The 67,435-nt window shown below is 47.9% G+C and overlaps 1 protein-coding gene and 1 non-coding gene across 2 annotated transcripts; both read left to right on the top strand.

Annotated features, from left to right (window-relative positions):
• Positions 1-23,634: 23,634 nt before the first annotated feature.
• Positions 23,635-60,816, top strand: CAT (catalase). Its single transcript, XM_075545912.1, has 13 exons — positions 23,635-23,792; positions 34,777-34,948; positions 37,227-37,337; positions 38,110-38,240; positions 38,812-38,916; positions 39,625-39,750; positions 43,767-43,958; positions 44,653-44,805; positions 48,011-48,149; positions 56,041-56,171; positions 57,482-57,589; positions 59,407-59,490; positions 59,823-60,816. Exons 1-13 carry the CDS (start codon positions 23,727-23,729, stop codon positions 59,886-59,888), a joined length of 1,584 nt encoding a protein of 527 aa, XP_075402027.1. The 5' UTR covers positions 23,635-23,726; the 3' UTR covers positions 59,889-60,816.
• LOC142447770 (small nucleolar RNA SNORA79) lies at positions 50,399-50,544 on the top strand. The gene has a single exon (XR_012784422.1). It is a non-coding gene; the product is annotated as a small nucleolar RNA SNORA79 (small nucleolar RNA).
• Positions 60,817-67,435: the final 6,619 nt, after the last annotated feature.

The raw sequence follows: 67,435 nt of genomic DNA, 5'->3' as shown, positions 1-67,435 counted from the left end.
GGCAGTTAAGTGCCTTTCTCCATTTTCTTGGCTTTATTTCCTGGAATGGTTCTGTTGTGGATTGAATTATGTCCCCCACACGATGAGTTCTAAATCCTAACCTCCGACTACGGCTACGGTTATAATCCCATTGGAGAGTAAATTCTGCTTGTTATGATGATGAGACAGGATTAGTATAGGATATATTTTGAGACAATCTCTTACAAAACATAAAAGATGCAGCTTAAGGAAGCAGAGATGGGGAAGACATGCCAAACCACAGGATGATTACCTGGGAGCAGAAACTTAGAAGAGACACGGACCTTCCTCTGGAAAAAAAAATCTTCCCTTAGAGATAGTGCCCTAAATTTAGATGTGTCCCCAAGCCATGATCTTTTCCATCTCCTCATATGCATAGGAAAGCTGGACATTGAATAAGGAGAACCTAAGGAGAATAAATGTATTTGAGTTATGGTTCCGGGGAAGAATATTGAAAGCGTGATGGACAGCCAAAAGAATAAACAAATTTGTCTTGGAAGAAGTATAGCCAGAATGCACCTTAGAGGCAAGGACAGTGAGACGTCATCTTATGTACTTATGGACATGTTGCCAAGAGAGATGAGTCCACGGCGAAGGCCACCATGATTAGTACAGTGGAGGGGCAGCAAAAAGGGAGGAAGGCGCTCGACAAGATGGAATGACACAGTGGCTGCAACAATGGGTTCAAACATTAGAACAATTGTGAGGATGCTGAACAACTGGGTGGCATTTCATTCCGTTGGACAGCAGGACCCCAGACCTCGACGCTAATCCGTTCTGGAAGGAGATGCGATGAAGCTGAGTTCCGAATCAATTTTTCCCATGAGAAATAACTGAAAGCGGAGAAATCCGTTCTCGACCATCAAGTTTTTAAATACAAAACATTACACAGAAATTTCAAAGTAAATAAGTTCTGAGTTAAATAATATAATTTAAATAAGAAAAACAAAATTTAAAAAGTTTTTAAAAAAATCTTTTTATTGGGGCTCATAAGGCTCTTATCACAATCTGTACATACATCACATGAGCAAAGCACCCTTATACATTCGTTGCACTCGTCACTCTCATAATTCACCTTCCACTTGGGTTCCTGGAATCAGCTCGGTTTCCCTTTTTTTCCCCCATCCCCCTCCCTCCCCGATCCCACCCCTGGTCCCTTGATAGTTTATAAATAATTATTATATCTTATCTTACACTCCCCGGCGTCTCCCCTCACCCACCTCCCCCTTGACAATCTCCCAGAGAGGAGGTTACACATAGATCTCCGAGATCCGTTCTCCCTTTCTACATGCCCTTCCCTCCTGGTGTCGCCACTCCCACCGCTGGTGTTGAAGGGTTCGTCTGTCCTAGATTCCCTGTGCCTCCAGATCCCCACTGCACCGCTGTACATCCTCTGGTACAACCAGGCCCGCAAGGCAAGGTAGGATTGGGGTCATGATGATTGGAAGGGGAGGAAGCGTTCAGGAACTAGAGGAAGATTTTGAGTTTCATTGTTGTTACACTGAACCCTGTGTGGCCCATCTCCTCCTCACTATCCCTCTGGAAGGGGTGTTCAGCTCTCTACAGGTGGGCATTGGGTCCCCATCATGCACTCCCCCTCTTTCACGGTGATGTGATTCTCACCACCACCCCATCTTTGATGTTGGAGACCTGGTCTCCTCTGTCCTTCATGGTCACCTATGTTGGTGTGCTGCTTCCGTGTGGGCTCGGTTGCTTCTGGGCTAGATTGCCGCTTGTTTGCTTTCAAGCCTTTAAGTCCCCAGACGCTATATCTCTCAGTAGCCGGGCACCATCCGCCTTCTTCACCACACTTGCTTATGCACACTTTCGTCTTCAGCCATTATGTGAGGAAGGTGATCACACAATGATTGTTTTTGTTCCTTGGTGTCTGCTACATGGTCCATTCAACACCTTGTGTTCGCTTAGGCCGTGTGCTTCTTCTCTGTGGGCTTTGTTGCTTCTGAGCTAGATGGCCACTTATTTGCCTTCAAGCCTTTAAGACCCCAGACGCTATATCATTTTTTGATAGCCGGGCACCATCAGCCCTCTTCACCACATTTGTTTACACACACGGCTGTCTTCAGTGATCATGTTGGGAAAGATGGGTATCCTGCAATGGCTGCTTAGCAGGGCGAGGTGCTATTGTATTGGGGGAAAAAAAGTTTTTAACAACTACAGTGTGGCCTATACCTTGAGACTGATAAGGATCTGGATGTGGGGAGGAGGGATGGAGAGAGGCATTGTTTGGAAGGGGAATCCCCTTCCATAAAATAAACCGGTAGCTGTTTTTCAGGAGTTTTTTTTTTTTCTTCATTGTCTTTTTTTACTAGGACCTGGCTTGGCTTTCTCTAAAAAATAAATAAATAAATAGTCTGCCTAATGTGATCTACTGTTGGCATTTCCTTAACTGTTTTCTAAAAGGGTTTACTAAATTATCATCAACGATATCAATAACACAGTTAACAAGTTCCTTATCATGATGATTCCTTTAAAAAAAACTTTCTGAGGACCCATGTTGTTTTTTTTAAAAAACCTAAAAACAGTACAAAAAGCCATATGAACTAAGAAAGTCATAGCAAAACGCTTGGAACAGCTGCAAAAGGCTTAAACAACCTGTAGTAATGCCTAGTGACGACACAAGGACTGCTTTTGTTTACAAAAATCCCGTGCATCAGGTCAGATTCCTGTGCTTTGGTCGAGCTCCGATGCAAATTTTCTCGACATTTTGCGTCAGAATCTGATTATGTCGAGCACTGATGCGGTCGAGTATAGGAGTAGTCCTACTGTACGCGGGGTCTCTATGAGTCGGAACGGACTCGATGGGATCTAATAACAACAGTTTCCTAAATTGGGAGAAATAAAGTGGGATAAGTGATGGTACATTGAGGGAATTGCAATGAATGAGTTGAATCAGAATGTGTATAAATTGTTGAATGTAAAACCATGATCTGCAGGTACCAGGCATCAAAGAACAAAAAATCATATCATTGTGAATGAGGGGGAGTGCAGAGTGGGGACCCAAAGCCCATCTGTAGGCAACTGGACACCCCCTTATGGAAGGGTCTCAGGGAGGAGAGGAGCCAGTCAGGATGCAGTGTAGCAACGATGAAACACACAACTTTCCTCTAGTTCTTAAATGCTTCCTGACCCCCACTATCATGATTCCAATTCTATCTTACAAATCCGGCTGGACCAGAGGATGTACACTGGTACAGATAGGAACTGGAAACACAAGGTATACAGGACGGATGATCCCTTCAGGAAACAGTGGTGAGAATGGTGATACTGGAAGGGTGGAGGGAAGGTAGGGTAGAAAGGGGAAACTGATTACAAGGATCTACATATAACCTCCTCCCTGGGGGACAGACAACAGAAAAGTGGGTGAAGGGAGACATTGGACAGTGTAAGATATGACAAAATAATATTTTATAAATTATCAAGGGTTCATGAGGGAGGGGGGAGCAGTGAAGTAAGGGAAAATGAGGAGCTGATACCGTGGCTCAAGTGGAAAGCAAATGTTTTGAGAATGATGATGGCAAGAAATGTGCTTGACACAATGGATGTATGTATGAATCGTGATAAGAGTTGTATGAGGCCCCCCAAAAATGATCAAACAAATAAACAAACCATGATCTGCTGTATACACCTTCACCTCATTCACAATAAAAAGTTAAAAACAAAACAAACTCCTAAATCCCTTCGTACTCCAGAGAAGTGCCTACAATCCCCCAACAGTACCACCTCTCACAGTTATGGCCACCTATCTGCTCCTGAACTCTGTCCTTGTCTCCATCCACATATTTTTGTTTTGTTTTTAGAGTTACCCACTTGTGTTATTTGTGCTAGAGCAGCATGGGGCAATGAAGATAGCTTCCTTCAATCATGGTCTACTCAACCAGAGTGCTTTTCAGGGAGAAATCCCATGTTAAGGGTTTTCCAGTTTTTCCTTTCGGTACTGTTTGACAGAGATGAACTTGCAGATATTTTGTTTTATGGAATATCCTATAAACATTGTGGGGGCTGGGGTTACAGCTGGCTTTTAAGAGGTGCCGACATGAGGATGGCATGGAGTTAGTTGTTAAGGAAAATGATTTCTCAACAGCTTCTCTTTGGGAACTTGTGGTTGCCAAAGAACACCTCAAATAAACAGTCATGCAATACTGCCATTAAAATCAGGGAGCCATTTAAAACTAATGATGGAGATCTATTAGAGATGGAAAAATGTTCTTGACATATTGACAAGGAAAACGAACAGGCACATTATATTTACATAATATTTGTACATAGTATTAATATATGTTCTCACTTTTATTTAAAGGTCAACTTTTAGCTTAGGTCAAGATAAAATTGGAATAGACACAAAATTGACTAAAAATATTACCAATAAGTATTTTAGGATGTTGGGATTTGAATATTTGGGGGGGGGGTTAAATTTATATGATTTTTCTCTATTTTCTGAACTACTTGAAATGAATGTTTACAAAAAATTTGAAGTTTATTTTCTATTTAAGTTTTTAAAAAGTTTTTTGTGAGATTGAAAAATGTATCCTCTAAAGGTTTTGTTTTCTTCTTTAAAAACAAACAAAAAGGGAGGGAGGGGGAAAATGAGGAGCGGGTGCCAAGGGCTTATGTGGAGAGCAAATGTTTTGAGAATGATGAGGGTAACGAATATACAAATGTGCTTGACACAATGGATGTATGTATGGATTGTGATAAGAGTTGTATGAGCCCCAATAAAATGATTTAAAACAAACAACCCCCTACCCAAAATTACCTGGAAGTATCCTTGCCCTACCTCATTCATTTTAACATAATCCATGAACTACCCAATTTCTTTTCTTAAAAAAACCCAAAACTTTTGTGATTTGAATGAAAGAAAATTAGTACGCATCTTGTTTCCTGACATTAACTGCAATTCTCACAGCTACCAGCTCTCTTCTCACATCTTCCCTGTGCTGTCTGTTTTTCTGTCTTCTCGCCTTCTGAGTTTTGTCCCTGGGCAACGACTGACCTTTTGTTCTCATATGGTTGGTGATTCTAAAAGGTGGGCACCTTCCTGGTGTTTGTGTTCACCTTGGACCCTAATATTTGCCTAAAAGTTGAACCTTGGGAGGGAGTTTAATTCAAGGCTTGAAGGGTGTCTTTAGGCTGTAGTCTTGATGGTCCGACCGATTTCTGTCCAACCGGTGACGGATGTTAACTTTTGTTCCCCATTTTTCTCCCATTCTGTCCAGGGTCTTTGACTGAGAACTCGGAGTGGTTGCTAGGTGGGTTGGACCAGCTCTTCCTGCCCTGGGAAGCTGACATTCACTTGGTCCATTAAGCCTGTGGATTCATTGTTTCCAAGTCTTTGATTTTCTTCACTCTTTTTTGCTATGGATGAGCCAAATTCTAAGTAAAAAACAATGGATGATTCTACATGTAATCTCTATATGCAATCTTAAGACAATCACTCAGCTCCTCTGGGGAAAGGTCTCCACCAAGATCAGGGCCTTGGTGAAATCTGAAGACTGGCCTGGAGGCAATGAATGCAGCTTTGAGGAGAACAATACGGAAGGCCACCTACTGGACAGGAGAAGGGGAGAGTTGCGTGGTTCTGCTCAGAGAAGTGGAACTGTGTGAGTTTCCCCGAGGGCCGTGCAGGATGTTCAGGACAGTGGCAACCGCTGCCCCAGCACAGGCGCCTAACACAGGACAGAAGTGTGCTCTGGTCTCCATTTCCCCACCTACCATCTGGAGATGAAAGTCAATGGAGTGCAGGTGTGGTGGCGATGGGGACAGGATGACCAACTTCCTGGTTTGCCTGGAGCGTCCCCCCTTTAGGAGCCTTGGTGGCGCAGTGGATAGCAGCGTTGGCTGCTACCTGAAAGGTGGTGTTCCGAGTTCACCAGCACGCCACCAGATAAACTGGTGACTGTCCTCGAAACCCAATGGGGGCAGCTCAGCGCTGGCTGATCCGGTTGCTATGGGTTGGAATTGACTTGACAGTAAAGGCTTTCTTCCTTCTGTCTTATTTTAATAAATCCTTTTATTGGGGACTCTCACAGCTCTTAGAACAATGCATGCATCAATTGTATCCAGCACATTTGTACATATTAGTATCAGTTCCTCTTTTTTCCCCTTCCTCCCACCCTCTTGAACCCTTGATAAATTATATATTATTATTATTTTCATATTTTACACTGTACGCTTCTCCCCCTCACCCACGTTTCTCTTGTTCATCCCTCTCGGGGTTGTATACATCCAGCATTGTAATCAGTTTCCTCTTTCTCCCCCTTCTCCTTCCATCTTCCCCATACCTCCAAGGCATCACTATTCCCTTTCATGTTCTGGGTTCCATGTGTCCAGAGCTCTTATCTGTACCAGTGTACATGCTCCGGTCTAGCCGGATTTGTAAAGTAGAACTGGGGTCATGATAGTGGGTGGGAAGAAGCATTAAAGAAGTAGAGTAATGTGTGTGTTGTCAGTGCTACACCGCAACCTAGCAGGCTTGTTCCTTCCTTGTGACCCTTCTGTGAGGGGATATCCAATTGTCTACAGATGGGCTTTGGGTCCCCACTCCAACCCCCTCGTTTGCCTCAATGTGATTGTTTGTTTTGTTTCTTCTGATGCTAGATGGACGCTTGTTTAACTTCAAGCAGCAAAGGTGTTTGTCACCCCCCCCCACCCCCCGCACGCAAAGACTTTTTGTTTTTGTGTTCAGGAATGTATTTAGAGTATCCCTGGGTGGCAAAAAACAGTTCAGTCAGTTGGCTGCTAATGAGAAAGTTGCTTTGAGTCCACCTCAGAAGGAAGGTCTGCGGATGCTCTTCTGAAAAGCAGACATTGGAAAAGTCACATGGACCTACCCTGATGCAGCCCTGGGTGCTGGACAGCCGTGTGGAGACCCCTGCCAGCGCTGAGATACTTACACGCTAACTGATTCAGCTTTCCTCCTGCAGTCGGTGTCATTGTGTGTATTTTGTGTGATGAGGGGCACTTTGTAGATCAGTGTCAGGCATAGGGGCTAATGTTGTACTTATGGGCTTGGACAGCACTGGGTTGGGATGCTTTCTTACTGTACACTTAGCCTTTATATAAAATTCTCTCATGTATATCTAGATATGAGTTTCTGTGGACTTGCTTCTCTAGTCTACCCTGACTAACACATGATCAATCAACATTTTACCTTTTTTCAACTGAGGAAACCACTCAGACACTTTAGTTTTTCCCATAGCACTGACTTTGTAAGCTGTGTTCAATATCACAAGTTTCTGTGGCATTTTTCCCAAGCAGTAAGCAAAATTTCACAGCCTCATGCTGTTATCTTAAATCAGCCATCACAAGAAATGAGGTTCGAGTGAAACTGCTTTTATGAAAAAGTTCATTGTGACCAGAGAGAACCTTCCCAAGGCGATGCCACTGGGTGCACTAACTCAGAGCGAATTGTTTGATGCTTGCCTAGCGGGAAAAACGTGTACTACAAAAGCTCTGCTCGGCCCAGCACAATTCCTTTTTTGGGGTACCCCTCATATAGTTTGATAGATTTTTAACTTTTTCTTTATTTCCTATAAACTATTTATTTGATCTAAGTGTAGCTTTCTGAGAATCTTTCAAATGTCTACATTTTGATGGCCTTAAATAAACCTGGTTATTAGGTTGATTTTTAACTCATAGCCAGTGACCTCAGGGGTAGAACAGAAACTGCTCCCCTGGGGTTCTGAGGTTGTGAAATTCAAACAGAAACAAACTGGTTTCTTTCTTTTTTTTTTACCCCTTTTCATTGCTGGAATGAAATCTTGACTCACTGTGACCCTTGCCTAGTTAGAATTTTCAAAAATTAACCCTGTTCACATGAATAGCTGAACCAGTTCAGGCTGAGCAGAGAGAGAGGAGAAACTTTGTTATGAGTGCCAAGCAAACTTCCAACACTTGACAACGTACACACGGAGTGCCGGGAAGACTCAATGCACTGCCATCAAGTCGATTCTGACTCGGAGGGACTCAGAACAGAGTAGAGAAGCCCTGTTGGGTTTCTGAGATGGTCAAACTTTAGGAGAACAGAAAGCCTCATCTTGCTCCCCAGGAGTGGTTGGTGGGTTCGAACAGCTGATCCTTTGCTAGCAGCTCAATGTGTTAGCTACTATGCCATCGGGGCTCCTTTGAAAAACACTGAAAAATAAGTTTGAGCTAGGCAATCCCAGTATTTAAACATGAATGGTTTACGCAGAACACAGATCCCTGGTGGTGTAGTGGTTTACACCTTGGGCTGCCAGCCAGAAGGTCAGCCGTTCGAACCCACCAACAGCTCCTTGGGAGAAAGATGAGGCTTTCTGCTCCTGTAATGATTTACAGCCTTGGAAACTCACAGGGATGGTCAACTTTATCCAAAGGGTCGCTATGAGTCAGAATGGCCTTGATGGCGGTGAGTTGTATGGGATCACAGTCAAGAGGAGGTCAAGTAAGTAAAAGGAGTTGAAAGCCAGTCAAGTTCAGACACAGAAAAAGTTACTTCCAATTGTAAAGTTTTACTCCAGTCCTACGCAAAGCATCATAATACCGTCACTCAGTACTGTTGAAGTAGACATTTAAGGGAAAATGGGAGGAGTTTCTTTAGGTCCCTGTGTTAACAGGGTGCCTTGTATAATAGAGACGTCTGTTCATCCTTGACAACTCCCTCAGCTGTTACTTCCTTGAGGAAGTCTCACCTGGACCTTCAAGTTTGGGTGAGGCGCTGGCCTTCTCAGGGATCCCTACACCAGTGTCCTCCCTCTCAGACCTCTCTTCACATGACATTGCTTAGTTGCTTGCTTACACTTCCCTACTCTCAGAGCCCAGCACATAGCGTGCCCAGGACATAGTAGACATTCGATAATAATAATAAAACAAACCCACCGTCATCCAGTTGAGCATTCATAGCAACTGTAGAGAGTAGACCTTCCCCATGGGGTTCCCAGGGTTGTGATCTTTGTGGAAGCAAACTGAGACATCGTTCTCGCACGAGGTCACTGGGGGGTTTGAACTGCAGCTAAATGCATTCAGCATGGAATGAGTCCTGCGAGATGGTGGTGAGGGTGTGCTCCATCCTGAAGAAGCAAGGGAAAACGCACCTTGTAAACGCCTAGGATCCAAATCCTCACCAAGCTTTACAGTTTTATTTCTAATCACACTCTCAGTACGAGTGAAAGTATAAACTGGTTCAAGTGTTGCAGAAAACAATTGAAAATACGTTGCAAGTTCCTACAAATGTAAAGTACAGTGAAAAAGGAATTCTAGAAATAGGGCGTAACTAAAGGCACTCCAAGGGAATGAATATTGCTTAGGGGGGAAATGTAAATGTTCCCCAAAGGGAATATGCAGATCAAGTCAGGAGCGGTCCTCAGATGGCAAATGACTCAGCTATGCATGCAGTCACACCCAGCAGACTGGCTAATGGCTTGGAGAAAAGGACAGAATTACAGGGGGCTTCAAAAAGTGTGTGGAAAATGGAAGGCAAGGACAATGATGCACTTTTTGATGCCCCTGTTTGATTTAAAAATTCTATGTCCTACTCTGCATTTCCAAATCTCCAGTAGTAAGCATACATTATTCTTAAAAATCAGGGGGAAATGTTAAGGGCAAGCAAATCTCAAATTCTTGTTCCTGCGTTTCTCACCTTTCTCTCAACCACCCAGACCAATCACCTGGGATGAGGGGCACTCAGGAGGCGCACTGCTATTTTTTCTTGGGATGGTCCCAATAGTACAGACCCCAAGAGCCATCTGGACGACCACCACTGATGTAATTATTACCAAAGCAGTGGGGGAGACACGGCAAAGCAGAAGAGGCAAGAGTAGAAGGTCACATGTGCCGCTACTGCATCTAAAACCACAATTCCTTTCTCACTGCCAATTCCACTTTCTTCTCTGGCCAGCTCAGCCTGGTCCACAGAAGGTTGAAATCACAGCGTTTGTGTGGGGGTCAGTGCCCCTCCCTCAAAGGCAACTGCTGCTTCCAACCACAACACATCTCTCTTCTTTTAGATTGTGTTCCTCCTTTTTCTTGTTCCTTCTCTCCCTAAGCCAGCAGTTACCTCACAAACCCTTGGTGAGGAGACGGGAATGAAAATATGTAGACTACTGTGTTAGACAGGGTTCTCTAGAGAGACAAAACCAGATAATAATTAGATATATATATATTTATAAAGATAGATAGATAACACAAGAAATAAACAGTTAAATTATGTGCAGATAGATAGCTATATAATACAGGAAATGAACAGTTAAATTATAAAGCAGTACAAATGGCTCAGTGCAACTCACTCCTGTGGGAGAGTTGTGAGACACTGGCAGTCCTTCAAGTTTTGAGGGCCGCCAGGTAGTCCTCTGTAGAGAGAGCTAGGCTATCCCAGAACAGGCAGCAAACAGCAAGGCGGGTCACCAACAGTCAGCCAGGTCACCAAAAGTCAGTCCCCAGCTCAAGAGATGTAAATTCCAATTGTGTGATCTTAAAGGGACCTCAACTTACAGCGACACAGTCCACAGGCTAGGTGTCCCACAGGTAGTGTAGCCTGTAAATTGAGGCACAGAACAAGCATGGCAGCCGCACACTGGTCGGATGATTAAAGAGCTAGAGACAAGAAAGGCGAGGCTCACCGAGCCATTTATCTCTCCGCCCTTCAATTAATCCCACTTGTGTTTATTGGCCAGGCTGGCACAATAAACTAACTATATCAATCCACCCCTTGCCAACCTGGCACCTGTACACAATTCTTTAGCCATATGTACTTATATAATTTCCGGACATTGAGAAAATCACACTTATACTTATCATCAATCATCTATCATACATATATATGAAAACACACTGAGTCCAATTGTATCTGATACATCATACCTGAACAAAGGAAAGATATGCAATAAACACATAAAAAGAAAATACATTGACAATTACAAACCTTGTTTTTGCAATTGATCAGGTGGTCATAACTCATAGGTAGACATACTTCTTCTACTACCCATTCTGTATTACCTTTGCCCTCAGCAAGCACCTCAGCTGGCTGTAGTTTTTTGCCTGGTTGGGTGACCAGACCTTCATTCCTGAGGGGTCTGGGTCATTATAAGTCCTGTCAGGATTGGGTTGCCGTCATTTACCATTTACTTTAATCACAGGGCATGGTAGCACTAAGAGTCGGCCTATGGGATTTCCTGGATTCCAGACATATTCTTCTTTACCTCCATTATGTAACACCAGTCCAATTTCTCCTTGGTAATCAGGATCAATCACACCACTTAGTACAGTGACACCCTTCCTGACCTGTTGATCCAAAGGCATGAGAAGCCCAAGTGGCCAGGGGCATTCTCAGCTGCCAGTTCAGTGGAATCTGTGCTGTGTTTCCAGGTGGGAGAGTTCCTTTCTTTGGGACCAGGACCTCCAAGCCTGAGGAACACAGGGTTGCTGGGACAGGAAGCAAAAATGCTGCAAGGGGATCACTGGGAATTCTGGCTATTGGAGACACAGCACCATATATTGGTTGCTGGTTTAGAGCGTATACAGCTTCCTGAAGAACATTGTCCCAGCCCCGCAAGTTGTTGCCACCTAGTTGGCGCCGTAATTGTGTCTTTAGGAGCCCATTCTGCGGGCTACCCCACCTCAAGCTGCATCTGAAATGAGGCGTGCGGATGAAAGGAAAAGAAAGAGATATATACAAAGCATGGGATTGGGAGGACAACAGTCTGCCGGACTGAAGTACCGAGTATATTTGAAGCTTGGTTTTTATACTCTTCTTACAAGGGATTGGTTACAAAACAAACATCAAAAAACTTTTAAAAAAATTCTTAAACTTTAATCCATGCAAATGTTACTGAACTAGCCACATTTTCTTAACATTTGAATAATAGCAATAAGTTCTAAGACAAGCACACAGATGTGCAAGATTCAAAAGAATCTTAAAGAGGTTGTAAATAACCGAGTTATCTCTCAATGTTTTTAGCTGCAAGGTCATAAATAAGAGTTATTTTTCAATGCTTTTGTCTGCAAAGACATAGAGGCACAGGGGACTAATTGGTGAACCAACAATAAACACTTTGATCAGCTTATGGCCTCCTACACCATTCCATCGTTTTGTCAAGCCAGCAGCTTCAGGATGATGAGGAACATGATGCGACCAGTGGATTCAATGGGCATGGGCCCAATGCTGCACTGCATTTGCTGTGAAGTGAAGCAATGCCATGTGGGATGCCATGCCGGTGGATGAGACATTCTGTAAGTCCACGAATGGTAGTCTTGGCAGAAGCATCGCGTGCAGGGAAGGCAAATCCATACCCAGAGTAGGTGTCTCTTCCAGTAAGAACAAAACGCTGCCCCCTCCATGATGGAAGTGGTCCTATGTAAACAACCTGCCACCAACTGGCTGGTTGATCTCCCCGAGGAATGGTCCCATATCTTGGACTTAATGTTGGTTTCTGCTGCTGGCAAAAGGGGCACTCAGCAGTGGCAGTGGCCAAGTCAGCCTTGGTGAGTGGAAGTCCAGTTGCTGTGCCCATGCATAATCTCCATCCCTGCCGCCATGTCCACTTTGTGGCAGAGGAAAGAGGATGACCAGTCTCCACAGCGCATGTCATCTTATCCACTTGATTATTAAAGTCCTCCTCTGCAGAGGTAATCCTTTGGTGAGCGTTCACGTGAGATACAATTACCTTTACTTTCTTGGCCCATTCAGAGAGGTCTATCCACATACCTCTTCCCCACATCTCCTTGTCACCAATTTTCCAATCATGGTCCTTCCAATTCCCTGACCATCCAGCCAAGCCATTAGCCACAGCCAATGAATCAGTATACAGTCTCACATCTGGCCCTTTTTCCTTATATGCAAATTGAACAGCCAGGTGCACTGCTTGAAGTTCTCCCCATTGGGAAGATTTCCCTTCACCACTGTCCTTTAGGGAGATCCCAGAAAGGGGCTGTAGTGCTGCTGCTGTTCATTTATGAGTGGCACCTGCATATCCTGCAGAGCCATCCATAAACCAAGCATGATTTTTCTGGTCTTCACTTAAAGTATGTAAGGAACTCCCCAGGAGGCCATAGGTGCAGACTGGGAGAAAGGAGGCAATGTGACAGGAGTGGAGACTGTTGGCATTTGGGCCACTTCTTCATGCAGCTTACTTGTTCCTTCAGGTCCTGCTTTGGCCCGATCTCGATCTCGTATATGCCACTTCCATTTAACAATGGAGTGTTGCTGCACACGTCCAACTTTATGATTACGTGGTTCAAACAATACCCAGTTCATGATAGGTAATTCAGGCCTCATGATGTCTTGGTGGCCCATGGTGAGGTGTTCAGTCACCACCAAGGCCCAGTAATAGGCCAACAGCTGTTTTTCAAAGGGGGAGTAGTTGTTTGCAGAGGATGGCAGGATTTTACTCCAAAATCCCAATGGTCTACGCTGTGATTCACCAATAGGGCTCTGCCAAAGACTCCACACTGCATCTTTATCTACAATCGACACCTCTAGCACTATTGGGTCAGCTGGATCATATGGTCCCAGTGGCAAAGCAGCTTGCATGGCAGCCTGAACTTGTTGAAGAGCCTTTTCTAGTTCTGGGCCGCACTCAAAACTGGAGGCTTTTCATGTCACTTGATAAATAGGTCAAAGTAGAACACCCAAGTGAGGGATATGTTGCCTCCAAAATCTGAAGAGGCCCACTAAGTGTTGTGCCTCTTTTTCAGTCGTTGGGGGCACCAAATGCAATAGCTTATCCTTCACTTTAGTAGGAATATCTCGACATGCCCCATACCACTGGACCCCTAGAAATTTTACTGATGTGGAGGGTACCTGAATCTTTGTTGGGTTAATTTCCCAACCTCTTGTACGCAGATATTGTATCAATGAATCTAGTCTTTGATACATCCTCCTTGGTGGGTCCAATCAGCATAATGTCATCAATATAATGGCCCAGTATGACATTTTGTGGAATAGACAGGTGATCAAGGTCCCTTCAGACTAAATTATGGCACAGGGCGGAAGAGGTGATATACCCCTGGGGGAGAGTCGTGAAAGTATATTGTTGCCCCTGCCAGGTGAAGGCAAACTGCTTCTGGTGGTCCTTCGAGACTGGTATTGAGAAGTAGGCATTAGCCAGATCAATAGCTGCATACCAAGAACCTGGAGAAGTATTAATTTGCTCAAGCAATGAAATCACATCTGGAACAGCAGCTGCAATTGGAGTTACCACCTGGTTAAGTTTATGATAATCCACTGTCATTCTCCAGACCCATCTGTCTTCTTTACAGGCAAATAGGTGAGCTAAACAGGGATGTGGTAGGAATCACCACTCCTGCATCTTTCAAGTCTTTGATGGTGGCACTGATCTCTGCAATCCCTCCAGGAATGCGGTACTGCTTTTGGATTACTATTTTCCTGCAATGGCAGTTCTAATGGTGTCCACTTGGCCTTTCCTACCATGATAGCCCTTATTCCACATTTCAGGAATTCAATATGGGTGTTCTGACGGTTACTAAGTATGTCTATTCCAATGATGCATTCTGGAACTGGGGAAATAACCACAGGATGGGTCTGGGGGGCCACTGGACCCACAGTGAGGCCTATCTGAGCTAAAACTCCATTGATAACTTGACCTCCAAAAGCCCCCACTCTGACTGGAGGGCCTTCAAATCACTGGATCTCCTCAAATTAGTGTCAGTTTTGAGCCAGTGTCCAGTAATCTCTGAAAATTTGATTATTTCCTTTCCCCCAATGAACAGTCACTCTTGTGAAAGGCTGCAGGTCCCTTTGGGGAAGGCTAGAAGAAAGACTAACAGTATAAACCTTCAGTGATGTAGCAGGGTCCTCCTTACAAGGGACCCGGCCTCCCCTTCATTCAAGGGGTTATGGGTCTGTAAACTGGCTCAGGTCTGGGAATTGATTGAGAGATCATGACTATCTATTCTGCTCCTCACCTGATCTACCATTCTTCCTCCTGTACAGATCACGTAAATATTTAGTAGGTTTCCCATCTATTTCATTCCCAGGGGCACTGTGGCTAAGTAGCCAATGCCATAATTCCACATGAGACAGGTTGCTTTGATTACTACGGAAACCTTGTTGTCTATTAAAACCATGCCCACCCTGTCTCTGTTGATTCAGTGCTGACACCTGCCCTCTCCCACCACGGGGACCAATCAACCCCATTGTGGGCAAATGTCGGAGTTCGCTTAGGGCAGTGCCCACTGTTAATCCTGGTGCACATAAAATAGCAATTACAGGAGTCTTAAGAGATGCTGGGGCCCACTTCACAAGCTTGTTCCTTATGGTTGTGGGAAAGGGTATGTCCTCAGGGCACCCCCCTTTTTGGGTCTATGGAAATATCCTGATAGATCCATTCCAACATACCAATTTCTCTAAGCTCTTGGATGCCTTCCTCTACAGTGTACCAAGGTACGTCAGGTACTTCAAGTTGATCTAATCTAGGCCATCTGGCAGTCCATGCTTCATTGAACCAACCAAATAAAGACTTAGATTCTTTTTTAGCCTGTCTCTCAGAGACATTGAAAGAAGAGTCTGTGCTTAGGGGGTCCCATATCCAGAAACTCATATCGGTCTAATATTACATTTCGTGCACCAGTATCCCACACCCTGAGTAACCATTCCCAGGGGTATTCTCCAGGCTTTTGCTTGTACGTATTTGAAAACTCAAGCAGATCTTTATGAGTATAGCATGTTTCTTTTGGGTAATCATTTCAACCTCACATTTAGGAGCTTTCCGAGACTTAATTTTAGTGACAGGTCTAGCAGAAATAATGGGTGGTGAGGGTGTTTCCTGGGTGCTCTCAGCAATATCTTGTAAGGCATCTCCCTCAGGCAATGCTACTGATGCAGCCCCACCTGGAATATCAACTTGAATAGTTTGGCTAATCTACTCAGGTGTGGATTGTGAATCAATACTTTCAGCTGGGAGGGGTGAATCTATTGACTGGGGTGGGTCAATTGTTTCTAAGGGCTCAATATCCTCCTCTTCTGGATCATCAGCCCATATGTTCCCATCCCATGTTTCAGGGTCCCAACTTTTCCCAATCAATGGCCTCACTTTGGTTTCAGATACTGCTCTAGATCTGCAATTCAGTTGACATTGTAATTCAGCCACTAGCATAATGAGACTCTGGACCTGGTTCTCAGCAATGTCAGCTCTTTTACTAGAGGAGAGAAGGCTCTCCTTTGTAGCACAGATGGAAGTTTTCAAATCTGTTAGTCTGCACCTGAGGTGCACTTCTGAGGCTCTGAGACCATCTCTCTCCTTAATCACACTTTCCATTGTAAGAAGGACCAGTCAACCAGCTTCCCTATACTTGTCATCCTTACAAAACTCCTGGCAAATATCAAACATATGATCACTCAGAGCCTCTCCTTTAACTAGCACCTCATCTATCGATGGTGCTACTTTAGGTATTATCTTTGCTATTTCACACATGGATTAGTAAGAGTAGCAGACTTCTCTATGCTTTGGGTGTTGAAGTAGCATTACTAGTGTTAAGACTAATCAGGCTGGAGAGCCAAGTCAAGAAGCCCATAATTATGATTTTATTTCTCTAGAAGCACTCCTGGTACCAAAATGTGTTAGGGTTCTCTAGAGAGACAAAATCAGATTGCTAATAATGATATATATATTTATAACGATAGATAGATAACACAAGAAATAAACAGTTAAATTATATACAGATTGATAGATAGATAAAACAAGAAATGAACAGTTAAATTATAAAGCAGTATAAATGGCTCAGTGCAACTCACTCCCCTGAGAGAGTTGTGAGATACTGGCAGTCCTTCAAGTCTTGAGAGCCGCCAGGTAGTCCTCTGTAGAGAGATTCAGGCTATCCTGGTGCACGGAGCAAACAGCAAAGCAGGTCACCAACATTCAGTCCCCACCTCAAGAGATGTAAATTCCAATTGTGTGGTAAAGCAGGTCTTAAAGGGACTTAAAGGCTTGAAAGTAAACAAGCAGCCATCTAGCCCAGAAGCAACAAAGCCCACATGGAAGCAGCACACCAACATATATGACCATGAAGGGCTGAGGGGACCAGGTTTCAAGGAACAAAGGCGGGGAAAATCACATCACCGTGAATGAGGGAGGTGAGTGATGAGGACCCAATGCCCATCTGTAGACAGCTGGACATCCCTTGCAGAGGGGTAGTGGGGAGGAGATGAGTCACTCAGGGTCCAGTGTAGCAGCAATGAAACTCACAACCTTCCTCTAGTTTTTTTTTAGAGCTTTGTTGTTTTCTTTTAAAAATTATTTTAAAATTATTTTATTGGGGGTTCGTACAATTCTTATCACAATCCATACATACATTCATTGTGTCAAGAACATATGTACCTTTGTTGCCATCACCATTCTCAAAACCTTTGCCTTCTACTTGAAATGCTTCCTCCCCCGAACTATCATGATCCCAATTTTACCTTACAAACTTGGTTAGACCAGAGGATGCACAGTGGTACAGTTGGGATCTGGAAACACAGGGAATCTAGGACAGATGAACCCCTCAGGACCAACAGTGAGAGTGGCGATACTGGGAGGGAAGGGGGACAAAAAGGGGGAACCGATCTTGGGCAATCTACATGTAACCTCCTCTCTAGGGGATGGGCAACAGGAAAGTGGGTGAAGGGAGACACTGGACAGTGTAAGATAAGGTAAAATAATAATTTATAAATTATTAAGGGTTCATGAGGGTGGGGGGAAGGAGGAGGGAGGGGGAGGGAAAAAATGAAAATGAGCTGATTCCAGGAACCCAAGTGGAAGGCGAATTTTGAGAATGATGAGGGCAATTAATGCATAAGGATGCTTTACTCAATTGATGTATGTATGGATTGTGATAAGAGTTGTATGAGCCCCAATAAATGATTTTTTTAAGAGGGACCTCAAATTACAGCAAAACAGTCCACAGGTTAGGTGCCCCACAGGTAGTGTAGCTTGCAGATTGAAGCACAGAACAAGCAAGGCAGCTGCATACTGATCCGATGATCAAAGAGTGAGAGACAAGAAAGGCGAGGCTCACCAAGCCATTTATCTCTCCGCCCTTCAATTAATTCCACTTGTGTTTTTCAGCCAGGATGGCACAATAAACTATCTCAACTACTCTCAGATGGTAGGTGCAGACCGAACAGAATTAGCTTTGGCTTCTATTGCTCTGTGGTCTTCCCTGGTCCCTTTCATCCAATAGAAGACATAGAATCAGTTCTTTCCATTCTGCGCTTGGAATTGCCCATGACAGATGATTGCTTTTTAATGATTTCTAGTTGAATGCCCATGCTTCTCCCGTGAACACTTGTTAGATGGCCTGCTTAGAAGTTTGTTTTGGGTTTGCTGCTGTCAGGATTATTGGGCATGATGCTTTGTGCCAGTACATTTTATTTGGTGGCCTTCTGCACAGAGTACAGCATTTTATAATCATCTGTGAAATACCAAACAACTTTCACAAAACCCGCCTGCATTTTCCACGTGTAAAAACATCAATCCTGGCGACCACATTTGCTTCCTAGGCCAATCACTTGAGATTAATTTTAGCAAATAGATTGGATTTCAAGCATTTAAAAAAGAGGGCTGATTTTTAAAAGTCTTTTCACGGAAGCTATAATTATAAAGCCCATAAATAGAATTGTACGTTTGTGGCCGATAGAAATTCTTTGTCATTGTTTGTAAGTAATGACACACCTTGGTTTAATATACAAGATATGACAAGATCCAAGACTAGTCTGGTTTCTCCATTTCTCTTTCAGGCCTCAGAAATCCAAACCAACGATAACAAAGTGAAAAAACACAGAACAACGTTCATGCAAAGAATAAAGGCTAACGCCTGACGTCAGGTCCCTTTATTCACTCCAATGATGTGTACTTTAGTGAAGAAAATGATTTGTCTCTTGAAAATGATTAGGGCAAAGAATGTACAGATGTGTTTTATACAATTGATATATGTACATGTATGGATTGTGATAAGAGTTGTATGAGGCCCTAATTTAAAAAAAAAAGAAAATGATTTGTCTCATCCTTTCAACATTCAACAAATCACTGGCCCTTGGGATGAACAGCAAGGGAAAATGAACAGACACTAGGATCCTGGCACTCTCTTAATAATTGAGTAACCTTGGGCAAAGCGCCCTGGTGGTATAGAGGATTACATGCTGGGTTGCGAACCACAAATTCAGCAGTTCAAACCTAACAGCTGCTCCTTGGGAGAAAGATGAGGCTTTCTGCTCCCATAAAGATTTGTAGTCTCAGAAATCCAAAGGGGATGTTCTACTCCATCTTATGGGAATGAGTCAGAATTGACTCAATGGTATTGAATTTGGTTTGGCTTTTATGGGCAAGCATATTTAACCTCTCCGTGCCTTGGTTGAGGAGCCCTGATGACATAGTAGTTACGAGTTGCGTTGCGATCCTCAAGGTTGGTAGTTCAAAACCACTAAACTCTGTGACAAGAAACAAGGTGTTTTTTAAAATGATTACAGTTAGAGATTAACAGGTTTATTATCATGTCATAGGATACTAATTAGGAAATGGTCTACACCTACATTTCTCCAGGGTCCATTAGACCACACTCCCTGATGTGGTATGTGCCCTTATTTATCTAAATGAGGGCAATACTTCCTTACCTGGCTTTACCAGACCACCACCCCTGAGGCCTAGCTGGGGAGGTGTCTGGGGGATGTCTGGCCACTTACCTTTTTAAAAATAGTTTTATTGACATATAATTCATATAACATAAAATCAGTAGTTCAATCACATCTAGAAAAGTTGTACAGTATGTAAATATGTTTATATATAACAATAGGGAAATAGATCTATGTACATACATTTATATGTTAAGTATTAAAGTAGGAGATGGACATTGGGCCTCTACTCAAGTATTCCCTCAGTGCAAGAACACTGTGTTCTAATAACCAGGCACTCTGCGATGCTCACCTTCCTGACACAATCACTGAAGACAAAATGGGTGCATAATCAAATGTGGTCAAGAAAGCTGATGGTGCCCAGCTATCAAAGGATATTGCATCTGGGGTCTTAAAGGCCTGAAGATAAAGAAATGACCATCTTGCTGAGAAGCAACAAAGCCCACATAGAAGAAGCACACCAGCCTGTGTGATCATGAGGTGTCGATGGGATCAGGTATCAGGCATAAAAGACTTAGAACAAAAAATCAATGTGAATGAGAGGGAGCGTGGCATGGAGACCCAAAGCCCAGTTACGGATAATTGGACATCCCCTTATAGAAGGGTCACAGGAAGAGATGAGCCAGTCAGGGGGCAGTATAGCACTGATGAAACACACAACTTTCCTCTAGTTCTTTAATGCTTCCTCCACCCCACCCCTCCATTATCATGACCCCAATTCTACCTTACAAATCCGGCTAGACCAGAGCATGTACATGGGTACCGATAAGAGCTGGAAACACAGGGAATCCAGGAGAGATAAACCCCTCAGGAACAATAATGGGAGTACCAGGAGGGTAAGGGGAAGATGGGGGCAGAAAGGGAGAACCAATCACAATGATCTACATATAACCTCTTCCCAAGGGGATGGACAACAGAAAAGTAGGTGAAGGGAGACAGCACTTGGTGTAAGGCATGAAAAAAAGAAAGATAAATTATCAAGGGTTCATGAGGGATGGTTGGGGAGGGGGGGAATGAGCTGATACCAAGGGTTCAAGTAGAAAGAAAATGTTTTGAAAATGATGATAGTAACATATGTACAAATGTGCCTGACACACTGGATGTACGTATAGATTGTGTTAAGAGCTGTAAGAGCCCCCCAATAAAATGATTTAAAAATAAATAAATACATTTATATACATTTAATTACATTTAAAAGAAAAAAAAAGTTGTACAATCACCACATCAGTTTTAGAACATTTAACCACTAGAAACAATAATAAAGTAAAACAGATTAATACCTCAATAAAAAATAAAGCAGAAGTTATTAAAAACTAAAACAAATTTAAATGGGTCCTATGGGAGATCGTAAGGGTGCTAAATTTTAACCCAACTGCACCTGCATCAATCCACTTTCCAGCTCATTCTGCATGAGAGCAAAGCTACTGCATCCCCAGTTCATGGTCAGAGGGGGCTCAGCAGGGACTTAATCCACCCGCACTTCCCCTTTGTTTATTTTTTAAAACTGAAAGAGCTTTAAAATGGGTCAACGGGGAGATCAAATGATATTATATTTTGACCCATGTATGATTGCCATAACCAACTTTACAATGCTGTCTGATAACAGGGCTATTTACACACATCCCTCAACTCTGATCAGAGGGGGTTCACCTGTGACTTAATCCATGTGTGGATTCTGCAAATAGAGCTGGGGCGGCCATTGTCATCCACAGCCTCCTGCAAACCAAGTGTTCACAATGTAATCTCTGACACCATTCCCTCCTTTAGATTTTGAGCATATTATTTACAATACTTGGATCTCACGGGCTGATGTGCTTAGTTGATGCCTCATTTAGACAGCTTCTCATTTGAAGACAAGCCTTTAAGACACCAGATGCTAGTCTTTCCGATAGACAGGCACCATCTAGTTTCTTCGCCACATTTTGCTACAGTATCCTCTTTGGTGATCTCTTCCTGACAGTGAGCATCAAGCAGGGCCATAAGAACTACTGCATATGCTCGTGTCTAAGCCGAGCTTTTCCAGCACATTTTTAATGCAGTTTTCATGGTAACACTAGATGCTTTGGCTGATATTCGGGTCAGCTTATACTCGAGGAGTATATACATAATTGTTTCTTAGAATAAAGTGCGAGCCCCAAATCCATTCATGGACCTATGGTTTATACATGTCTCTGGTTCTCTGAGAGACATCACTGTCCTTTTATGTTAGAGAACATTATCAATCATCCCTCAGGGATATCACTTTCACTGCCATCAAGTCAATGCTGACTCATAGTGACCCTGTAGGGTCGGGTAGAACTGCCCCTGCGAGTCTCTGAGCCTGCAAACCTTCACAGGAGCAAAGCCACATCCTTCCCTGTGGAGCTGGTGGATGGTTTCAAACTGCTGATCTGGAGGTCAGCACGCCGATGTGTAACCAATACACATTGATAGTGTCATTAGTCAAGCCAATAGTATAGAATTTAAAACACTGTTGAGAAAAGGAAATCATACAAGTATAGGCCAGCCATGGACCCAAATACATGAACTATTGATGCGTATAAACTCTTTAAGTGACTGGACACTACAAAAAGGAACCCCAAACCCTTCTTGAGCCTCTCTCACTCCATCTCCAAAACACTCTCAGCTTCTCAGGGATAAGGTGAAGACCAATGGCAGTGGTAAGGATGTCTGTGTTATCTCCTTAATAAAATGGGTCCATGGCAGTGTCCGCCCATCATGTATGAAGAAGCATACAACGTGTTGACTGGTAAAGCATCCTCTTGGGCTCCTGATAGACTCTCTCTCTTAGAAAGGCCAGAGGTACATAGTGATTTAGGGCCCAGGCTTTGAAACCAGAAGACCAAGGATCTGGGCCCTAAACAAGGTGGCCCAGTCCTGCCACCTCTTGTGAACTTTAGACACTTCACTTTAAACTAAGGAATCACAAAACTTTCTTCATAGGGTGGTAAAGATTACAAAGCCCAGCAACCAGCTAGCAGTGTCTAGCACATAACACACTTACTAAAGGGCAACTGCTAAACCCAAAATGGGGCCTTAAAGAGGCTCAACTTTCTTACTATAGATATCTAGGCTATTGTGAATTTGTTATATTCCATTTTTCTGTTCTTTTTTAAAAAATAAATGCTTTTATTGGGGGTTCTTACATCTCTTATCACAATCCATACATTCCTCCAATGTGTCAAGCACATTTGCACATATGCCACCATCATAATTTTCAAAACATTCCCTTCCCACTTGAGCCCCTGGTATCAGTTCCCCATTTCCACTTTTCTATTTTTTAAAAAATACACGTGGCGTCTTTGAGTGGCACAAACGATGAAGCTTGACCACCAGACTAAACATAGGCTCTTTTAACCCATCCCAGGCACCTGGGAGGACAGGTCTGGGCATCTATTTGAACGTGACAGTTTAGGAGCCTGGGTTCTCGGTTTAATGGCAAGTGACAATAATCTGTTTGTATTTAATTGCAGATTCTGTCTTTGCATTTATTCCACATTCCATTACTCTTTCAGAAGCAAACATCCTTCTATGACGCTTTGACAAATTAAATTTTGCACGAAGGAATTCAGCCCAGGATTTCTGGCTTTTAAAAACCGAAGGCACAATGACCCAAGTCCAAAGTCTCACCCAGCGAGGTCTAAGCAGGCCACCAGCTGCAGAGCCCCAGGGCTCTGGGGAAGGCTGATAATGGGGGAAGGGCTGGTGGGGTGGGGCGGCGAGAGCGTCGAGGCCCCGGACGTGGCGCCCCGCTCCGCCCCGGTTCCATAATCCAGGAGTTCTGAGGCTCCGCGGTCGGTGCCAGGCTCGGGAGTGGCGGGACTCTTCCCCCCTTCCCACTTCCCCCTTCCGTCCCAGTCCTTCAGCCCCGACAGACGCGCCAGCGGCCCTCCGCGGTCCACCGCCCGCGCTCCTGGCGGACAGCCAATCCCATGCTGCCTAGCTCTCAAGCGTCCAATCAGGCGCGGGCTTTCCCGAGGGGCGGGCGAGAGGCGGTGCTGATTGGCGGAGCCCTCGCACTTTAGCCGCGGGGCTGTGGTCGCGCTCGCGGACTCCTGGTCGGCAGAGGCGGCCGTTCCCCTCGGGCACCATGGCGGACTCCCGCGACCCGGCCAGCGACCAGATGAAGCTCTGGAAGGAGCAGCGGTCCGCGCAGGTAAGCCCGGGTCTCCCCGCGGCTCGAGGGGCTGCGAATAACGGCCCGCTGGCCGTGCGCGGAGGTGGCCGCAGGGCCGGGCCGGGGCTCGCGGGGTGGGGGTGTCTTTGGGTTGGAAAGGCCGTGACTGGGACATCGGCGCTGCGGCGGGGGCTCGGCCCCCCGGGAACGCCCGCGAGCCGTGCAGCGTGTGTCCTCGCTCACCGAGCCAGGTGGCCGAGCGCGCAGTTGGCACGGTTGCCAGCTGGGCCAGAGGTCACCGTTTGAGGGCGGACCGAAGGCGCCAGAGGAAGAGGCGGGCAGAGCCCCGGCCGCAAGAGGGAAAGCCGAGGGGGGTGGGGGAAGCGGGAAGCTCCAGCCCAGACCTCTCCTCACGCTTTCCTGCGTTGTGGGGTGCCAGAAGGCGACGGCTTTATTTTCTCATCCCTGCGCCCTCAGCACCGAGCCCAGTGAAAGATGAGGACCCCGTTCACGCTCATGATTTCATTTGCATTTCCCACACTAACTCAGACCCAACATTTTCCAGCCAGGGCTTCATTGATGCATTTATTCCACGGGTTTCTCTGAGAACCAGCTTGTGCCAGGTCCTGATTTAGGGCAAGTTGCACACAGCCTGATGAAGCAAGAACAACGCTCCGGAGAGACCCAGAGCCAGCTGGTAAACATGATTATCATGCAGGAGGACTCTGATGTAGGTTCTGTAGAGCGAGGGTGAAGGGAGGGACAGACCTGCTTGGAAGGCTTCCCAAAGGAGGTGACATCTGTGAGCGTGAGATAAAGGTGAGTGGGATGTCAGCCCAGTGGCAGAGGCTGCGGTGGGGGTGGGGTCATTCCTGGCAATATGCCAACGTGGTACCTCAAAAGACGCACTCCTGAGGTCTTTACATTAGATAAGCAGGCATCTGGCTTGAGTCTTCCTTTGGAGAGTTGGCTCAGAGAGTAAGGGCCTTTCCCCACCCACAGGGCCACTTGTTCATGGCAGAGAGAGTACTAGAATGGTATTTATCTTGTCGAGTGCCCTTTCAGTCCTGTTCATGTTTGTTGTTCCAATCTAGTCAATTCTGACGCACGGGGTCCCCTATTTGTACTGTCATCCTGGTGCCCCTGAGTGGTTTCAAACAGCCAACCTTCCAGCTCGAAGTCCAGTGCTTAACCGCTGCAATTGCCGTGTGGTAGATTCTGACTCAGAGTGACTCTTGTATAGACAGAGTGTAACTTATGGCTGAGTGGTTACCACAGCACCAAAGAGGGGTTTCCTCCCAGCGTCTCCAGTGCTTGTTCACTGGGGTACAATCTACAGTGCTGTGTACTACCTTAGTGGGTCGCTCTGAGTCAGAATTGACTCCATGGCCTTGAGCTAGTGGTGGCAGTTTCTCAGAAGACTGCCATCGCTCCTCACTTTGCTTGTAACTTTGACTATATGCCTCTAGGACAATTGGATTTGATCACACAGTTCTTAAAGTAAATCGGAGAAATGGCAGCGTCGGGGATCCATAACTAGTTAAGGCAGAGTGAGGATTAGAACTCGGCTTCCTGGAGCCTGACTTTTTCCATACTCAGTTATTAGGTCCTGGTTCACACGGATGTTTTCATGAATCTTTCGTGAATTGAGAAACGTGACAATATACCGAGCTTTTCCTAAAACAAAATGTATTCATTTTTAAGTAGGACTCCATTTCATTCTGGGACTAGCTTGCCTTCTCATTGCTTGGGCGAATCATTAACAATTGTTAAGTCATGAAGACCCTGTCCGGAGTCACTGGTTAAACTCGACTATGAACAGAAAGGTTGATGGGTCAGGCAGTGGCAGGGAAGGCCTGCTGATCTCTTCCCAGAAAGTCACAGCCCTGAAAACCCCATGGAACACAGTGCAGTTCTGACAAACCTGAGGTTACAATGAGGCAGGATCGACTGGTTTGTGTTTTTATTGCTCTTGTTAATTTGTTCCATGTGGATCTTTTGAAAAACATCTGCTTTATGATTTGGGGAGGGGGAGAACTCAGGCAAATCAGTTCTCTCACCTCTGTCTACCACAGCCCAGTGGCCTAGATTCCTAGTCAGGTTGATGTCTTAGTTTTCCTCAATTTTAGCTACTGTGAATGTTAACAGCTTATTTTTATTATCTCCTCTGGAGAGAGGAGGTCGTATCTGAGTCATATACGCTGCCCACCGCCGTCACCAGTCAACGTCAACTCATAGGGTCCCCTAGTGGGTTTCCGAGGCTGTCAGTTTAAAGGGAGCAGACAGCCTCAGATTTCTCCAGCGAATGGACTGGTGGGTTTCAACTACTGACCTTACAGTTAGCAGCCCAACACTTACCTGACAGCGCCACCTGGATTCCGTATGTGTCATTCAGCCTGTATCACTTTCAGTGCTTTAGTCTGAAAAATTCGAAACATTAAGGAAAAAAAAATCTGCAACCCATATGTATTTACCATCTGTTTTTCTACAAATAATACTTTGCTCTATGTCTTATCAGGTTATTCCGCCTGCCTATTCCTTCATGTTTTGTTTTCTGGTATAGACATCAGTACACGTCACCCTTAAACACTCAGCCTCGTATTAGTAACAGTTCGATGTTGTTGTTGTTCTCCTATTATTGCCTGGATTATGTGCCCAGACAAGACATTGGAGGGGTAACAAAGCAGCGTGCCATCCGTAATGCACAGTCATTCAGAGCTGGTAGCCCAGGCCAAGGGCCTGTCCTCCAACCACAGGTGTGAGCCGGAAATACATTCCCAGCAACCACAGGCCAGAGGGGCTCTTCTCCAGAAGCCTCCCAAGGCCACAATGCCTCAGTCACTCCTTTTCCACACTCCTCTCCTCAGCACCTCCTACCTGCCAAACAGGTAGAGGTGGTTGGTGTTTTGGGGTCCTCTCTGGTACCACTGTCACACGGAGCCCACCGGGCGTTCTTCCTCCTGCTCTGCACCTCCCTCAAGGCCTGTCTACCTGTTTGTCAGGCCTCTTCTGCAGGAGCTGGAAGGGGGTTGGATGGGGACTGAACCATCTTGTCCCTTGGCTGTTGTTCAAACTCATTCTGTGCCAGCCTTTTATCTAGTAAGTAAAGTTCAACCTCGTGAGCCTGTCATATGAGGCCTCCCTTCCTGGCATCAACCGCCACCACAGGCACCAGTTACAGTGAACTGTAGAGATCTTGAGCTAGCATTCTCTGACTCCCCGTTAAAAAACAATACTGTTTGCTGTGAAAGGTTTCCATTTGACAACTGCTGAGGGTGCTGTTTGGTGAGGGGAAGTTACATTTTTCACCCTGGGTCAGCATTCATAGTAAATGCATTTTGGTGGATCTGGCCGTTCTGTGCGTCGTGACAAATACACGCACCTGTGACTCCCATCCTCTGTCTGGAAATGGAGCGATGACAGCTCTCCGGAAAGTCCTCCTGTCATGTATCCCTGCAGCCTTTGTCGCTGCCCCTCAAGAAACCTTTGTTAGGATTCCACCCCTGTTGATGGATGTACATCTTGTGAAAGACTTCTTTCAGTAGGCCTAGAAAAAAGCCCAAACAAACCAAAAAAGCATTCATGCTGCTTGGTGCTGGCAACAGTTTGCTCTGTTTTAGAGAAGAGGTAGATTCATTCGTGTGACTCTCATCGCCGTTTGTTTATCCTATGTCCGGACACCTGAGCGAGATCCAGTTTTGGATTATGAAAATTCTTATCCATGCCTTTCTGTGCACCTAGGCCTTTGTTTCTTTTAGGAAGCACCTAGGAGTGGAATTGCTAGGCCTCGCTGTGAAGGAATGTTTGATGAACTCCGCCAAGCCATTTTCTAAAGTGAATGTGCTGTTCCATCCACCCGTCAGCTGTGTGTGGTGCTCGCTCTCCACACGTTGCCAGCTCTGGGCTGGGCAGGCTCTCATTTTAGCCCTTCTGGTGGGTATGCAGTGGTGTTTTCTTGCTCGGGTGTCCAAAGATGCTGAGCATCTTTCCACGGGCTCTTTGACCATATTCACACGTTTCCTTGACGTATCTGTTCATATCTTTTATATAAATGTATCTGTTCAAATCTTTTATGGTTGATTGGTAGTCCATAAATGGCATTAAACCATGTGTGTGCTGATTGCTATAATAGATCCCCAAATGTACATGGGCTACCACATGAGAAATCTGTTTTCCTTACACGATGGGCCACAGTTGATGTTGTAGAAGAGGAGGGAAAAGCTCTTTGCTCCATACAGCTATTCCGGCTCCCTCCGTCGCCTCGCTCGCCACCCTCCACCTAACAACCGTCTAACCCTGTGGTGCTCAACCTTCCTCACACTGCGACCCTTTCATACAGATCCTCATGTGGTGGTGACCCCAACCATAACATTATTTTCATTGCTACTTCATCACTGTCATTTTGCTACTGTTATGAATCTGGCAACCCCTGTGAAAGGGTCATTTGACCCCACAGGTTGAGAACTGGTGGTCTAACCTGTCTGAAGCTTTAGAGTTCAGCGAGAGTGGGTGCCGGTCACGTCTACTCTAATTGCATTGGCTAGAACTCTGTCACCCTGGGAAATGTAGTCATCTTCCATATCCAGAAAGCCGACCAACTGCCAGGTGGTCAAAACTGCCCATATTGGTGAAATCCTTTTCAGTCATTGGGTCTCTTCTGCCTCACTCCCACCTCTTCCAGCCTCGTTTCCTTCATGGCCAAAGCCACACCCATGCTTCCACCAGCTCCTCCTTGACTGCGGTCATGTTGATTGGCCATGGTTCATTGTAGGAGGAGAGTGCTTCCACCCTAAACAAAGCAATTTTTGTTAAGGTACATTTTTTCTATATTTTGTCTTAAAGTTTCTATTTGCATGGAATATTATTCCCCCTTCCTTTCGCTTTCAACCTATTTGTTAAACCTTGAGTTTAAGGTCTATCCTTTGTAAACAGCCAGTAGTCGCTGCCATTGAGTCGATGCCAACTCACAGTGACCCTGTAGAACGGGGTAGAACTCCCCCTGCGGGTTTCCAAGACCAACTCTTTACGGGAGTAGAAAGTCCCCGACTCTCTCCCTAGCAGACCAGAGTAGGACCACATTTTATCCATTCTAATACTGGAGTACTCTGAAGGGCGAACCCTTTAGAATGACTTAGCTCAAATGAATGCCTGAGGAATGGCCCTTCTGCTTGTGCAAGTGTTTCCCTTCATTAGGGCCTTGCCTTTTCCTCACAGCTCTGGGCCACCTTCAGATGTGTCCCCGCCTCTTACAGAACTCCCTCTCGTATTTCTCAGGCCCGTCTGGTGAGTGTCGACTCTCAGCTTCTGTTTCTCTGAGCCTTTGTTTGCCCTTCAGCCTCATTTGGGAGGATGGTTTCCGGGGTTGATTGGCAGGCTCTTGTTTGTTCCTTTTCTCGCAGCACTTTATAGCACCTGTTGCCTTCCGGCCTCCAGGGCTTCTGAGTGGAAATCAACAGTTGCTTTGGTTCATGGCCCCTTGCTGCCTCCCTCCCTGCCTCCTGGTTTCACTCTTCAACTTCAGGTTCGGAGAGCCTGGCTGCGAGGTGCCTTGGTGTAGACCTTTGAGTTTATCCAGCTTGAGTTTATCTTTGCACTTTGTAGACTTGTCGATTCCATGTCCTTAGTAAGATTGGGGGAGGAGGGATTTTCCTGTCGTTATTTCTTCAAATGTTCTTTCTCTGTCTCATAGCCTCTGGGTTTCTCATGATGCAGATGTCGGGTCTCTTGGTGTTGTCCCATGAGTCCATCAAGCTGTGATTTGGCTTCTTGAGCCTCAGTTCTTGTGTCTTCTGCGTCTGTCATTTTAATTAATCCTCTAATTCATGATACTTTCTTCTGCCTGATCAAACCTGTCGGTCAGCCCCTCTATTGTGTATCCTGCCTTTCAGTAGTCATGTTGTTTTAGATTCTCGTCACCTTTGCGCACGGTTTCATCACTTCTTTTAGAATTGTCTATATTTCCCCATAGCTCTCTATGTTAAAGGTTGTATTCTATTCCTCCAAAGAAGCACAGTTGTTTTTAGATTCATTCCTTTGGCCCTGTTCCTTGGGGTGAGCCATTCTTTTCCTGTATGTATGTCTGGTGATGTTCTTAGGAGGCATTGGAGTGTTTGAGGGCCTCAGCTTCCGCACTTTTGTCTGGTACTTTGCCTGCACGGCTTTCTGCAAGAAACTCTTAGGTGGGCAGAACCTTCAACCTTTGTTTCCCATTTCTTCTCCCTCTCTGCCCTTCTCCCTTCCTGATTTTATCGGGATGTGTATGTGACACCTCCAGATCTCATTGTTCAACTTTTAATTTCTCCCAAGCCCACCTGAGTACCTGCTGCGGGCATTCTGCAAACCAGCGGGCAGTGGCAGAACAAGAGCGTGTGTACTAGCGATGCCGTCTCCCGGGGCTGCAGCCCAGTCTCACTGGCTACTCCCCCCGCACCCCCCACCCGGGTAACTTTCCTGGTTGGAAAGCCCACATCCAGTGAGTCGTCTCCTCTGCTTTTGCCTGGGGCTTCCTTCTGTGTCTGTGGGAGTTGCTTATATCTGAGCAGGCGACCAGGGAAAGACAGGCCACCTTTCCTATGTCCCAGGAAGCGGAGGGGCTTGGACTCTAAAGAAGGAACTCTGGGACATCCGCCTCGTTGATCTCAGAGCCCCAGTGGCCTGGTGTTGGTTCGGGGAGCAGTCTCCCGTGAGGTGACCCGCCTCCTGAATGCATTGTAGGGAACCATGTGTCGGACTTTGTAGCCGTCCAATCGCTCTTTCCAAGTAGGGGAGGGGTAGTCACACTCCGAGCGGGCACGGAGGCCTGCCTTGGTGCTTTCAGAGCCCACCCTGTAGTGGGTTGGCTGAGGGAGCCATCGCTGGAGGCAATAACACAACAGCAGTCTCCGAAGCCCCTAGTGCCAACCAGAAGGGGAGCAGGCTAACCCTGATTGACCTCCAGGGAGGTTTGTCACATGGATTTCAGAGGCCAGAGGTAGCGGGTGCATGGGGGGTGGTGGTAGAGTGCTGACTGGGAGCAGACTCCACTAAAGGGCCCTTCTGTGAACAATTTCCAGAGGGCTTGCAGCCAACTGTCCAGGTGGAGGGGGAGCTGTTCCCTTCCAACGGGCCTCCAGGGAGGTCGGCCTTGTTGCTGTCAGAGCCCTCCTGAAGTATGCTGGCTGTGGGTGTAGCCTCCACTGAAGTGATTGCCCCAGCCAGCCATCTTCCGTCCGCATTCTTGTCGGGGTCAGAGTAACCATCCGTCCGTCCATCCATCCACCCATCCATCTGTCTAGCTGACACTCATTGGCACTTAACTCTGCATCTGCCTCTTTTGGGCTGGTTTGTAGTCTTGACTGTGTTGGCCTGACCTGGTAACCCGCAGGGCACATGAGATGCGATTTTCTTATGCCCTGTAATGCCCCTGTTCCTGTCCTTGGCGGCAGCTGCTGCTTCCTTGCATTAGAAATGCAAACAGGAAGCAGACCTGACAGGTTTAACTTTTCTTTTTCACAGAACTTCTTGGTTTCTTCTCTTGTTCTCTTCTCCTTTGTAGGCCATGCCAGGTTATCTACTATCAAAAATAACTCTTTATGGAGAAGGCAGATTTAAATTACTCAAACTACTTTTATTGTTTTCATTTTGAAACATCCGAAAGCTTCGCGTCACTCTGGAATCATCCAGGGAACCTAAAAGTCCTGATGCCCAGACCCTCCTGCTGGATTATATAAGATATATCTAAGGCAATACCTCAGGCATCAAAATATTTTTGAAATATTGATTCCAGTGTCCATTCTGGGTTGAAACCCAAGCTGTTACATTGAAACTGAAGGTGAAATTATTTTCTGGTTCATTTTTTACTTGGGGGGAAAAAAAAAAGATAAACACACATGTCACCGGCTTTGGCAGCAGCACATCTCAGCTGAAGCACGTGGTGTGGCCGTGTGGCCTTGAGCTCACAGTTCTGAGGGGTTTGCCGCCAGGTGGGCCGGGTAGGTGGGTGAGTGTGCATCTAACTGTTGGGAGTAGTTGAGAAATAAAACCTGCATGCTCTGCCTCCTCTGCACAGACGTGAAAGCCCAAACCTGAACAGTTGCCGCCAACACCACTTCTAGGCCCGGGGGTTGAGTGCACTCTGTCTCTGCCCTCCTTGTGTCCCAGACAGACCTGCTCCACAGGTCTTCTTGGCAGTCATCCTTACCGAAGCAGAAGCTTGGACTGTCAGCCTGGAGGCTAATGGTGGTTGGTGGTGGGTGCCGTGGAGTTGATGTCAACCATAAAACCCTGCCCGGTCCCATGCCATCCTCCTTGTGGCGGCCACGGTGTCCATCCATCTCGCCAGGAGCCTTCCACTTTTCCACTTCCCCTCTGTCTGACCAAGCATGCTGCCCTTCTCTAGGACTGGTCTCCTGACTCGTGCCCGAAGTACGTGAACAGTCTCGCTGTTCTTGCCTCTGAGGAGACACACTATTCTGCTGGGCGTGGTTCAAGACAGTTTTGTCGGTTCTTCTGGCCATCCACGGTACTTTCAGTCTTCTTCCCTGGCACCAATATTCACATGCATCAATCCCTATTCGGACTTTGTTATTCAGTGCCCAGCGTCCACGTGCCTAGGAAGGGATTGAAAATGCGTGGCTTGGGTCAGGTGCACATCTCGGCACCTCCACAGGCTATCGAGGGACTCAGCTAGTGTGCAGCCTGCACTTTGCGTGCTCTTGGCTCTTTGAGTCCAAAAACGCATTCTGTGAGGTAGTTGTTAGCCTGTCCATGTTGAAGCAAAAAAAATTGGGACTCAGTAACCTGCCAGCAGCTACTCTGCTGCACTTGGCAGGGCTGGACACTGAACCCAAGCTCTCTCGTGCTGGGTGCTTGGTTTCTCTGGAAGCACACACCCCTCACGTTTGGAGGGCAGGGGAAACTATTGGGTGAGGAAAGCCGGTGTGAGAGCCTTGTTCATGAAGCTGGCACATTCCAAGGTCTCTATACTCTGCCTTTTTCCAAGCAGGTTCTCACTGCCATCAAGTCAATTCCAAATCACAGTGACCTCAGAGGGCAGAGTAGAACTTCCCATGCAGGTTTCCGTGATAGTAACTCTTTAGAGGAGTATTTTATTCCAAGAGCGGCTGGTGGTTTTGAACTGGTAACCCTGGGGTTAGCAGCCCGATGTGTAACATGTGTAACCCACTACACTAGGTTACATGCTGCCGGCCCCCTTCACATCATCTTCTACAGGAGAGGCAGATAATTGACTTTGTTGGAAAGAGCGAGGTGGATGCCCTAGTCCAGGGACGCCGAGGGTAATGGGACTTTGGTGACAGTGACTTTCACCAGCAGACTTTACTGAGTTGTTTTCTGGATGGAGGAGGTGAGGTGGCTTATCGTTGCTTGACCCCGCTGGCCCCTCTCCCGATTGCCCAGTGCCCACAGAACTCACCAGAGGGGAGGCAGCTGCCTGTTGTCAGAAGTGCAGTGCTTGACGGTGGGACCAACAGGGCCTAGGATTATGCGGGCCTTAAAGGCTGCTGCTCCCACCCAGTAGAGGAGGGGTAGCGGAGAGGCTTCTGATGTAACTGAAATCAGAGAATTAGGTGGATGAAATTGAGTTCTTTTTGTTTTGTTTTTTTTAATTTTTATTTAAAAAAAATTTTTTTTTTTAAGAATGAAATTGAGTTCTTTCTGACAGTGATATAACCTGTCCCATTTCAGAGACGTTTGGCATCTTAGAAAATCTATAATCCATTGGACCAGTAACTCTTTATTCTTTGTGACAGACCTTTGAAGGGGTGTTGCAAACAGCAACTGTGCCTTGCTGGGGAAGGAGGAGGAAGTTCCAGGCCACCTCCTCCCGTTGCGCTTCGCCTCATTGCAGACACTGCGTTTAAGCACATTCAAGGCCATCAGTGCAGGTCTGCTGGCAGCAGTTTCCCAGTAGCATGTGCTCACGTCCTGTGTCTCTGTCCCGTGTGTGTGATAGCACAACTTACATATTTCAAACAAACAAACAAATCAGTATCATTTGCAGAAGCTTCCCTTCCAGGCATGGAGGTCTACTCAAAATGTAGTTTAAAATGTACCGCTGTGGAAAACGAAGACGGCTTCCATCGGCTGCAGGGGCAGGCCAGTGGCTTTTCCCTGGGATTACTCGCTGTGATGCTGTCCTTGGGGCCGCTGAGGGAGTTTCGTATTTTCTTTAGCTATCTTGGGTGCCGGGGCCCTGGCAGGACAGCGTTGACGTGGGGTGAGTTCTGCTAGCACTGATGGGGCTCTTGGGGCCACTGCTCCATTGGAACCGTGAGTTCCACATCTTACCAAGAGCATAAGATTTGTATGTAGGTCCACACTCTAAGGCTGCAAATCCGTTTCCGTAAGTTGTGGGGACCCATGTTGGCTGCCATCTCTTCGCCGTGTCACGTGTTGGTAATCCTCACAGTATTTCGTACTTGCTTTATAATGCTGTTCCATGTTTAATAGGCTGCAGTATCATGAACCCCTAAGTTTTAAATGCACTGGGAAACCCCAAAGAGCTCCTGGGACTCCCTGTACTGCACTGTTCCCGTCATCGTGGGGGTCTGGCACTGGCCGCTGCTTCTTGGGGGCGGCCTGGTGTGGAGGATGAGCTTTTGTAGCATTTGCACCAGTACCGCCGCGTTCGTAAGGGCCACGCAGAGCTGTAGCCAGCAGGCGGCTGGGTGAGGAGACGGTCTCGACACTGTTAATTAGTTCAGAGCAAAGCATGCGTGCTCCTTTTGGGGAGACCCCTGTCTGGAGGCTTCTGGTGGCACTGGGTCTCTCCAAGGAGGGGCTGCACCCTCCTGGTTACTCAGTCCTGTCTTCAGGTTTCTTCTTGGCTTTGTGTGGAGATTTATCCAGGGCTTCTGAGATCTGGTGATACATCTCAGACAGTGGTACCACTTGTTGAAGTTCAAATGGTTGGAAACGGAAAGTTGAAGGTCACAGGTCAACCTCACGGAACGATGTGCGCTGCCCACATACGGGGGCTCTTTGGATCAACTCCTGTGCTTTATTCCCCTGTGTGTTCCCTTAGAAAGCTGAAGGCCTGACCACCGGAGCCGGCAACCCCGTGGGAGACAAGCTCAACTCCCTCACCGTGGGGCGGCGGGGGCCCCTGCTGGTGCAGGATGTGGTGTTCACCGATGAAATGGCTCACTTTGACCGAGAGAGAATCCCCGAGCGAGTCGTGCATGCTAAAGGAGCAGGTGAGGCCGGGCCCTTGGTTGTGAAACATCATTTTGTAGAACCAATGTCACAACGTATTTCCTGTGATAGACATGCTGGGAGAAAGGAAGACTGCCCACCCAGAGGAGAGTTAGCAACTCAGTGAGGGGTATTGCGTTGGCTGTGGTGGTTAAGTACACGGCTGCAAACTGCAAGCCCGGCAGTTCAAACCCACCGCCGGCTCCGCAGGGGCAAGGCGTGCCAGTCTGTGGCCGTGAAGACCACATCCTTGGGAAGGCTCCGGGTTCTGCTGTGTCCTGCGGGGTTGCTGTGAGACAGAATCAGCTCGACAGCAGAAAGTTGTTGCCCTGCATGCAGTATGATGGGGAAAAACGTTTATTTTATTAAAAATAAAAAATTGTTATGAAAGTTACTTCCATTGTACAGTTCAGCGAGGAAATCTACACACTACAAGTACACACTAATTGTAACTAGGTGTAAATGTTGCCCTTATCGGAGGATGAATACCGAAACCGAGAGCACACAGTTGAGTTCGTTATGTGGGGGGTGACCGGTTTGGGGTGGTTTCCTTGTCTTTCATCCAATAGGTCTGTAAAACTCACGTCTTGCACTGATGGCAGAAACAATGGTGCTGGTTAAAGCTGTGAGGTACCAGCTCCCACAATCAAAGGGGCCATTGTGTAATTGAGGGGTAAAATTAAACCTCAGACAAGATAAAGCAGGCACTTGCTCCCCTTCGGGACGGCCGTGCTCTGAGCAGCCAGATCCACGCAGAGAGAGAGAGAGATAATTCCAACCAAAGCTTATCTACACTCGGGCGTCCTAGCCCCCTAATTACCGGTAACCACATGCGTAACAGGAAGGAGTTGTACAGTAGGCATAGCGCCACAGACAGGCGAGGTAGGGGTGTACACGCAGTAGGAAGGGCAGGCACCAGAGGCATACAGGTAACAGGAAGGCATGCACATAACAATGGGCAGACTGGAGTCAAGGTGAGCTGGCTTGACCTTAGTGTCTCTGGGTTCTCCTTCAGGGGGACCATCCACTATCCTATCAGCAGGGAGTGGGCTCTACTGAGGGTGGGACAGACTGCAGGGTCTGATGGCTCTGGACGCCTGATGCCCTTCAGGCAGATAACCTTCAGCAGTTGCCTTCCACGGGTATAGTCAGGGCTCTAGGCTTGGTATATATTCTGGGGGGACACCCTGGGGACTGACCTTTCAGTTTCCCACAAAAGCAACTCAATAGAGACATTAAAGCTTCTCCAGGGAGGGAAGAAACACAATTTGTCTAAATCTTTGTAGTTGGCCTTCCAGTTCGGGCTCCCTAATCTCTGCAGACCCCGGAGAAGGGCATCATGGTTGGTGAGACAGAGGGGCAGTGACCAAGAGGACGGCCCTCAACCAGGTGGACTCACCCCGTGGGCACCGTGGTGATGGTGTAGGAGCGGGCAAGGGCTGCCCTGGTGTACACAGGGTTGCACTGGGTCGGAGACAGCACCACCACCACCACTTCTTCATGTCTTCTTCCTACGGAAGATTTCTCCCCAGCATTTCTGTCACTCTGATCAGGTCTTTGCCCGACTGTTCAGTGTCTTGTTGGACGCCGTGGCATCTTTCATAAAGGGCTAGACCGGCGTGGCAGATTGCAGCTCTTTCAGAACGTACTTGTGACTCTGCAGTGAACTTGAAAATGAAAGTAAAACGACCATAGCTTCATTTAAAGGATATTATTCAGCTAATGGTGATTTCATTGGTAAAACACAGTATGGCTCCTGAATGACTTTTACACTGTTGTGAGGGACAGAATTGGCTCTCCTGTATCAAAAGTTTGCAGACCCCTGGCCTAGACGGTTCTTTACTTCCTTGTAATGTGTCTCTCTGCGTCCTGCTTATCTGCTTCTCTGCTAGATCCCACCTGTGCTGCGTGACCCGTGGCCCATGCCCTTTGGTCAGCCTTGGGGCCAGCCTTTGCTGACCCGCTCCCAGTCTCACTCTCACCCTGGCTGCAGCCCTGCAGGGCGTGGGCTAGCACTGAATGCTCACACGCTTTGCATCTGTTTTAAAATAATCATGTTATTGGGGGCTCGTACAACCCTTACCACAATCCATCCATCCGACCATTGTGTCAAGCACAGTTGTACATTTCTGCACTGCTTTGAGCGTGGACGACTCCCTTCCCCACCACACCTGTGGAAGCTCGTCCCGTTCCTCTCCATAGCCGCCCATACACCTGCAAGAGCGGGGAAGGCTTCGGAATAGTCGCTCACGGTGCTGGTTTTCATGTCTTACTTTTTAGGGGCCTTTGGCTACTTTGAGGTCACGCATGACATTACTAGATATTCCAAGGCTAAGGTGTTTGAGCATATTGCCAAGAGGACACCCATTGCAGTTCGCTTCTCGACTGTCGGTAAGTTCGTTTCCTTGGTGGGATAGGTATTCCTTGATTAACTCAAGCCTGTACCTTATTTGGGGACGTATAACTTAATCCCAGAGGAAAAGCTGCAGGGTCCCTCCCTATGGATCAGAATCAACGACGGTGAGTTTTCAGCCCTGGTGGCGGGCACCACGGTTAAGTGCTCGGCTGCCAACTGGAAGATTGCCATTTAAATCAGTGCGGAGGCTCTGCAAGGGGAAGACCTGGCAGTCTGCTTCCACAAAGATTACAGCAGCTGTCCTGCGTCTCGGGCTTGCTGTACGTCGGAAAGGGGCAACAGGTGGCGGCGGTGGCGGCAGCACTCTGTCGTGCTGTGCTTCGACTGCCTCATTTTTTGCATTTTAAAAATACTGTAGAATGTGAAAATAAATGAAATTAAGAACGAGAACCTATATTTCGGTTTATCCTCTTAATATTTAATGAATAAATTAACACTACTGGAATATTTCTAATTATTCCCTTCCACTATTTTAATTACCTGTTTAAAGCAAACTAGCTTCTTAATTGAAACGAGTGTTCTTGAGAGTGACTTTTACATGGCTTCTCTTACCACGCTCAGTCCATTCTTTTGTTTATTTTGTAGATTGCATCAGCTGGTGGGTGGTAGACATTATGGCTCAGGCACCTAAATCCCTAATTCTAGAAAGTAGCTGGGGAGGATAGATACCAGTGTACCTGGTGCTGCGCTTCTCGGATGGAATGTACTCGTGCCTAATTCTGTGTTTTTCCTGTTTGTATCTGCTAGCCGGAGAATCGGGCTCAGCTGACACAGTCAGAGACCCGCGGGGGTTTGCCGTGAAATTCTATACGGAAGACGGTAACTGGGATCTCGTTGGAAACAACACCCCCATTTTCTTCATCAGGGACGCTTTATTGGTACTTACAGTTCTTTGCTTTCTGTAAATATTTTTTTCATTTGAATTGACTTCAAATTTTCTGTATAGGTTGACATTTGCGGAGAACGTGAATTTGCATTGGTTGGGTTGCCATTTTTTAAACATGTCTCTGTATTTACTCTTGATCGGATCCAATACCAACAGTTAACCATTGGATATAGAGTTGGCATTTTAAGAGTAAGTGACTCCAAGCACACAGTCCAGTTTCCTTGCAGAGCTTGGAATATTAGTAAAAAGAAGGGCTTTGTCCAGGATGTGAGGAGAGGATGTTTCTGCATGCCCTTGAGTCAGCAGGAAGAGAGAGAAAGAGAGAGAGAGAGTGTGTGTGTTTGTTTGTATGTGTGTACACACACAATGCTTATGGTATCTAGGCACTAGCTGAGTAGATGGGGTAAATTTCAGGTTACATTAGAGGCATTCTAGTCCACAGCCTGAGCCACAGCTGAGGCTTAACATGGCTTTGGGTGCGTTGTGTGCTGACCGGGTGTGTGGCACATGGACGCGTCGCCTGGTGTCCCCTCCATTCCTCTTTGTTCTCTTTCCCCATTTAGTTCCCGTCCTTCATCCACAGCCAGAAGAGAAACCCTCAGACGCACCTGAAGGACCCCGACATGATGTGGGACTTCTGGAGCCTGCGCCCTGAGTCTCTGCACCAGGTGGGGGCTCTGCGGTTTCACTGGTCGTCACCACCACTGGGGCAGCTGCTCCCTCCTCTGGATTGGCTACTGCATTGGACTCGGTCTGGGACTTCCTCTTCAGAACCTTGATCCTGAAGAGTTTTATCATGACTGGGTTTGTTATCCATCCCCCATTCCTGCCCTCAAATTGATGGTGAGATACAAGTTAGAAATGTAGATCACATTTTAAAAATAGCACGGATCCAAGTTTCTAGTAGAGGTAAATCTTGGCCTGGGGCGCCAAGGAGAGAAGGAAAACTGCAGCATTTTCTACTGAAGTGAGCTACTGAATATCAAGTCTGACGCGTCTCCACGTTTGCATTAGCTTTCCTTCCTAGAATCCAGAGGAGTCATGTTATTAATGGCTTCTGGATCACCTGGCTTTACAATTCCTCTGGCTCTGCACAGGAACTAGTCAGGATGGACGCCCCTCCCACCCCCCACCCTGGTCATTGGCCTCTGTGTCCCATGCCTGTAAGGGATTTCCCAGAACTTGAGTTAGAAATGTCTTAGGAAGCGGAGGTGTTTTGTTTTATGACCTTTGTGTTGCTATTTTCCAGTGGCTTTCTTGACTTCAGAGCAGTTTCACTGGCACAGAATTCAGGCCTCGTGTAACAGAGCGGTTGATGGGAAACGGGTGTTTTGCTGTACACTGACCAGGGCTGGGGCTGTGGTTCTGTTCCTCAGGTGTCCTTCCTGTTCAGCGACCGGGGCATTCCAGATGGACATCGGCACATGAATGGCTACGGCTCACACACGTTCAAACTGGTTAATGCAAATGGAGAGGCAGTTTACTGCAAATTCCATTATAAGGTACTTGTTGCCTCCGGGATGGGTGGATGCAGGGCGCCCTCTCCAACACCCTCTCCCATGGGGAGTGCGATAAAGAGCGAGGCTTCTCCCACTGGGCTCTTACTGTTAAAGGAATAAATTCTGTCTCCTCCAAGGATGGATTGTAACTCTTACATGGGTGGGTGTAATCCTGCGCAGAAATAGGGTTCTGGTTACATTAATTAGATCATGCTGGAGCCGGGTGGTGAGGACATGTTACAGGGACCAGTCTCACCTCCCAGGGCTACACAGAGGAGGAGAATCAACTCCCCACCTTTAGGCTGAGACAGACATGCCTGGACATGCCTCAATCCTTCCTTTACCTGTCCTGATGTCGAATGTTCCTCCCAGGGCACCCCACTGAAACCTGCAGGGTTCCATAATCTTGAAATGGCCACACAGCACTCAGATAGTCGCCTCAGTTCAGGGGGCTTGGTAGGGGAGTTACAGGTGACCACGAGCCACAATGAGTCAACAGTAAGGATGCAGCCTTGGTCTACAGCATCACCTTTCCTCAGCCAGCCCGTGTCCTTCTCTTGTCCTCAGCCATTCAAGCAGGTGGTCCCTGGGCCTCTGCCTCTGCGCCAAGAAACCTGGCTGCCACTCTCATCTCGCTCTGCTCTGTTTCCACATGGCTTCTTTGATCTGTGCCTCTGCCACTTCAGACAGGGGCCTCACACGCTCAGGCTCTGCTGGTGTCTCCTCTTTCTTGGTGATCTGGGATTCTTGGTTTCTCCTGAGATGGCCAGCTCTCTTAGAGCCAGGGGAATGGGAAAACTGACCAACCCTGCAGTTGAGTCCCCTACACCGTGTTTGCGGTTCGATCCAATCATTTGGTGAGAGTTACAGCCACGTAGAGGAGCAGCCTTATTTAAACTGTCTTCATTTCATTTCACTCAGAACTGGGATCACTTCGGAGTGACAAAGGAGCTTATGAGAGCCATACACAAATTGAGGCCGGCTTTCCCCAATTCTGTGTTGGCGTGTAGCGTTTTGTCCTTGCAAACCATTGATGGTTCAGTTGCTTTACTTGTTCCAGCCCCGAGCCAGTCATTGTCCCCAGCATCGACAAGATCTTCTGGGGGTCTCGGAGGGACTAAGGCAACATGGGAGTGTTCCTGTCTCTCATACCAGTCTTGCCATCTGTTAGGAGACCTCAGACCCCACTTTTGTAGTCTCTGCCACGTTTGTTCTGTTCATTGGATCATTAGTTAGATCAGCTGTGCAAGTAGCACGTTTTCATCTGATATGAGCCACCCAGAGCTAGGTCGGAGTCTTCCAGACTGCCAAGTCTGCACAAGACCTCAACCTTAAACTTAGGACTTGTGGGGAACCCCGCTCTCTTTTGACCAGCAGTGAAAATTCGGGGGTTCCCAGCTCTCTCTAGTATGCTGGCTCCTACCACTCCTTCCTGTTTGATAATCCACTGGAACTTCAGGCTTTATGGAAAGCGGTTAGAGTTTTAGTCTAGCAAAAATCATACAAAAAAGTGACACTCATTAGAGAAACGACTGGGAAGGATCCCACCAGGCAGCTCGGGGACTTTGTGTGTGAAGAGCCTTTTGAGAACCCTTTCATTATTTGAAGTGTTCTACAGGGTCCTCTCTTGGTGTGATGTTGGCTCTTTGTTACTCTTGATACCCTGAAAGAACTCCACAGGGTTCTGGTGACCTAAGAACTTCTGTTTCCAAATACTGCTCAGGTCTGTGGAGAATGGGCTTGTGGCAAAATTGTCATACTCTTGATATCTAAAAAACCTATGTATGTTTTTCTTCTTCTATCCTGCTTTACTCTTCATCTGAACAACTTAAGCAAGCACACCCAACAGGAAGGCTGTCACTTCTCTTTTTTCTTAGGTCTTGGCTCTTCATTTTTAACTAGGACCTGCTTTAAGACACAGTTGACTCCTGGCTGCTTATTGTCAAAGGGAGCCTGGTAGCACCATTTAGAGCTCAGCTGAATGCCCTTGTGGCAGCCAGCCAAGCTGGGGGCTTCAGATTCAACCAGTCTGAGCTCGTCGAGATAGCTATGGCCTCGGGCATATTATTAAATGTTTCTTGAGCTTGTTTTAAACTGGAATTGGGGTGATAATCCTGCTGCCTGGAATGATGGGGTTCTCTATGGGTCTGTTCAGCAGAGGGCCCTGAGCCACCTCTGAGCACCGTGGACCCATTCCCCTGGGGTGTTCGGACTTTGTCCTCTCCTCAACGCTGGGAGTAAGTTAAAATCAGAGCTTTCTCAATGTTACAGCGAAGGAACGTAGACTCACGGGGTAATCTGCGAAAGGCAGGCTTCAGTTTTCAACCAGGAAGACTTGCTTCATTTCCGGTCTGGTCGCACTAGCTTAGAGGGCCTTGGGATGAACCAATCAGCCTTTCAGATGGGGCTTTCCCTGAGGACATCTTTCTTTGTGTGGACCCAGCTTTCCTGTGCCCACAGGGTTCGTTGAAGAGATTGTGTTAGCGTCGAGGAGCACTTGTCAGTGGCTTAATTTCGTTGGGTGGTAGTGGCCACGCGGTCTTCCAGGAAAGTTCTCTAGTTTCCTTCTCTGAGTTTAATAGCCATTGCAATGGCTCCACAGACTCACAGCCAAAATTCACGATGAGAAGGTTTTTTAAGGACGTGAACACGTCGTAATGCCAGTGGGGCATGCTCAGGATGGCGTTGTTTATCAGGAGAGTCACAAAGTTCTGTCGAGTCTGCTGGTAAACGCCTGAAGGGCGTAGCACTCGGTTGTAAGCCTCAACCCAAAGGCATTCGGCTTTTGCTCTGTGGGTCAGGATAGCCAGCTCCCTGAACCGGGTAAGTGTCCAGAGGCCCCCCCAATCCAGTAAACCTCTGCTCACAGGCACTCAGCCCCCGGGTCAGCAAGTCCAACTTCTGCAAGTAAGTGCTCACAGCGCCCCACCCTGCAAGCCAGCCTCCTGCACAAAATTATCTTACTTCCTCGGTGGGTTGGGGAGCCCGTCACGTGGCCCCATGCTCTGGCTCCTGGTTCTGCTGCCGCTACTCTGATGGTCGAGCTGACTGCTGGATCCACGTGGGTCCCTGCACAGCGATCTCTGGTCTAGAGAAGAGGCTCTTGTTGCTCATGTGATCCCTCCTGCTTCTCAAGAGGGCTCCCTTTATACACAGCAGGATCGCACTCCCGGAAAGTTAATTAGCAATTACAGGTGAATCCTGTCAGTACCTTTTGTCAGACCAGTGCAGGGAGAGAGAGGTTATTGGGTGGGAGAGAATTGGGCTCAAAGAGACATTAAATATTTCACTGTCCCTGCAGTGGCTTGTTTGGAAAGTCAAAATACTAGTTCTGGGAAAGTTGAGTTAGAAAAATTCTACTAAAGTTCTTTACTGTCTGTGAACCATGTGATTCTGTGATTTCTTAAGAAAGAAGGTGGGGGTGGATGGAATGAATACTTGTTAAGCACAATCTCAGTCATTGCTTTGAGCTGGGGGAAAAAGGCCATCTCATGTAGTAATCCTTTGTAATTTTTGTCAATCATTTGATTCTTCTCAAAATAGACTTCAGTTTTCGGATGAGAAGAAGTAGCCAAACCAGAACTCAGGCCCACTGCGCCTGGCCATCCTAACTCCAGTGGCCCCTTGAGGGCTGCCGGCGCTGGGAGCAGTGAACCTCTTCTTTCTCCCGGGGGTGGCTGGGGCGTTCAGCAGCCCAGCGCCTGACCCACAGTGCTACTGGGCTCCCTGGATACGTCACCAGAATGTAAAAATTCAGATAATGTAGGAGTATAAGAAAGGAAAGATGAGACTAAATTTAAATAGGAAGGCTATCACCTGAATTTGCTCCCTGAGAAGTTTGTGTTGGTGTCAGACGTGAACAATGGAGGAGGTAGTGTTGAAAAGAAAAAGTTGTGCCTTTAGAGTAGGAACCGTTGACCCCTTGGTGATACATCTCACAAGCCTTGAACCGAGCCCGGTCAAAGCTCCATAATGTCGCCAGTACGTTTTGGTCTGAGTGTCCTCCTTCGCTCCTGCAGACTGACCAGGGCATCAGAAACCTTTCTGGGGAGGATGCTGCGAGGATTTCCCAGGAAGACCCTGACTACGGCCTCCGGGATCTCTACAATGCCATTGCCACCGGCAACTACCCCTCCTGGACCTTTTACATCCAGGTCATGACCTTCAGTCAGGCAGAAGCTTTTCCGTTCAATCCCTTCGATCTCACCAAGGTGAGTCAGTCAGCAGCCACAGTTTCCTTGCTCTCTTTTAACCTCATTTCCTGATCACAACAACGCAAGTGTCCACAAATAGAGGGAAGTTCTATGCAGAACACAGTAGTACCACTGGGAGCTTCCTGACCTGTTAGGGAAGGTAAGATGCCCAGGACAGACTTCCTGGAGTTTCCCGCTGATGAGAGAGAGCTTGTCAGCACCTCCAGACTGGGTGGGTGTTTGAAGGGCTGGGAAACTGCAACCAAATCCATTGGGTTTGAGTTAGTTCCCACGTGTAGTGACCTTGCAGGACCAAGCAGAACTGCCCCAGTGAGTTTCCATGGTGGAATCTTTACGGATGCAGATGGCCACAGCTTCCTCCCACACGCCACAGGCTGCTCGCTCCAACTGCCTTCTTTCTGAGCGCTTAACTGCTGGGCCACCGGGGCACCTGCATCACGGTTAGCCAGGGCCACCTTTTAGAAGCTGTAGAACCTTTGCCAGTGATAGACTTTTGTCGGTATTTACTGTTCACTCTTGTGAAAAATGCATGTCATCAGCGCTGAGCAACTCACATGCTTTCTTGGATTAGGAAATTCTCCTTTCCCATGGCCGTCCGTGCCAGGGTTCGGTGTGAATGCTCGTGTTCTCAGGGCAGTGTGCCTTCTCCGATGGTTGTGAGTGTGACTTTATATTCTTTTCTTCCCTTCAGATTTGGCCTCACAAGGACTATCCCCTTATTCCAGTCGGTAAATTGGTCTTGAACCGGAACCCTGTCAACTACTTTGCCGAGGTTGAGCAGATAGCCTTTGACCCGAGCAACATGCCACCCGGCATCGAGCCCAGCCCCGACAAGATGCTGCAGGTGAGCCTGGGGACCCAGGCGCCAGGAGGCACCCTCCTCACAGGAAGCCTGAGCAGACTGTCATTTGTCCAGGCGTGGTTCCTTGTGGGCCTGAGTGAGATGAAGCCGTCCTTGGATGGGCGGGGATGTGAATAAAACAAGCACGGGCTACGTTCTGCAGTACAGATCCTTCCCGCGTTAGGATCTTGACATTTATAGGCTTTTTAGAAAAGGTATTTCAGAAAGCCCCGAGGTTTTTGGGGGCACCGCCTTATTAGTTCATCGTGCGACTCTGGGGAAGGAATGTAACTCGAGGATAACCTTGGTCAGAGTAACTAGTCATGTCCTCTTCCGTGGGATACTTGCATTAGTAAAAGGCAATCTGGGGATGATGTTTTAAAAACTGGATAAGTAGAGCAAAGTATTTGCCATGTCAGCCTTTTTTGACGACCTCCGTCCCTGGGGTCCCCATCCCCTCAGCAGACGCTCAGTGTGCGGCTGGTTGTTAGAGCAGATTAATGTACGCAGTGGCAAGAGGCATCCCTGTGATTCACATCACTCTCTAAGGTGCTCTTCCACGCGCACAAAGAGCGAAGAATTATTTGGACCAGATATCAGTCGGGAAAGAACCGGTTTAATAATTAAGGAATGTCAGTCTTTAGCGTTTTTGGACAAAGGTCACGGATCAAAGGTTGCAGCTCGTGCCCGTGACCAGACCGCAGTGGCTGTTGGCTTTGGTCTTGTGTGTAGTGGGATTCCTACTCCGGGCTCAGCCTCCGTAGAGGACTGGCTAAAGTTCCTTTGCGTTTTCATAGTGGCTTTTTTACTATGATCCTGGGAACAGCTGAGGTTTTCGTGGAAAGTAGGCTTTCTTAGATCTTAGCTCCATTTAACGCCTACGAGTGCATGCTCTCCCAGGTGTTCTAAGGGACACAAGAACCCAGGATAGGCACAGGGCCGTGGGGGCACCAGGAGGCGAATCCTCTCTCTTTGGAGGATGATGACAATGTTTCGTGAGCTAGTTAGCATTAAGGATGGGTTTTCAGGAATGGGTGTCAAGATGTATAATAGGGCAGACCACATCCTGGATTAAAAGAAATAAGATGGGGTAGACACAGTCAGAGGAGGCTTTAAATTATTGAGTGAGAAGTTTGCACATTTGTCCCCTTGGGACAAATGAAGTTTGCTTCAGTCTTGAGGCACATGGTCTGGCATGCGTCAGGCACACTCGACTCTGTTGGTGATCGTAGACACAGAGTGGGCCTGCGTCGGAAACTGAGAAGGGCCACCAAGCAGCTGACAGGCCCAGCAGAAGTGCAAGCAAATGCCAAGGGGGTATAGGCCCAGATCCTGGCCCGTCCTTGCCTGGTGGTTGTAGGGGAGCTGAAGTGAGGGGAAGTGGGATTTGCCCTGGCGTGAAATTGTCATGGGCTGGGCTGAGATGCCACAACCCCGGGGTTATTAAAGGACTAGGTTGAAAAATACAAGGTTACCCAGTCTTTTCAGAGGAATTCAGCTTGAGTCACTGGGACGTCAGTGGGCCTTGGAGGCAGTCAGCACCATTCACTTTGAAGATTTTGGGTAGGGGAAGAGAACCCTGGGACAAGTTCATATTCTTTACAACCAGAGAAACCAAATGTTCAGGTCTCTCATGGAAACTGTCTGGAAAAAAGAATGACCAATGGAAATCAGCTGTATAATTATTTTACTTGTGCTGGTAAATTGTAGATAGATTAAGTACATGTAAGTATTCTCTGTACAGGTTTTTGGACTAAGGTTTTAAAAAAGTAAATATGTGAAAGAGCTTTAGTACATTCTGTCAGGTCTCACTTCCTGGCCTAGTTCACCCCAGAGCACCATTGGCCATGTAGCTGGGACTTGTGTTACTGGGGGACTTCGGGAAGCCATACAGTTAGGACTGTTGGGTTCATTCGGCCATTTGGCAGCCAGTGAAACCACTTATGTGGTTTTCAGTAGGAAAGTATGAGCAGGTTTTAGCAAGGTTATCTGGCAGGAGGTGTGGGCTGTCTTGTTGGGGGAGAGATAGGAAGTGGAGAGCCAGCCAGGCCAACTCTGGACTTGCCCCTACTGCGAGTTGATGAGGGCCGTAGCTCACAGGGCGGCGTTTGGTATGCAAATGGCAGCCTTCTCTTCCGACAAGGTCACGTGAATCAACTCTACGGCTGTGCTGTCCAACGTGGTAAGCGAGGCCACGGTGGAATGGACCGAGAAGTTTACTGCAAGGAGGTCACTGCTAGTCACCGGAGCTGGCCCCTCTTTGCCTGATGGCACAGGTCTCTCCGTTCTTCACTAGGAGCTGGCGAAGAGGCTGTGCTGGGAGCTGTGTGGGAGAGCGTTGCTGTGCTTCCTCACCCAGGCTCTTGGAGCACTGCAGGCTCAGGGCCCGGGGAAGGCCTAGTCCTAACTGGGTGTCAAGGCGGTGGTATTAAGGTGCTTGTTCTCTGGCCTTGATGTCGACTAGAGTTGCCAGCCAACACTGGTGAATTGCCCGGTAGAGGCTACCTCCTGGGGCTTGCCAGTGACCCTGTCCATCCTGTTGGTCGAAGCTAGCTGATTTTGAGCCAAAGGAGGCAACCAGCTTCCAAACTGCAGGTGCAGGTGGACTTTAGTCATGGCTCATGACCAACTGTCTGAATATTAACTGAGACCAAATGATTCTGGGAGGTGCTGGCCCTCAGCAAGCACCAGATTATTGACAGCGGTGGGACTGGAGGATGGGCGTTGGTGTCAGTGGTTTGGTACAAAGCATTGCGCAAGCGGCCCTATTTGCCAGGTTTTCACATGACTTGGTAAAAACAGGCATGTGTGCTTGCCCTTTAAGACTCAAGGCCAATGATAAAGTCATTGACCTGAAAACAGCTCACAGAGCAGAGTTTGGATCACGGGGGCCCTGAATTGATTAGATGGTCATGTTAACACACGGGTAGCCATAGGACCTTGTGTGGGTAACTTAACTGCAAGACAGGTCAGGAGGCTTACCATCCGTCCGTGCCAGACGGGAATCTCTGACTCAGGACCTTCCTAACTTTTAGGGGCTGCTCAGTGAGAGCGCACTCATTGCTGGAGAGAGAAAAGGCTTTGCTGCTTGCTGGAGGGGCAGGCCAGGGGAACCAGTGTCCCGTGGGCTGCAGAGGGCAGCTTCTAGACTGTTCCTGTCTTACATGTGGCTGCACTTGACCCATGTGGGCTTCGTTTCCAACTGCAGGGCCGTCTCTTTGCCTATCCCGACACTCACCGCCACCGCCTGGGTCCCAACTACCTGCAGATACCCGTCAACTGCCCTTTCCGCGCTCGGGTGGCCAACTACCAGCGTGATGGTCCCATGTGCATGTTGGACAACCAAGGTAGGTCCTGCAAGGACAGTTGCCTCAGTAGCTGGGACGGGATACCAGGCCAGTGATTGGCCAGCGGCTGCAACAGGACCATGGCTATGGTCAGATGTACCTTAGTCCTCAAAGTGACATCTTTGTGCATAGCTTTTTTTTCCAGTCATTTCATTGGGGGTTCAGTCAACTCTTACCACAATCCATCCATCCATCCATTGTGTCAAGCACCACATTTGTACATTTGTTGCCATCATCATTCCCAAAACTTTTCTTTCTACTTGAGCCCTTATTGTCAATTCCTCATTTCCCTCTTCCCCAATGAACCCTTGTTAATTTATAAATTATTATTTTTTCATGTCTTGTACTGTCCGATGTCTCCCTTCACCCACTTCTCTGCTGTCTGTCCCCCAGGGAGGAGGTTATATGGAGATCCTTGTAATTGGTTCCTCCTTTCCACCCCACCTTCCCTCTACCCTCCTGGTATCTCCACTCTCACCACTGGTCCTGAAGGGATCATCTGTCCTGGATTCCCTGTGTTTCCAGTTCCTATCTGTACCAGTGTACATCCTCTGGTCTAGCCAGATTTGTAAGGTAGAATTGGGATCATCATCGTGGGGGGGGCATTTAAGAACTAGAGGAAAGTTGTATGTTTCATCGTTGCCATAGTGCACCCTGCCTGGCTCGTCTCCTCCACTCGATCCTTCTGTAAGGGGATGTCTAGTTGCATACAGATGGACTTTGGGTCTCCACTCCGCACTCCTTCTCATTCACAATGATATGATTTTCTTCTTTGATGCCTGAAACCTGATCCTTTTGTTATGTTGTGATCACACAGGCTGGTGTGCTTCTTCCATGTGGCCTTTATTGCTTCTGAGCTAGATGGCCACTTGTTTACCTTCAAAACTTTAAGATACCAGACGCTATATCTTTGGATAGCCGGCACCATCAGCTTTCTTCACCACATTTGCTTGTGCACCCATTTGTCTTCAGCGATCTTGGGAAGGTGAGCATCATGGAATACCAGTTTAATAGAACACAGTGCTATTGCATTGAGGGTGTACTTGAGTGGAGGCCCAGTGTCCATCTTGTGTATAGCTCTTTATAGGGGTCTTGCACAGCAAGTTTGCCTGTCGTTTCATTAGGGGTTAAGTTTCCCCCAAATTCCTAAATCAATTGGAATCTCCAGGGCTTAGACCTTTGGAAGTTCTAAGGTGCTTCATGTCTCTTGTTTCTCTCTGCAGTTCTGCACCAGCCTTGAAAGAGTTCTTGAGTCTGACTGCTTAGACCTGGGGGGGGGGGGGGTGCAGACAGAGGCACAAGAGGTAGGGGAGGTGGGACTCTCCCGGCGCAGCATCCACCTCTGCTAACTGTGGAATGTAACTGGCGAGCAGGGCCTCTACTATTTTTGTAGCTCACTCATCACATCTCCCCATTTATTTTGTTGCCGAGTACAAACAGCCTCTCTTTCTCATCCCTCGTTCACGTCGCCCAAACAAATCTGGTTGATGTCTTCCCACTCAGGGTCGCGCAGCGCGATGTAGACCTGAGTGCCGAATGCAGGGCACATGCGCTTTGGGAACAGGCTGCTTGCTTGCGTCCCCTTGAGACCTGTCACTGATGACTTTGGGGCCATTGCTGTCATCAAGCAAGCTGACTTCGCTGTGATAGAAAGAACACATGTGCCCTGAGCGGTGGGGGGGGGGGGAGTACAACCCAGGACTGGCCTTGACCCTCAGAGGCCACGCTGCTCATTCTGCCGTGTTTCGTGCCACTGTTTCGTGAAGGTTTTTCACACACTTAGATCACTTTGTGAGTGTGATTTTGAAGCTTGCTTTCGTCACCGCTGTCACTAAGCCTACTCCAGGCCTTCGACGCATCTACACGCTCAGTAGTTACATTAGGTGTTTGCAGCATCGCTGCCCTTTGACATTTGTAGACGTGCCTGCTGCTTGGGACTCTCCGTGACCGGCGACCGCGTGCTACCGTCACTTTGTGGCCCTTTCTTTGCTTCGCAACCCTCGGCCCCTCTGCCTTGGAAGCTGCCCGTTGCAGGGAGGGCCCGCGGATTTGGGAACAGCATCGCTTAGTATTGCTCCATCCTCGCGTGCTCTGACAGTGTTTTCGGACGGATGAGTAAAACGGCCCAGAGGCTTTGGGCCACACCCGTGGCCTGATTTTAAAAGTAGAATGTTTCGGCTGTGCTCTTGATGCCCAGTGAAAGCTTAGTTGTGTGAGTAGCCAAAGACTTGGCAGAAAATGTCGTCCTTTGATGGCTGTTCCTCTCGCTGCCTGGAGCCTTAGGCAATGAGATTTTAGTCCATCAAACAGCAAACCTGGCTTGTCTTCACTCGGAGCACCATGGGATGGGTTGGCCTTCCAGTTGTGCTTCCGATTTTTGCGGAGTCAAACAATTGTGGGGAGAAAAAAAAAAGGAAATGTCGTCCACCTTTTGTTGGGTATTTGTTTAGTTGTTGATGCGGCAGAACACGCAGCCTGCCAGCCGTTCCGCCATCACAGTCGGCCGTTGTGCCGCCCCTCCCAGCCTGTGTGTGAGTCCCTCCTTTCACATCAAGCACTGCCCCTCAGGTGCCTGTCTGAGTGCCTGCTGTCCCTTTGACCCCGTGTAGACGGTGCTTACAAGAGCCTGCTGCTTGAGCAGCTTTTTCTTTTCCTCTGGAGAAAGGTGGCTGTCTGTTTCTGTGCAGAGTTAAAGTCTAGGAAAAACCAAAGGGACCATTCTCCTTGGTCCTGCAGGGTCTCCCCGAGTTGGAATCGGCTCGATGGCAGTGAGTTTGGTTTGGAGTGCGGAGGCTTCAGGGGGTTACGGTGAAAAGCTTCATCTCCAGGCTGTCGTTTCAGGAGGTTATCCACCCACCACGGCTCCAGAAAGTCTAGAGTCCAAGGGAGTTTGAAATTAGGTTCTGTGTTTCCCCCAATTTGTCCAGGATTCTTCTATGGAATCTTTGATCGAAATGTTCAAAGTAGCTGGGCACCATCCACTTCTTCCGGTCTCATATTGAGGGAGGCTGTTCTGTATGGAAACAGTTCGCCATGCATCCGTTCTATAGCCTCCTGCTCCCGACCCCCTCCTTTCTCTGCTGCTCCAGGTCAGTGGAACCCAATGGTTGTGCCTTAATGTGGCTGTTGGCAAGCTTTTAAGACCCCAGTTATGAAGCATCAAACTCAGAGTAGACAGAAATGCTGCACACATTAGACCAGTTCAGTGGGATATCTCAGGGCCCTATACTTCCAAATCAACAGACTAAATCCCAGGAGGTATTTGGTTGTCCGTATTCAGCTACTCCTTATTTTTTTGTCACCGTTGTAAATAGGCTTATCACACAGCTTTCGCCAATTCAACTTCTTACACGTGTACAGTTTATTGTTAGCACTTACAGTGTTTGGTTGTGAGCTCCCACCTTTAATCAGTGTGGTTTTCCCATCCTTGTTTACCTCTCTCTTTTTGTCCTTTTGCCTGCCCCTGGTAACTACTAGGAAGCTTTGGTCTCTTATCAATTTACCTTTTCCAGTATTTTTAGATAAGTGAGGTCAACCATTATTTTTGTTAGTTTTGTGATTGGCTGATTTTGCTCAACAAAGTAACTTCCAGCTCCCTCCATACGGTGGCATGTATCAAGACTGCACTTCTCCGGCTGGCCGAGTCGTAGTCCATGGTGCCAATGTACCACACTCTGCTCGCCCTCGCCCCCTGCTGCTGGACGTTGAGGTTGTTTCTGTGGATAGTTCTGTGGTCAGCATGTCTCTCTGTGTCTCTGCTTTCAGGTCGTCTGGGCATGTACCTAGGAGTGGAATTGCTGGGCACGCGGTGGCTCTGTGTCCAGATTGTAGAGTGCCAGGACACCGTTGTCCAGAGAAGCAGTCCATTTTGCATGCCTGTCAGCAATGGATGAGGCTTCCAATGTCCCCACACTTGGGATTTCCACCTTTGCCATCCTCATGAGAGGGCAGGGCTGTGCCATTGAGGTTTGGAGTCACAGCTTCCTGCCGCTGAGGACTGTCTTCTCGTGTGTTTGGTGGCTTTGAGAATATCTTTTGCAGCAAAGTGGGTCCTTTGCTTATTTTATTATTGGGCTCTTTGTCTTTTTTGGCAGTTAGATTGAAGATTTCTCTTTTTGTATTTTGGATGTGAGACTCTTGTCAGATATATCATCTCCAAAGTCATTCTCCCAAGGTTGGATCATTCTAGCACACTTTTTTTTTTTTTTTGGGTAAAGATCTTTTGGTGAACTACAGCTTTCAGCTTTCATGGGGTCCTATTTATTTTGTCTGTTGTGGTTTGTAACTTTGTAATTATATTGGCTTATCCACTGTTGAGTGCTAGGCCTGACAGCATTGCCCTGGTTTGAATGTTGACTAAGTTTTGGTTTCAGTTTATACGTTTAGGTGTTGGTCCAGGTTGAATGGGTTTTGTGAATGGTGGACAACTCTGAGTTTGAGTCAAGCCAGAGCTGACCGGGAACAGAATTGTATAATGAACGACAGCAGGTGCATTTCTGAGTGATCCTTCCTGCTGAAGGCGCTGCGGAGGCAGGGTTCGTGGAGCATTTTGTTTTCTGTGTGGATGTGAATAACCAGGCTCCCTAAGAGTGTGCTGTCCTCCCTTCCCCCGCACATCCCTAGTGCCTTTAGGTGAGTGTGGTACATGGGCGCCTCTGGACGAGCCTCCTGTATTCCACCGCAGACGGGCTGACTCACACCACTTAACATGCTTGTAGGCTGCTCCCTCTGCTTAGGCAGTGTGTCTGCAGACTTGCCCGAGCAAACCGTAGTTAGGAAGAGGGCTGTGCCCAAATAAACGCATCATCATTTGTTCCAGAAGTCCTAACGAGAGCTTTGATTGGACCTGATTCTGGTTTATTAGATCAGTGAGAGTCGACGTGCTGTAAGTCCCAGATTTGGAAACATCCTTTTACATTTCTTAGTGGTGGTTGTGGTTGCAGTTAGTTCTGTTCAGTGGATTCTGCCTTGTGGAGGGTCAATCAAAAGGTGTGGCTACAAAATCCTAGGAACCTTTATTAAACAAAAATATCCACGCGAGATGCTATTGTTTCTCGAACTCTCCCCCTCAGATCTACCCACGTGTCGTTCTCGACCCCCCCCCCCAATCAGGTCTGCCTACTTGTCATTCTTGAGACCCCCCCCCATCAGGTCTACCCACATGTCATTCTCTACCTCCCATCAGATCTACCCATGTGTCATTCTCCACACACCCCCCAATCAGGTCTACCCACGTGTCATTCTCGACACCCCTGCCTCCACAATCAGGTCTACCCACGTGTCATTCTCGACCACCCCTCTCCCCCATCAGGTCTACCCACGTGTCATTCTCGATCTCCCCTCCCAATCAGGTCTACCCATGTGTCATTCTCGGCCACCCCCCCCAATCAGGTCTACCCACATATCATTCTCGATCACCCCTCCCCATCAGGTCTACCCACGTGTCATTCTCGATCTCCCCTCCCCATCAGATTACCCACGTGTCATTCTCGATCCCCCCTCCCCATCAGATCTACCCACGGGTCATTCTCGACACCCCTCCACAATCAGGTCTACCCATGTGTCATCGAGCTCCCCCATCGGGTCTACCCACTTGTCTGGCAGCGTTTCCTGAGTGATCCTGCCCGCTTCCACACACACCATGTCAAAATGGCAATTTGGGCAGCACCTTCAAGGGCCTCAAATCATGTTGCTTTAAAATCAGCTTTGAGTTTGGGAACAAAAACAAGTGAAAGGGCGAGAGGAGGGCTGTCAGGTGGACAAGGTGAGGCGGTCCGCGGAATGCTGGGAGGACAGCCTGGCTCCCTCACGAACAGCAGGTATTGTCAGGATGGACACGGGTTCCTCAACGCTACACTCCTGGTCACCGTCTGACCCGTGCGGTCGTCCCTTTTCTTAAAGCATCGTCTTCGTCCCCTTGTGCTCCCCCGGTCACCAGAGCTGACCTCGCAGCCTTGAGCCTGGCTGGCCTCGCCAACCTCACACTGTTGGAACAGGACCTTTGTGGGGAGGGTATTGCACTGAGGTGAGGTCCTGTGTTACTGCGAGGACTTGGGGTCAGCCACCCACTGGTTGCAGAGGCTTTTAAATAGATTTTGTCTGGAACACATCCATGGCACCCAAGTAGTGGTACTTTTTGACGTATCCACTGTGTGTGTGGACGTGCGTGTGCGCACCCAAGGGAGTTTCAAGAAGTTCGTGGGAAAATGGCATTGAAAACGAATGGAACAGGGTAAGATATGACAAAATAATAATTTATAAATGATCAAGGGTTCATGAGGAAGAGGGGAGCGGGGAGGGAGGGGAAACATGAGGACCTGATGCCAGGGGCTTAAGTGGAGAGCAAATATTTTGAGAATGATGAGGGCAATGAAATTACAAATGTGCTTTACACAACACAATTGATGTATGTATGGATTGTGATAAGAGTTGTATTATTAAAAAAGAAAAACTAATGGAATTTTTCCATGAATTTTTTAGAGCCCATCTCAGTGGTGTGTGCGCATGTGTGGATTTATGCTGTTCTTTTTAGGTTCTGCCGATTCAGTTCTGACCCATAGCGATCCTGTGTACAACAGAACGAAACACTGCCTGGCCGTGTGCTGTCTGTCCTGTGTGTAGCTATAGATACTTAAAGATACCTGCAGGAACCCTTGGGGGTGTGGTGGGTTATGCACTGGGCTGCTAACCTCAAGGTCATCAGTTTGAAACTACAAGCAGCTCCGAGGGAGAAGTAAGGCTTTCTGCAGCAAAGATTGCAGCTACGCTGCCAGGGAGCTGCCAGAGGTTCAAGCTGGATTCAGAAGAGGACATGGACCCAGGGATGTCATTCCTGAGGTCAGACGGCCCTGGGCTCAAAGCAGAAAACACCAGAAAGATGTTTACTTGAGTTTTATTGACCATGCAAAGGCATCTGACGGTGTGGATTGTAACAAACTATGGCTGGCCTTGAGAAGAATGGGAATTCCAGAACACTTCATTGTGCTCATGCAGAACCTATGCGTGGACCCAGAGGCACAAATTCTTTTCAAGTGTTGGAAGCAAGGTTCTTTGAGCCCTCGTATGCATGGAAAGTTGAGTAAGCGAGACTGAGGAGGGACGATGGGTTTTCATTATGAGGCTGCCAGAGACCACCGACAGTCCCAGGGACTGCCAAAAGACCAAAGAAATCTGTTTCGGTAGATGTTCAGGCAGAATGTTCCTCGAAGTGAAAATGGCATGATTGTGTCCTACCTGCTTCAGAGACCCCAGCCCCTGGAGAAGGCGGCCAGGCTTGGCGAAGGGTAGGCCAGTGACGAGCGGTGCAGCCATGGCCTCACGCACAGGGACAGGTGGGAGGTGGCACCGGGCCGGGCAGGGCTTCACTGGGGTGCAGAGGGGTCTGTGAGTGGGACAGAGCAGATGGCATCTAACACCCACGCCCGCAGAGAACTACAGAGTACTGCCTCGGTGGGTTGCAGGAAGCCCACCACCCTGTGGCCCTGTGAGTCGAAATTGACTGGACCGGGATGCCTTTCGTTTAGGTTTGTATACCTGCATGTGGCATGTATGATTAATGTGTGTATGGCTGCCCCTGGTATTTATTTCTTCCAGCATTGAGTACTTGTGGACTGCCTTCTGTATCTCTAAGTGAATCAGATCCCCTGGAGGAATCTCTGGGCTAGACCTTAGGCTGCTAACTGCACGGTAGGCGGTTCAAACTCACCAGCCTCTCCGTGGGAGAAAGCTGAGGTGGTCTGGTCCCTCAAAGATTGAAGAACCGTATTTTCAGTCCATCTGCAGTTGCTGCAGTCCATCTGCAGTCCATCCAGGTTGCTGTGAGTCGGCATTCACGGGATGGCAGTGGGCTTGGTTTTCGGTGGTTGAGGGTACCTGCACTGTTCTCTTGCAGGTGGTGCCCCGAATTACTACCCCAACAGCTTCAGCGCCCCCGAGCAGCAGCGCTCGGCCCTGCAACACATAGTGCACTGTTCTGGGGATGTGGAGCGCTTCAACAGTGCCGACGAAGACAACGTCACTCAGGTACCAGCCAGCGAGCTCTGCCTCCATCCCCGCTCTGGGCCTCATTCAACCGACACCTGCCACCCCGCACAGATGCAGTTGAATCACCAGGCTCTTGAGGATACAGTCTAATGTACCACACAGTTGAGAGATTTTCAGGAGCCGTGGGGCATAGTGAGGTCTGCATTGGGCTGCTCACTACCAGGTCGACGGTTCGAACCACCAGGTGTTCCTCTGGGAAAAGATGAAGCTTTCTCCTCGCGTAAAAACACACAGCTGTGGAGATGCAAGGCGCAGTTCTGTCCGGGAGGGCCGCGGGGCGTGGGAATGGGCTGAGTGGCAGTGAGCGTCACACGGAGCTCCTGTCTTTGCAGCCGGGATGCTGTTGGTGGGGGTCCACAGCCTCACCCTTCTGTCTCTAACACACAATGAGAGTCTAGGTGTTTACACACTCGCTCAAGAGGCCCAGGAAAGCCCTGTCTCGGTGTACTCGAAATGAAGGAGGAGGCCAGAGGTGTGTGCCTATCTTTGAAGGAGTTGGCCTTGTGGTGGTAACCAGCTGGATTGACGTTGAACTTGACTTTTAGGTGTTGGCTGCCCTCCATGGGGTGGGCAGGTAGAAACCACCAGCAGCTGAGGTATTGGGGACCCACAGGGGCACTATCAGTCAGCACTGACCCAATGGCCCGGAGAGGGGGCGGCTTTTAGGCATCCACAGGGTTGGGTGGTGGGACCTGGGCTCCTGGCCCAGTGCTGAGAAACAGGGACGGGCGACTTGAATAGTGGGTTCTACTGCCACCTGGTGGGGCCTCAGCAGAAAGGCCTAGTGGCCGACAGAAACCCATCACAGCCCAGCAGACCCGATGGGGCTCAGTTCTCACGTGGGCTGACTGTTGTGCCTCAGAGTTGAGTCCATGGCAGCGGCTTTCACACTACCTTTATTGTCAGGAATTGGTCGTCAAACCCAGATCTCCACCACCACAGAGCGGATTCCAGCTCGCAGCAGCCCCCTCTAGGGGCTCCGACACGGCACATCTTTAGGAGCAGGCAGCCTCCTTTTCCTTTCTCCGAGCAGCTGGGGGGTTGAAACCCCACCGTCTTTAACTCACAGCGCCACCAGGGCATTCTAAGCAGGGACCAGAAAGGACGCTCTTAAAAAGCAGCTCTTAGCTGTTATCAATGACTGGGTTCTTTCTGTTTGGTTTAAAACTGTTAGTGGGGAACTCTAAACAAGTTTCTTACCGAAAAGTTGTTTTACGCTGAGAATTTGGCACGTTGGGCGTGTTTTGGCAGTGGTAATCTGACCATCAGGTCTCTGCCCTCCTGAGCAGGTGAGAGAGTTCTACACAAAGGTGCTGAGTGAGGAGCAGAGGAAGCGCTTGTGTGAGAACATTGCTGGCCACCTGAAAGATGCCCAGCTCTTCATCCAGAAGAAAGCGGTGAGTCTTTGTGAGCCCAGGTGTGCCACCTGCTGGCAGGAGACGGTAGTGCAGCTATGTGGGAGAACCCACCAAAGGGAAGTTTCATGTCTGTTATACTTGTGAGCCCCTGGGTTAGGCAAAGGGTTACAGCGCTTGGCAGCATGAGTCGACCCAGAGATGCCTTGGAAGAGCTGTGTGAGCATCTTCCAAAAAAATCACCAAGAACCCTCTGAAGTGCAGTTCCGACCATGAATCACGGTCAACTGGCTGAGAGCTCTTTAAGATAGTAGTACTTGCCGCCAGCCTCTGGCTCTTTCCTCCCCACGCTTTCTACCACATGGCATATCCACCGATCCTCACCTCTTGGTCCAATGTGTAAGAGTTTCCTGGCCTTCATGGTGACTTCACTCCCTCCTGTCAGGTTCGTGTGCCCAGGGCCACAGCTAAATCCCTGGGCAGGGTAGTAACTGGGCAGCCATGGCAGATGAGTCCCACCACAGTGCAGCTTAACCTGTAGTGGACCAGGACGACCGTGACCATGTCTACAGTTTGAAACCTACCTGGTGGCCTGAGGGCCCAGCGCCCAACCCCGCTGCAGAAGCAAACAAGGAACTTGCAGGTTTGGGGCAAGAACTGTACGCAGCCTCCAAAAGTCAGGCTGAACTCTGAGCTGAGGCACCAGGATGTTTCTGAGGTTTGAGCCACTGCCACGGGAAGCCTTTTTGCTTCTGACCTTGGGGCCTCCCCGCCACCCCTAGATAAGCCCGTTAGAAATCCCAGAAAGCCCGCTGCCCCTGCCCCTTGCTGGCTGCTTCTCTGCAGGGTTAGTGGCCGTCTGAGATGTGCCCAAGGGCCTGGGGAAAAATAGCACCGGCAGGCTGGGTGGTCTCCCTGTAGGCAGAGATCGATGTCTGTGTGTGTGTGTGTAATAATTAAATCTCAGTTGGCAGTATTGACCTACTGCTATCTCCAGCTGAGCAGAGAGCCGGGAAATTGCCCTGTGAGATAGGGATTGTTCTTGTTAGCTGCCATCACCTCATCTCCCGAGCCATGACAGCCATGGGAATCACATGCTGCCCAGCCCTGAGCCATCTGCACTATGGGCCCCGACTAGAGCCCGTGACCCACGGCATTCTCATCTCACCTTCCTTCCTAGTCCATCTCAGCACAGAAGCTCTACTGAAACCTGCTCACCACTCTAGCAGCCCCAAGCCGACTATGGCAGACAGGTGGTGCTTAGCTGATCCTGGCCCCCTTAATGCTCCCTCCCCCATGGGACCCCTTTCCCCGTGTCCCTCTTGAGAGCTGGGCCGAGCAGGTACCGAGGAGAGCGGCAGGACAACTTGGAAGTAGCAGAACATTGAGGCTCAAACCCCAGGGTGGCTGTCTTCTCAAACGCTGGCCTCTGGGTCCGTGCCGCACACCTCCTCCTGCTGTGGGCTTGCCCTTGAACCCTGCCCAGTAGAGCTCCTGCTTGACAGAGGGGTGCCGCCCAGCAGATGCTGCTGACCACAGTATGTTCAGGCAGCGTTTGGGCCCATGTCTTCTAACTTGTTGAGCATACTGCACTACAGGGACCTGCCCCCACTCACATTGGTCTCACCCTGTTCTCTGAGGCCACTGTTCTCTCACTCACTGACTTCCAGAGCCAAGGCCACTCAGCCAGTGGAGGCCAGCGCTTTCCCTGGTCTGACTGCCTGGCCCTTGTTGGCACACTGTGCGGCACCACGTCCTGCCACAACTTCCTTCCCTGGGGAATGAGCGCTGGGAAGCTGACGTTAGGCAGTGGTATAGGAGAGATTTGGGTCAACATTTACATTTTTATTGGGTTTCAGGTCAAGAACTTCAGCGATGTCCACCCTGACTATGGGGCCCGCGTCCAGTCGCTCCTGGACAAATACAATGCTGAGAAGCCGAAGGTGAGCCCCGAGCTGCAAGCTGGGCAGCCCTGTGGACCCTGGGCAGGGCAGGGCAGGGCACACGAGGCCGACTCCTTCCTGCCCTGCTGCCTTCAAGGCCCGTTATCTGTAGCTGTGGGAGTTTTTGACGCAACTAGTCACACACTCCTTAGATAAGTGAACTCACTCACAAAACACACCCTTTACTTTAGATCTGGACCACATTAAACAGTTAAAGGCGCGTGCTTCCCAAATGAGACTCTGATGTGAACGCAAACTTTAGCTCAGATAAATGCCAAGTGGATGCTGCCTGAGGTCACTAACCCGCGGCTGGCCTTGCTCTTTTGAAACAGAACTCGGTGCACACCTTTGTGCAGCACGGCTCTCACCTGGCTGCCAGGGAGAAGGCTAACCTGTGAGGCCCCGCTGCGCACCCGGCTCGGGATGGAGCTGCTCCTGGGCTGGATGTGCCGCCGCCCGGACAAGGATGATGCAGTTTCTGTCACAGCTACCTGCAGGATGATTTCTAATTCTCTTAATAACTTGTAATCGTTTCCCGTAGGTAAATGAAGAGTCATTTAAAAGAAACTTAGATTTGCTTTGGATACGTAGGTTGGAGAGAACATTTCTAACAAATAAGATTTTGTTTGGTCAATTAAAATCTTTGGAAACTGATGCTTACTTATCACCACATGGCCTATTAAATCATGTATGTGCATATATCTAAAATCATGGCTAATTGCACAGGAAGAAAAAGAAAAGGTCCACCCAGACATTGTTAGTTTTATAAATTCGCTGTATGAAAAGCACATTCACCCGTGTCTTAAAAGAACTGGAGCGCAGTCTCGGCTTCATGTCCATTCCACCGTGGACCCATCGGGTGCTTTTTTCTCTTGGAATTAGATCGATTGCATACAGTACGGATTTTGCTACTGGTTTCACAATAGCCTGATTTGTAACTGCTTTACGCTTCCACCCGAGAGAATAAACCCTCTACAGACCCCATAACCTTCCAATCCATTCTGACTCCGAGTAACCCCCTGGGACAGAGTAGAGCTGCCCCACAGATTTCCAAGCTGGATGATGGAATCAGGCCACCGCATCTCTTTGCCCACGGAGCAGCCTGTGGGCTTGAACCGCCAACTTTCCGAGTGGCGGCTGAGCACTTAGCTCCGTGCCATCAGTTTTCCTCCACGAGGGAGGAAGGAGAGCCAGGTCCGAGTGTGTCACCATCCCTACAATGGCAAAGCCTATCCATCACCATCACCAGCCCTCTTCCCATCGGCCCCCACGAACCTGCCTGCCTCTGGACTTGCCTTTCATTTCAATTAAAATGCGATCATGCAACATGCAGTCTTCTGTGGTTTTTTTTGGTGACAGATTCCTTTACTGTCAGGTTTTCAGGGTCTGTTCAGACTCTGGTATGTGTCGGTACCCTTTGCCCTTCCAAAATAGCCCACCATGTGGCTATGGCGAACACCCAGCAGCGGCGGCCACAACGCAGGCATGCCTCAGCAGTTGATGAGTGCCCATTTGTTTCTGTGACTAATACTGCTTCGAACATTCCCATACAAGTGGTGGGGGTGTGTTTTCATTTCTTGCAGTCCTGAAGGTTGGTCTCCCCTCGCCCTCCTGTAGGGAGACGTTTTGTTCCCCCCAGGATTGCCTGCAAAGACTAGGAGTCAACCTTGTGTGCCCGACGACTTGTTCCAAAGCTCAAGGGGTAGGGTCCTCTCCTCGAGGCCCCTTCCCTCTCCTTCATGACGAGATTGCGTGCCCATGCGTCTCAGCTAGCACCCAGCTGGCTGCCGTGCTACCCCCTCCAGCACACCACTTGCTACACCTCACCTGGACATTTAAAATCTGTCACTTGCTTTTTGTCATTGTCCCACTGTTCACCTTGAGGCCAGCTGCACAGGCAGCTGGAGCCAGGTGTGACCTAAGTTAAGGAGGACAGCCCTCCACGGCCAGCTCTGCCTGAGGCTCCTGGTGCTGGCCACAAGGCTCTGAGTCCCCTGCACCCTGCTCACTGGAGTTCCCTCTGCCCCTTCATGATTTTAGCTCTAAGTTCAGTTGTCCCCAGCCCCTGTCCACTCACTTGTGTCCCTTCATGATATCAGCTGTCAGTGGTCCCCTGCCCCTGCCAGCCTAATTCTACTGGCTGCTTCCAACTACTTTGGATTTGATAATGTGTTAGAAAGAATCACAGATTCAAGGAAACCTCAAATGATAGTTTTATTATAGCAAAGGAAGAGACCCGGAGAGGCCCATCTTGTCACAAGCATCTCTCTGTCACCAAACAGGAAGCTCCAGGGAGCTTTGAATTGGGCCTCACTGCATAGGCATGCTTGAATCAGCCCTCCTGCCCTGAGGTCAACTGATAACTCCTGGCCATCCCCACCGGAAACCACCTCAGTGTCACCTCTCCCATTTGGGCGGGAGGCTACAGATAACAAAAGCATCTCAGGCAATTCAAGGGCTTTGGGTTATCTGAAGGAGCCCCGGAGGCACCTCAGGGAAGCTCGGACTTAAAGGTACAGGTCTGCCATCCAGGCCCATCAGTGCCCCTCAGGAGAAAGAGGCTCTGATCCCATAAAGACTGACCCTTTCCGAGAGCCGAGAGAGAGGCCACCATGAGGCAGGATTGGTGACTCACAGTTGGTTAAGCCAGGATTGGTGGCACAGTGGTTAAGCCAGCCGCTCTCCCAAGAGAACGATGTAGCCGCCGCTTCTGTGAAGCCTTGAAAATTAGGCTCACAGTGAGTTAGCATGAGGAGCCTGATGGCATCATGGTTACTGGTTGGGCTGCTAACCACAAGGTTAGCAGTTCAAAGCCACCGATCGCTCCTCAGGAGAAAGCCAAGGTTCGCTACTCCCTTAAAGAGTCCAGTCTGGCAGACTCACAGGATTGATCCCCTGCCCTACAAGGTGGCTGTGAGTCGGAACGGAATCGAGGCAGGGAGTTTGAGTGGAAGCGTGGTAATGGGTAGGGTCATCTTTGGGGCACCACGGACAAAGAACTGTGGTCAAGTCGAAGTAGACCTCCATGGAGTCTCCAGAGGAAGGCGAGCTCCGTGATTTCAGAAACACTGGGAAGGATCATCTCACTGGTTTCAAGTTAAACTTGTGGAATGTTGGTCAAATAATGCATATAGAAATGTCAAGGCATTTAGGAGCCCGAGTAGTACAGTGGTTATGAGTTGAGCTGTGAGCTGAAAGGTTTCACGATGGATGATGGATTGTGATAAGAGTTGTACGATACCCCAATAAAATGATTTTTTAAGTCAAGATTTTATATAATACAATTAAATATAATAAAGATAACATGAAAATTTTAAGCATTTCATCTTTCTTTTCGTGGTGAGAGACATCACACTCAAAGGTAATATAAAAATGTTTTATCAAAAAGACTTCGGAATCTCTTAACATTCGTCTTATGAGAGAAATGCTCTGAAAAAGTTGGACCATTTCTTTGGCTCTTAGCCTATGATATTAGTCAAGAACCAAAGCCAGATGGAGTTTTGAACTCAGAAAACAAAGTGACGGGCCTACAATCCTCATCAGAACATGAGTGGAGGTGGTCTCTCAAAAACATAATTTTGAATTTTTTGAAAAAGATAAACGATCACGTTAATAAACTGGAATAGCTCTATTGTGCTTCATTTTTATACAAGTCCCTCGGGTGTTGAGTGAATGTTTCATTATCTGGTGTTTTTACTTTAAAGTTGTTTTGCTGTGGTAGGTTCTTAAAGTATGGCATTTTCAGCACTCTCGTGTTTTCTTGGAAGAAAGAGGCGCCTTTAACTCCCATGAAGGGTTTTTCACGGTGACCTGTAACTTTGCTCTGAGTTGGCATTGACTGGCAGGCAGCAAGTTCCGTTGGGCATGGGTTTCTGTGTTTTCTCTCTCTCAATGGATTGTATTATGAAGCAAATATGTGTTAAAGTGACAGATTCTGGAGTTGCATTACATTAAAAATGTTCAGAAGGATTTTATTGGGGAGTAAACCAAATCGCTGCAGCAGGGAAGCCTGACATTGTAGTCTCTGTTAGAAGTTTCTTTCAGGAAGTTGGCTATATTAAAAAAGTTTGGGAAAATTGCCACTTAATCAAAGGTGGGTACTTTCTAAGGGGTGTGTGTGTGTGTGTGTGTGTGTGTGTGTGTGTGCAATTGTATTGGTCACATGTTCTTGCATTAACATCCAGGCATTTGTTACAGGTGGAAGGGGTTTTCTTCATTATGATGAAGGCCCAAAAGAATGTGGGCTGGGAAAATACCAATCGAGTCAGGTTTATATGTGGCAGCTCCCGTGCCTGGTCCAAATCCACTAGGGTCATTCTGGTTGATGTATGTTGAGGTAAGCTCCCCTTTTAAAGAGTGTGGTGGGTTGTACAGTCAGTTGCTATGAGTCGGAACTAACTCGGTGGCACCTAACACCACCCCGTGGGCTGAGTGGGGCCCCGCCTAAAGACTGGTTCATATCCTAACCCCCAGAATCCGAATGGCACCTTATTCGGGAAAATGGTGTTGGCAGATGTAATTCAGTGAATGGTCTGAAGATGATATCATCCTGGGCTCTCTGGTGGCCCTGAATCCAATGACTCATGTTCTTACAGAGACAGAAGAGGAGGGGAGAGCGGATCAGGTGAAGATGGAGCCAGGTGTAGCTCTGCAGCCACAAGCCAAGGAGCCCTGGAGGCCACCAGAACCTGCAGGGGAGCCTTCTGAGGGAGCGTGGCTCTGCCAGTCCCGGAATTTTGGATTTCTAGCTTCCAGGACTGAGAGAATGCGTTCCTGTACTTGAAAGCCACAGGTTGTAGCGATCTGTTGCAGCTGCTCAGGGAACGGATACAAAGTAGAGGCTGGTTTAATGGGTCTGCAAACTGGAATAGCAGCACCAACCCCCTGGCCGTGGAGCCGATTCTGACTCACGGTGACTCCATGCAAGTCAGAGGAGAATGGGCTCTGCAGGGTTTTCAAGACTGTGTGTGACCTTGGAGAAGCAGATCACCAACCTCGTCTTCCTCAGAGATGCCTCAGGGGGATGCAAACCCCCAATCCTTTTGGTTGGTAGTTAAGTGCACTAACCATTTGCCCTGCCTGGGGCTTCCTCAAAAACATTACGACATGTCCCCCACCTGCCCCTCACTTAACTCTAACCCCAGTCCAAGAACAGTTCTGAGAACGTGGCCCTGCTCTGTACTCACTCATGTAATGAGCCCTGAAGATCAGGGTGCTACAGCAAAGTGTGGGGAAGAAAGCAGACGGTGCCTGGCTATCAAGAGAATAGTGTCTGGGGTCTAAAAGGCTTGTATTCAAAGTCAGCCATCTAGGCGAGAAGTCAACCAAGTCCACATGGAAGATGCAGACCAGCTTGTGTGATCCAGAGACAACAATTACAAATTCAAATATGACAAAGGGGAAAGCATCAGAGCCCAAATTGCGAATACGCATTTGGAGAAGGCTTTGGGGGGCAGTGAGAGCCCCAGAATGTCTAGTCAGATCCAGCCTCTGGCAGATCCCCCGGAGGCCCAGGCAAGGGTCTCGGACAGCTGGATACTTGGTCAGTCGACCTCCTTCTTTACCCAACCTGCAATTCTCCTAGATGCAGGTATTTCTTGCTTGTCCCATGACAAAAATTTCCTCCCATATTCACAATGGTCTTTTCTTTCTTACCCATTATTTGTATTTTTATCTCTATTATTAGTTTACCCTGAACTAATAATAATTTTGGTTTTGATAGTTTCTGTTGGGCTTTCCTGTTTGTAAAGCACAGGGCTGGTTGTATAGAGATAAGAACAGGTACGAGGGTTTATAGGGGACGTGGGGGTCGGGGATAGAGGGTGAGGGGGTTGGACGAGCCAACAATGCATGTGGTAGAGCGGAGGCAGCTCTCTCCAACAGGGGTGCGGAGGCAAAAGACATTCTAAAATTGATTGTGGTGGTGATTGCACAACTCTTTTTAATATGACCGAAATATTGAATTGTGTGCCAATTGAAGTGGCAATAAAACTTTTTTTTTAACATTCTGACGTGAAAAAACAAAAATGAAAAACAACAAGCAAAATGGTCCAGAAGGCAGCAGTGGTGACCAGCTGCTCCGTCTGAAGGGGCTGCTTCTACTTATTGTCACACGTGCCTGGAGAAACAAGCTCTTTAACCTTCTTTTTAAAGAGAAGCTGATTTTCTGAATTTTTAATCTTAACCTCCTGATTTTTAAATAAAGCAAGTAATTTACAGAGATCATCTAAAACCTCAAAATAACAAGCCAAAAAAAGTATAGATGTAGGTATATAAACACATATCCATGAAGGGATTTTAAAAATGCCATTATCTTTTAATTCCATTTCTCCACGAGTTTTTCTGAAGCCCCTCACACACATACATTGTACCTCCAATGGTCTGGGTGTATGTGCCAAACAACATCGTAAGGACACGTGAGCTCAGTGTCCATTCTCTGATGGGACCTCTGTCTGGTGATTTAAATGGTAATGAGTAGCATCTCCCAGCATACAAGGGAGCTGCAAAGAGCTTGTGCAAAAGGGGAATGGAAAGGTAGTGGAATTTCCCCCATGGACTTCTTGGAGCGCCCTTGTATTTGAAGTCTTTAAAACAGTGGTTCTCAACCTTCCTAATGCCTTAACTCTTTCATACAGTTCCTCATGTTGTGGTAACAGCCCCCCCAACCATAAAATAATATTCATTGCTATTTCAAAACTGTCATTTTGCTACTGTTCTGAATCTGGAGACCCCTGTGAAAGGGTCGTTTGATCCCCCAAAGGGGTCGCAACCCACAGGCTGAGAACCGCTGCTTTAAAACACTATCCTAACCCCTCATGACTCGGAATTGAAGAGTCCGCAAAGGTTTTCCTGGTTGCCAGTGCCTCGCTGAGTCTGTCTTGCAGAATTTAACCAGACAGAGACAATTTAATGTGTTAAATATTTTATTCACATTGTGTACAAACTATATCCACCTGAAAAACACATGAATCCAAAAATAGATTATTTCACAGCAATTCACATTTTTTGTTTAGAACGAGTTAGCATTTGCAGTTAAGCACTAACTATGGAGATCTTCAGGCCAGTCAGTGCCTCTTCACTCAGTGCTTCTGCCTGTAGTGAGGGCCAGTCAGGGGCGCAGGCCACATCGTCGGCCCTCCAGGACTTACAAACCAGTGACTGAGGAGCAAGCGACAGTGCAGACTTTAACCCGGGAACATTTACTGGTGTCAATTCACTGTCACTGTATATTTGCCAAGGAATTCTGTGTTTCGAGCTGGAGTACACGTCAGGTAGGAAGACAGGGTAAGAGACTCACAATGTCATTGGCTATTATGGAGTAATCCGGACATTTCCTATCCAAGGAAGGTTGAACATCTCCACCCCAGACAGACACAATGGATGACCGTTCTATTGTTTGGATGGCTCGAATCACAGACAGGCAGCGCTTGGGCGATGGACTTGAGTGTCTGTGCACTGACTGCCCCTATTCAATGCCAGCCACCAGGTAGGCAGGGCAGGACAGGGCATAAACTCAATAACCATTCCTAAGGGGAATGATTTGAAGAGTCTAGAAGGGTAGCCAGCGGGGATTCTCCCTGAGCGGCCAGATAGGTGCTCTGGTCAAGAAACCTTGTAATAATCTACGGTCAATCCAACTAGTATCCAAATTTGATGGCTTAGCTCTTCCATGAATGAAGGGCTGCCCCCAATCCCATGGAATCTGTCTTTAATGATTTAAAACCTCAACTACGCATGTGTTAACCTCTCCTATTCTATTAACTACAAACTAGTCATCTTCCTTTGTTGAACATCATTGACCCGTTGGGGTGGGAGCCTGGCCTGCGTCTCTCGGGGCAGAAGCACATGATGATGACGATGTGGTAGTGGCAATGACATTGGTAATTGTAACTCGACAACAGAGGATTATCTCCTCTTGGGCAAGGGGGGCCAAAAAAAAGGATTT

This window comes from Tenrec ecaudatus, chromosome 4 (assembly GCF_050624435.1).
Source record: "Tenrec ecaudatus isolate mTenEca1 chromosome 4, mTenEca1.hap1, whole genome shotgun sequence".
Classification (NCBI taxonomy): Eukaryota; Metazoa; Chordata; class Mammalia; order Afrosoricida; family Tenrecidae; genus Tenrec; species Tenrec ecaudatus.
The sequence above is the reverse complement of the archived record's forward strand: the minus strand, read 5'-3'. Positions and strand labels throughout refer to the sequence as shown.

Bases quoted from the DNA above. Each gene is read 5' to 3' on its own strand.
- CAT (XM_075545912.1), top strand. From the start codon at position 23,727: ATGGCGGACTCCCGCGACCCGGCCAGCGACCAGATGAAGCTCTGGAAG. The intron at 34,949-37,226 runs GTGAGGCCGGGC...CTTACTTTTTAG, and splicing joins CGTGCATGCTAAAGGAGCAG to GGGCCTTTGGCTACTTTGAG. The intron at 38,917-39,624 runs GTGGGGGCTCTG...TCTGTTCCTCAG, and splicing joins GCCCTGAGTCTCTGCACCAG to GTGTCCTTCCTGTTCAGCGA.